At 38.8% G+C, this 72,089-nt stretch overlaps 1 protein-coding gene across 1 annotated transcript; it reads right to left on the reverse strand.

The window, feature by feature from the left end:
- Positions 1 to 26,257: 26,257 nt before the first annotated feature.
- Positions 26,258 to 56,783, reverse strand: galnt5 (polypeptide N-acetylgalactosaminyltransferase 5). Its single transcript, XM_081369215.1, has 10 exons — positions 54,883 to 56,783; positions 54,596 to 54,762; positions 53,916 to 54,035; positions 53,561 to 53,696; positions 52,859 to 52,978; positions 40,882 to 40,999; positions 40,223 to 40,552; positions 39,984 to 40,064; positions 39,730 to 39,873; positions 26,258 to 27,044 (listed from the first exon to the last, which is right to left on the reverse strand). The coding sequence occupies exons 1-10, from the start codon at positions 55,959 to 55,961 to the stop codon at positions 26,907 to 26,909; spliced, it is 2,433 nt and encodes an 810-aa protein (XP_081225341.1). The 5' UTR covers positions 55,962 to 56,783; the 3' UTR covers positions 26,258 to 26,906.
- Between the last annotated feature and the right edge of the window lie 15,306 nt (positions 56,784 to 72,089).

The following is a 72,089-nucleotide window of genomic DNA, read 5'->3' on the forward strand; positions in this document are numbered from 1 at the left end:
AGAATAGTTGTCCTAAACTAACACATACTGTACAAACATGAATTAACACTCACACTCATCCCTGACTATGAACTGCTCATATTTCTTATTCATATCTTTTCTCTAAAAAGATTTAAATTTTAAATGACATTTTAACCTTACATTTTCCTGTATCTTTTATCTAATGTTTTTATGGCCTCTTAACCAGTTTCAAAGCATGTCTGTTCATTATCCATCTGATTTTAGAAAAGTCAGCTGGATTGTTTTGGTGCATAATTATTACTTTGCTCCAGCTTTCTTTGGCTGACTGATAACAGAAAGACAGACAGAGTACCATCCTCTTCCTCCACTCAAGCAGTCTCTTTCTCTCTCATTATAAGCAAATAATCTTTTCAACAGCCTCCTAGGACTGTAACTAAAATAATCATAGTCATAGTCAATCCTTAATAGTTCACAAATGTCAAAATACAAATGTTTGACTCAAATTAGAACCGTTACAATAATCTAAAATACATTATGCTATGATCTTTTTTCTAAGGTTATTTTTAGTTTAAATACTCAATTCACCTAACCTTCGTTTTTCAGAAATTTCTCTTGACTCATCACAAGCTGTTCTCATCTTTAGCCACCACCATGTCTAATGACCTTCAGGAGTTAAAAACTAGTTCAATATCAAACATTTTTCTTTGCCCATAAGGCAACCAACATCATGTTCCTTATGTCACATCTTTGATCTTCTGTTAAAACAGAACGGTCAAATGTTTAAGGTGACAAGCTATTCGAAGTCCCCGTAATCAAGATGGTTGTTGGTTGTGCTCTGTGATTCTATTTACATATTACTGAGATTGGATGTAATTGTCTCTATATGATAATTAAGCTCTTTTAAGTGAAGGAACATTTTGATATATATTGGAGTGGAAGTTGTAGGGAACAGACCCCTCTTTGATGCTCTTGGCCCCAAGTAGCATCACAACCACTCCCTTCTTGTAGGTAACACCTCCCGAACCTGGTGGGCAGGTGCCCCAGTGGCGGCGATAATCCCTGCCTTAGGTTGTTCCCATCTATGGCCATCAGAGAATCTTACCCGTCTTTGGGATCTACGCCTCCTGCACACTGAGTTATGGCTCTACTTCACTTGAGCAAAATTATCATAGTTTGTGGTAATGAAATTTTTTTTTTTTTTTTTTTTTTTTTTTAATCGAGGTAATCAAGAACCATCATATCCACTTGGAACATTTAATATTGACATTCAGTGTACTGTTACTTCTGTAGCCGGAGCCATCGGCCCTGTTTTATGGTGGAGGCTAAAATCAGACAAAGAAGCGGTCAAAAATGTCACTTCTATCATTTAAGGTCTGCATTATTATTTTAAAGACTTCTTTAAAATCATTCAGTTTTACTTTTAAAACATTTACAAATTGTCCTCTAAATTTGTCAAATCTGATTTGTTTTAGCTTTTCCACATCTATGAATCTTTTCAACTGAAACACTGTGCTTTACACAGGCTCAGACAACAGCTTTCAGCTGATATTGAATGAGAGAGAGACTCTTGAGGCATTCAGGACTGGTACACTGCATTCTCATAAACTTTTAACTTCAGACTTTATCTACCGTCTTTTTCAACTGTAGCCCATCTTAAGGCATCTTTTCCATGAATTACATGTATTGCAATTTAGACATAATATCCACTCAGAATGAGTCTCTGTTGCACTGAAACTGTGGCAGTTTCAGTCACAGCACATGCCAGATTCAGATAAGCAAACCTGTTTTTTTGCCAAATCACAATCTTATCTTTTAAAATCAACATTAACAAGCCTTTGTTTAATCAAATGCCTTTTACACATTTTACATTTAGCAACTGTTAATCCTGTAACACTGCTTCTGTTTATTTTATCTTAAAGAAATAATACGAATTATTCTAGTTCTTAATAACAATTTCATTTCAATTTTACTTCAATGTTTTCTCTAGGAGTTTATCAATCTGCTTCTATGATTCACTTTTGAGGCTGCTCCCTGCTTGTGATACACTTTATGATTATCACTATAAATCATTCGTTAGATTTGTCTCTCTATATCATCTAAAACCTTATCAAAGCGTTTCATTCAAAACACAATCATCCTTTTAGTGATCGGTACTTTTAAAATATTTTGCAACTCATTTAGCTCATCTGTAATTTTACGTCCACCGGTACTTTTTATAGTTCTTTTCCTTTCAAAAGGAATTCCTCACACTTAAATCTTTCAATCTTCTTACAACTTTCAAAAGTTCCAACTATCAACTTTATTTCTCCCTCATTTACTTTTACAGTCATACAGTGCGCATACAGTCACTGAATGACCACGCTGACCGCAATAAAACACTCTCTGTTATTCTGCCTTTTATCTTTCTAACAGCTTCACCCTATTTTGCACTTCTGAAACATTGTGTTGTATTCAGGAAATGCAAACAGAGCCACTGATAAGTTCTCTGCATTTTCCCCCACTGTCCCAGCTGCAAATTCAATTACAACAGCCGAATCACAATCTTCATCATATTAACACTGATCTACTTTCTAACTCATATTAACACAGACTTTTCTTTAAATTTGTGTTATTTTGGCACTTTCTTTGTTTGGAGCCAATTAAGTTATTGTTTATCTTTCCAATCACAATCAAACTTTTACAAAACATCATCTGCAAATCTCTTCAGAGCATGAGCAGAACTGCTTACAGCATTTGCTCTCTTTTATCTCACTATTTATCAGGACTGTTCAGTTACTCTTCATACAGTATTAAAACATTAACGTGTAATTAATTTCATCAACACTGGTTTTAAAAGCTTATTCTTCTATCAAATGGTTAGTTTGCAGATTCAACATAAATCACAAGATTGTATTATAATTATTCAGTCCTACTTATCTCTACTGTTTCACAGAGACCACAAGATTCCCTAATTCTTCTCAGTCTCTAAATTACACAGACAGCTATCCTCAACTCAAAAATATGGCAATCTATTCTTCAATACTCTTGTTTTCATGTCATTAATACAATAAAGCATTCACATCGTAATTTCAATCATTATTTTATCTCCAAAATATAGAATTTTTCCCGTTTTGCTTACATTTGCGTACATGATTCCTAATCTTTATATCATGTTAATCCCTGTTAATCATACTCAATGCCTTATTTTATCTAACACTCTTTCCCTACATGCCACTTCCTTCTGTATCTGTTCAATCCAACAATTTCCATCAGGAAAAACATTCTATCTTTCCCTATCTTCTTTAGTTCAACAAACTACTGTCTGTTCACAGTTTTCTTCCATATCTCTTTCTCATAGCACAATACTTTCACGTTCCTATCGATTCTTTAACCACTTTTAATCTTGTTGTACTCAATGTTCCCTCTTCTGGAAAATCATGATATTTTATCAATTTCCCTATGTCAGTCATACATTTACCACCATAATTATTTCTCATCTGACAGAAAATTGGTGTATAAAAATTATCTGTTTTACTGTTTGATGATCCCATTTTGGCTGAACCTACTTTCTGGATTTCACAATTCGACACGTGCCTTACAGTATCTGTCAAACGTCTTCAACAGACCCGATCTTTCCCTTACCCCAAGATCGGTCGGGTGGTTTGTAATTACGTTTTACTCAAAAACTTCCTATAAGCACTTTCTAGCGCTCGATTAATTCTGATTTGACGTGACTCCTCCGTTCACTTAATTAAATTTGATGTGGCTCCTCTGTCCACTTAGGCCTAGTTAAATTTGATGTGGCTCCTCTGTCCACTTAATCAAATTAATATTGGGTTACTAGCGCCTTTGAGTAAAACTAATTAATCAATAACAGTTGTGATTATCTGAATCACGGTGGATCCCCGTCCACTAACGAGCTGAGTGGGGCCGAAACCGGTCCGAATCTGTCAGATCGATTTCTCCCTCAAAATTGTGATTATCTGAATCACCCTCACACTCGTACCAAAAGCAAACTCAGCCAACCTGGTTCATGTTCAGTTCACTCACAATTATCAATTCACACTTAAACTTCAATAAAACAATTTGCCGTGTCTTACCCAGATGCTTTTTTCTGTTTCTCCCGCAATCCGCGGATTTTTTAATCCTGGTGGGAGTTTTCTTTCACTGGCCCTGAGTGCGGGGTTTTGCCTCTCTCTCTCGTAATCTGTTGAGTTTCTATCTCAAACCGTCGAGGTATGAGACGGCCGCCTGTTGCTGCCGAGGTCGTGCACTTTCCCGTCAAATCCGTTCTCAGGACCAGGAGAAGAAGCGTCCGCACAGGATCCCTCTTCTGACACCAGCTGTAATAGCAATTTTTATCTCACTTGGAAAAACAGCATCACAGGTGTAAGACAACACTCAAAAAGGCAAAATTGTAATAAAGAAGAAAAAGGCTTTATTCTTTGAGGAATCTTTTCGCAACCGCAGCCACCCAGATGTGAAACAGAAAGCCTACTGACATAATAAAACTGAGACATTTTATACAGGTTTCTGACATTCTTGACTCCTCCTTTCCCAGTCTCTGTAAATTTCCTTAAAGACATCTAGTATGGACTGGTTCTACCCCCCCCCCCCCTGGGCAGGTCATGCTGTTCTTTGTCCCTGAGAAGCCAAAAGGCCTTCATTTACAATCTAAATGACCTCCTGCTTTCCTCAGGAGGGGGCCTGGGACCCTACTATATGACATCCTGTATTCTTCGACTAAGATTCTTTCTCGTGCCTAGGTGTTTGTTATCTCCCCGGGCTATCTGGTTTATTACATCTGCTCTTTCCTACCCCCAATTCAGCTGTTAGAAATGCTTTTACACACACTCAAATGAAATCAACAAGTTTTAAATGAATGGACACAAGAACAATGAATTTTTCATTAACACTGTTTATTAACCTGTTGTATGAAATCAATGTCACAGTTTCAATTGTGATTGTATTCAGGAAATAGTTGCCTACTCGTCAAATGAGGTTGCTTAACTCTATCATATGTTAGAAAATATATAAAAACTCCATATTTGTAATTTTTATAGTCAGTATGTTGTTAACTGCGTTGCGTTTTTGTTTTCTGCGCTCATTTGTTTACAATTCTCCTGGAGAAGCAGCATGAGCCTCAGCAGGGCAACATTGTTACCATTGATCAGTAATACATTTATTATTAACTGCTGATTGCAACTTAAAATGGATGTAATGAAATTAGAATAATCTCTCGTTTTAGTGATTCCCAAGTTATTTTTTTGTTATTGACGTTCTAATCAGGCTATACTCTGGTCTGGCAAGTAAAATTCTCTTTCAGGTAGGCCTATTGTATTTATATATAAATATATTAGGGATGTGACTGTGATAAAATTTTCCCACCAGTTAATCGATGTGTGACACCGCTGAGGGCTTTTAAATCCCTAACTTAAAAGCTAAAGTAAAATACAGACGTCCGCACAGACATTGAGTAGAGCGAGCATTTTCAATATATGCCTATGGAAGTAGGAATGAACTTAAACATTTTATTTGTTTTTATGTGTCCACTGTTCAACCGCAACCGCGTCACACACACACACACATTCCAGAATTGCAAGCCTATTCATTATAGCCCTAATACAATATAATAATAAATATAGTCAACCTAACATATACGAATTACACTGCTCTGTTTAAATAGTCAGTAGTACATATTGTACCATTCACAGTAAGCAGAGCTCCACTGTGATGTTTCCAAGCACATTTTTGAGCGTGTGAAGAGGATGATTTTTTCTATCGATATTGGAACACGAGTGAAGTACAAAGCCTATAATAAAGAACAGTTTAACATCCAAATACATCGCAAATATTGAAATTTTTTATTCTAATGAGAGGGTTACGTGAGACCAACACTGCTTACTTTCGTTTTTATTTTTACATTAAATTTAAATGATTTGTTGTGGAATATTTTGAGTGTATCATAAAATCAGAATAAGGTAAGACAAGTAATATTTTCTTTCTTATATATATGTGTGTGTGTGTGTAAATATATATATATATATATATATATATATATATATATATATATATATATATATATATATACATATATAGACATAGATAGATATATATATATATATATATATATATATATATATATATATATATATATATATATATATATATATATATATATATATATATATATATATTTATATATATATATATAAATATAGCTGCGAGCAGCGATGGAGGGCCAAAGCCGGCGGCACCGCCATCCCCGGTGCCTTTAGGTTACTAAAGGCACTGGGGTTGCGGTGCCACCGGCTTGGGCCCGTAATCGCTGCTCGCAGCTATATTTATATATATATATATTTATTATTATTTTGTCAACCTTTCGGGCACTTTTGGGGCCCTTAACGTGCTCGAAAACTCTTGAAACTTTGCACACGGGTCAGAACCCGCGGCAATCAGGGCCAGACTGAAGCTGGTACCCGGGCGTGGCAGGGGGGCTCGACAGCGCCCCCTGGAACGGGATCCGAACACGTGTCCATAAATCAAACACGCTTGCATGTAATAAAATGAAACTCGGTACACATATAGATCTCATCGGGCCGAACAACTTTCGTGCTCTAAGTTTTACGCCAGCCAAACAGGAAGTCGGCTATTTAGGGTTGTTTGGAAACGCATGCTGTGGAATTTAATGTACTCCTCCTAGAGAATTCATCCATTTGCCTCCAAACTCGGTCAGCGTGAAGTCAAGGCATTGAGGATGCTAAATTGCGGACGGATTTTTAATATCTCGAACGGTTTGGCCGTGGCGAGGAAACGAATTTATGGCGAATAATGGAAACAGGAAGTGTGTTATAACTTCTGCATACATTAACTGATCTTGATTCAACTTCAGCAGTGTGTTCGTTGTAAGAGGCCGATCACATGGATGTGACTATTGTGAGTCAAAGTTATAGCGCCATCAACTGGAAGCAGGAAGTGTGTCCCTTTCAAAATGCTTTAAAATCACCCTCTTATTTTTACCCAATTTGCTTCAAACTTTTTGTGTATAATGTAAACACATGGCAGATGTAGACCTGTGAAAGGATTTTTGATATCTTTAATAATGTTGCCATGGCAACGCTTCAAACTTTAATTTTTTTTTTATGCTTTTGAGACTCTTAACATACTTGAAATTGCACAAAACTCGACAGACACATCACATTTATAAGCCCGTAGACATGTGCAAAGTTTCAGAAACGGGCGTGGTGAGGGGCTCAGTAGCGCCACCTTTAGTCATAAGTGGGGGGGTTAGTTTTATCAACAGCAACAAAACTTGGTATGTGTATTGTTCTCATCAAGACGGACAACTTTATAATTTACATTAACCATCTCCGACCAACAGGAAGAGAGATATTTTGGTTTGAATGTGGATTTTCTGAAGAATTTTCTCTCCCTCTCTCTGTGTCTATGTGTGTGTGAGGGGAGGGGGGGGGGATTTGACTATTGCTTTTATATTGTTAATCAAGGTTTCAGGGGCTTTTGGGGTCCTTAACGTGCTCAAAAACTCTTGAAACTTTGCACACAGGTCAGAACCCACGGCCATCAGGGCCGGGCTGAAGCTGGTACCCGGGCGTGGCTGGGGGGCTCAACAGCGCCCCCTTGAACGGGGTTCTAAAACTTGGTCCATATATCAAACACGCTTGCATGAATCAATATGAAACTCGGTACACATATAGATCTCATCGTGCCGAACAACTTTCCCCTGGTCAAGTTTTACGCCAGCCCAACAGGAAGTCGGCTATTATGGGTTGTTTGGAAAACACTTGCTGTGGAATGTGAAATACTCCTCCTAGAAAATTCACCGTGTCCCCTCCAAACTCGGTGTGCATGTAGTCAAGACTTTGAGGATGCTAAATTGCGGACGGATTTTTGATATCTCGAACGATTTGGCCGTGGCGAGGAATCGAATTTATGGCGAGAAAAGAGAAACACGAAGTGGAATAACTTCTGCATACATTAACTGATCTTGATGAAACTTCAGCAGTGTGTTCGTGGTAAGAGGCCGATCAGATGTATGTAGCTATTGTGATTCAAAGTTATAGCGCCACTAACTTGTAGCAACTCGTCTAATATCAAAGACAAAAATGAAACACAAGAAAAAAATAAGGGGGAATCACATCCAAATATAATTGCCAACCACCAGCTCAAAATGAATATATATCAAAACAATATATCACAACACCATAAAGCAATAATAGCTTACAATCACCCAAAACCTGGTCCAATGAGACCTTCAACAGTAGTTCAGTCCATACAAGGTAAACACAAAACCATAAAAGGATAATATGGATGATATGTGTGTAATGGAAATAATGAACCTGCCATCCAGCGATGATCAGTCCAATTGTTAGTGCACAAAAGTTCAGTTCAAAATTAGACCAGTTGCGACCACAGTCCCATCACCGCAAAAAACTCACTCAGCCAAAACTTGTAGTCCTCTGGGCCAGGTTGGAACAAAAAAAATATATAATCCACCAAAGAAATCCGTTCGAAGAAGATTTGATGCTGGGGTTAAGTCCGTATTGAACACAAGGATTCCGGGTAACACCAAACAACACAATTGAGGAAATATGGCCTACATTGAGTATTGCAAACGCACTGTTCCTCAAATAGTAGCCAAAAGAGGCATAACCATTGAGCCTTAACTCAAAACCCCTCTTTAGTAGAAAGAGTGAGTCCTCTCCAAGAAAAGCCACCACATGGCCTCTCTAGCTAGATCACTCATTCTTCTTTATATGGGTATTCTAACCCCCTTACCTGAGGGCGTTGCCCCCTGGTGACCAGGAAGATAATTACAAAACAGCTATAAACAGCCAGTAATAGTGAACACACTCTGAAACTGTTACATACCCCTCCCTTCTGAAAAAGGCTAGACAGCCCCAAAAAAGGGTTTTAACTTCTCTACATGATAGATCTCGACATTATTTGGCTCCTGGACCATTTTTACTCGATAATTGACTTTATTAAGTTTTGACATAACTTTAGCAGGTCCTTGCCACTTGGGAGCCAGCTTTGCCATATAAGCATCACTTGCTCGAGACAGCGGGTGAGTTTGTACCCATACTAAGTCTCCTTCTTCATATTGGACTAATCTCCTTCTGAGATCATAATACTTGGCCTGTCTCATCTGGGCTCTACTCACATTGTCTTTGACACATTCCAATAAGGCCTTCTGTCTCTCAATGGTGTTATAAGCGGCTTGGTCAGGGTCTGGAGACTTGTGGACCAGACGCTCAAAGGGACCTTTCAGTTTTCTGCCAATTGCAATTTCAGCAGGTGTGTGGTCAGTGCTCTCCTGCCATGCCGAATTTAGTGCATACCGAAATTCAGGGATCCACCTATCCCATTGGCGATGGTTCTCTTGCACATAGGAGGCTAACATGGTCTTAAGGGTACGGTTAATTCGCTCCGTCAAATTAGTCTGAGGATGGTAAGCCGTTGTGAGTTTCTGGACCACACCCCACTGCTTGCAGGTGTCTTGAAGCAGTTGAGATGTAAATTGAGGTCCTCGATCTGAGACTAGATATGCTGGGGTACCCCACCTGGTAAAGATTTCCTTCGTCAGGACATTTGAAATCAAGGGTGTTTTTGCAGATCTTAAAGGAAATAATTCCACCCACTTGCTGCAATAATCCACAATCACCAGCAGGTATTCATTCAGGCGAGTACTTTTGGGAAAAGGCCCCATTAGGTCAATCCCTAACATAAAGCCTGGTTCAACAATGGGAGTTGATTGAAGTCGGCCTGCAAGTTTGGTGATCCGTGGCTTATACTGCTGGCACGTCTGACACTCTTTACAGGTCTTCCAGACATCCTTCCGAATCTCTGGCCAATAGGCCACCTCCAGCAATCTGCGCAAGGTTTTCATGCGTCCCAGATGTCCGGACAAGGGGTTTGCATGGACGAATTGAAGACACTGCTCTCTGTATTGTGTAGGAATGATCACTTGGAAAACTTGACCTCCATCTTTGTTGACGGTACACCTAAATAAGTAGTCATTTTGAATGACATAACGAATTCGATTTGGATTTGCAACATCAATTTTGGCTTCATCCCAGAGATGCTGAAGAGAAACATCCTCTTTCTGCCCACGCACGATGTCCTCCCAGTTCAAAGGTAAGTTACATGGGGCACTGACCGCCTGAGAGAGAGCAATTGTCCCAGGGATTTCTTCTTCCATTCCTCGTGACAGCGTGTCAGGGATAACATTGCACTGCCCTCTACGGTACTTTACCGTAAAATCGAAGCTTTGGAGCCGAATGGCCCATCTTGTTAACCGAGATGTGGGTCTTGGATGATTAAAAACCCATGTGAGTGCAGAATGGTCTGTAAGCACATCAAAGTGTCTTCCTTCGAGGTACTCTCGCCATTTCTCCACAGCCCATACTACAGCGAGACACTCTTTCTCAGCTGTGGAGTATGACTTCTCAGCACTCTGCAGCAGCTTGGAAGCATACGCTACTACATTTTCCCCTTGATCAGTTTCTTGTGTTAATACTGCCCCCAAACCAACGTTACTGGCATCTGTTTGCACTCTGAAGGGCCGACTGAAATCTGGAGGTCTAAGTATAGGAGCTTTCTGCAGAGCTTCCTTTAGCCACTCAAATGATTGTTGGCACTCCTGAGTCCATACCCACAAGACATCCTTCTTTTTCAGGGCATGAAGAGGTGCTGCACGCTCTGAAAAGTTAGGTATGAAGCGATGATACCAACCCGCCAAGCCAAGGAATCGCTGGACTTCCTTCACATTCTTGGGAATTGGGAAATTATGGACAGCTTCAACCTTAGAGGGTTCAGTCTTTACTCCTCCTTCTGAGATGACATGACCAAGGAACGAAAGGGACTTTCTTATTAGGTTGCATTTTTTCAAGTTCAAAGTCAAACCAGAAGCTTCCAGCTTTGTGAACAGCTGTCTTAAATGCCCAAAGTGCTCCTGAACATTAGCCGAGTACACAACAATATCGTCTATATAGACAAAACAACATCTACCGATGAGCTCTTGTAAGATGGTATTCATTAATCGCTGGAAAGTCGAAGCAGCATTTTTCAAACCAAAAGGAAGACGAATGAACTCATATTGTGCAGATTTGGTGACAAAAGCAGTTTTGGGAATGCTATCTTCCTCCATACAGACCTGCCAATAACCACTCTTCAGATCTAAAGTGCTGAAAACCGAGGCTCCATACAAAGAGACGAGAATGTCCTGCACCTGAGGCATAGGAAAACCATCTAGTGGAGTTTTTGCATTTAAGGACCTGTAGTCTACGCAAAAGCGCAAACTACCATCCTTTTTTGGCACCAATACAATAGGTGCAGCCCACGGGGAAGTGGATGGACGAATAATTCCCTTTTCCAGCATCTTCGACACCTCATCCTCAATCAATTTTTGCTTATGAATTGGGGTAGGGTATGCCCGTTTCCTCACTGGAATTTCATCCCTGGTGTTGATGCGATGCCTGATGGTGGAGGTTCTTCCCAGTGAATCAGTACACACTGTAGGCCAATCAAAGAGAAAGCTTTCTAATTGATGTCTCTGGGAAGGTAAGGCATCTGCTGAATTCACAAGATCTTTAATGAGAGTTCTGGTGGCCTCATTGATTTGAACAGCAGGTAGTGCTAAATGTAATCTAGTTGCCGTTGAAAAGAAGTCAGTATTATGTGAAGATGAAGAGATGGTAAACTGATGCACCTTATCTTCTTCGGGCAAAGAATATGTTGCGCCATGGAAGTCCAAGGCCATGCCAGAGACATTCAAGAAATCAAGGCCTACTATCAAGGGAAAAGTCAAATCACGATCTCTCATGATGTAAGCGTTAAAAGGATAAACATGGTCATGCAATGTGCATTCTAATGTTACCTTTCCCAAGGCATGCTGAAGGTGTCCATTGGCAAGGGAAAACGTCTGCCCTCTAGCAGACTGCCAAGCCTCCTCCCTTTCCTTGATACGATGCCAAAGGGATTCTTGTACCAACGAGTAAGTGCTGCCTGTATCTATTAAAGCTTCAAAGGGATAACCACGAATAACTAGAGGTAATGTCAGAGGAGTTACAGAACGCTCACAAGTTCCATCCAAGAGAGCAATAGGTTGACTATCATGCTGACCTCGACCAGCTCTTCCAACCACAGCAGGTTTTCGTGATTGCTCAGCCTGTCTCTGTCTCCAATATGCTCTCTCCTCATTGAGGTCTCTCTCCACCAATGTTCCCACTCTAACCATCTCGTCCACTGTAGATACGGTACCCCTTAGTACGCTAGCAATACGAGGATTGCAGTTTCGGAGAGTGGCTTGTAGAATTTCTCTTTCAGACATAGAAGGCTTCAGTCTTAAGCACAGCGCTCTGTACTGATAAACAAAAGTGCGTATACTTTCTCCTATTTCCTGTTTTCGCTCCCTGATTTTCCTTTCAGCTTCGACTTCGTGGTCATCAGGTAAGAACGATCGCAAGAAGAGGGTCTTAAATTGAGCCCAAGTTTTTACCCGGGTTCTCTCAGCAATCCACCAGTCTTTTGCTGTGTGGATAAGTACTGACGGAAGCATGGATAATATCTCTGTACTACTTAGAGGGTGAATAGCCAGATATTCATCACACTTCTCTAGGTAGGCTATCGGATCTTCTCCTTCCTGACTGCTGAACTTTGGAAATTCAATTTTGATGGGAGCACTAAAGTGAATTGATCGCTGCCCAGTGTCAAAAGGTGAGGCTGAAGTTACAGTGGGAGTGGACATGGCATATGGAATGGGGAGTACCTTAGCCTTTAACTGTTCATCTCTTCGTCTAAGGCAGTCCATGACAGCATTTCCCAGCGATTGCATATTCTGCTCAAGGAGCAGTTTCACTCTCTGACATTCTTGTTTAGTTCCATCAAGTATGGTTTCGGCCAACTTCTTGTGCGACCTTTCTAGGGCACTGACTTGAGATTCCAAATGGTACACCTGGTCATGCTGGGTTTTAAATCCATCAAGTACCTGTGTTTCAAAGTCCTTAATGCGACACTTGATATCATTCTCCAACCCCATCACTTTTTGTTCAACTTGGCTTACCCTTGAGGCAATCACCATAGATATCAGACTCTCATCCTCCTCTATTGGTGGTGGCGGCGGCAGCACAGTTAGCTCTTCTCCCTCTTCACCCTCCAACACAGGATCCAAATAGAGACTACTGAGCGACTGTATGATATCTTGCAGGGGTTCACGACGCAAAGTGAAAGCATCTGAACCATAATCTGGCTCTAATGGGCCCTCACCCACTGTCTCGGCAGGATCAGCATCCATTTTGGGAGGTTATGAGTAAACTACTATATATAAAAAAAATACACATTGGTATTAAAGCAACATGAATGACTGAAAAATACAAGATATTACTGCTCAACTATAAACGGTTAAGTATATAAAAAAATACAATTGTTCGTACAACACCCAGTACACACAAACAAATAAATCAAGATTATTTCAAATGAACTGGTTGCCTTTGGAAGGTCCCTGTTCGGGCGCCATTTTGTGTAGCAACTCGTCTAATATCAAAGACAAAAATGAAACACAAGAAAAAAATAAGGGGGAATCACATCCAAATATAATTGCCAACCACCAGCTCAAAATGAATATATATCAAAACAATATATCACAACACCATAAAGCAATAATAGCTTACAATCACCCAAAACCTGGTCCAATGAGACCTTCAACAGTAGTTCAGTCCATACAAGGTAAACACAAAACCATAAAAGGATAATATGGATGATATGTGTGTAATGGAAATAATGAACCTGCCATCCAGCGATGATCAGTCCAATTGTTAGTGCACAAAAGTTCAGTTCAAAATTAGACCAGTTGCGACCACAGTCCCATCACCGCAAAAAACTCACTCAGCCAAAACTTGTAGTCCTCTGGGCCAGGTTGGAACAAAAAAAATATATAATCCACCAAAGAAATCCGTTCGAAGAAGATTTGATGCTGGGGTTAAGTCCGTATTGAACACAAGGATTCCGGGTAAAACCAAACAACACAATTGAGGAAATATGGCCTACATTGAGTATTGCAAACGCACTGTTCCTCAAATAGTAGCCAAAAGAGGCATAACCATTGAGCCTTAACTCAAAACCCCTCTTTAGTAGAAAGAGTGAGTCCTCTCCAAGAAAAGCCACCACATGGCCTCTCTAGCTAGATCACTCATTCTTCTTTATATGGGTATTCTAACCCCCTTACCTGAGGGCGTTGCCCCCTGGTGACCAGGAAGATAATTACAAAACAGCTATAAACAGCCAGTAATAGTGAACACACTCTGAAACTGTTACAAACTGGCAGCAGGAAGTGTGTCACTTTCAACATGCTTTTGACAAAAGTGGGGGGGTTAGTTTTAACTACAGTAAAAAAAACTCAGTTCATAGATTGATCTCATCGACCGGGACAACTTTCTAATTTAAAGTCATTAGCTCTGACCATCAGGAAGTCAGATATTTTGGTCTGAATGTGGATTTTTTTGCAAAATCAGCCTCTGAATTTTTAGCCACCTTTATCTAAGTGGCTTATTTTATTCCCACCAAACTTTTTCAACATGATAAAAATATATTAATGATGCTAAATAATAAATATCTCAAACGGTTTTGCTATGGCGAGGGATTAAAGTATAGTCTAAAAAGGAAACACTAAAAGGTTCATATATTCTAAAAATTTAATTATACACCATTTTATTACTATATAAAAGTATACAAATATCAGAACTTAACTCATTTTATTCGTTTTTTTCAATTTAAGAATGAAGTTTAAGTTTAAAAACTGCCAGAATGGTTGTTTAGTCTAAACAATAAATAAATAAAGTCAAACATAGTGCTATACTGCCCTCTTGTGTTCAAAATCAGGTAGGCCTATTATATCTATATAAAAATATACTAGGTATGTGACGGTAAGAATATTTTACCACCGGTTAACTGACGTGTGACACCGAAACTTAAACTTAAAAACGAAAGTAAAATATGTTCGTCCGCACGGACATTGATAATGGTGCGGAGCAGAGCGAGCGTTTTCAATAAATTCCTATGGAAGGAGGAATGACCTAAAAAACGTTGACTCTGTTCTGCTCGTTCCTCGCTGAGGACGCGCACCATTATGAATGCCTGTGCAGCCATGAGCATTTTAGTTTCATTTTCGGGGAGGATTGCTTGAATGTATTTAAAAAAAGCACAATGTTGTGTTTTATTGCTACTGTACAAAAATATAAGTTAACACTTTGCAGTTTGAATGATGTTCTGAACAAAATGACAGAGTATGTTTTTATGTGTCCACTGTTTAATCGCGCCCTCGTTTTAGAGATTCCCAAGTTATTTTTTCATTTAAGTTTTTTCATTGTTCTAATCAGGTCAGGCAAGTAAAACTATCTGTGTCTTATCCATTACATTTTTATATAATATATATACACTACTGTTCAAAAATTTGGGGTCAGTAAGATTTTTAAGCGAAGTTTCTTCTGCTCACCAAGGCTGCATTTATTTGATTAAAAATACAAACAAAAACAGTAATATTGTAAAATAGTATTCCAATTTAAAACAGCTGCTTTCTATTTTAATATATTTTAAACTGTTATTTATTCCTGTGATCAAAGCTGAGTTTTCAGCATCATTACTCCAGTCGTCACTGTCACATGATCCTTCAGAAATTATTCTAATATGATGATTGATGCTCAAGAAACATTCATTATTATTTTAAATGTCGAAAACAGTTGTGTACAGTCTTTGATGAATAGAAAGTTCAAAAGAACAGCATTTATCTGAAATCTAAAGCTTTTGTAACATTAAACACTACCGTTCAGAAGTTTGGGGGCAGTAATAATTTTTATTTTATTTTTGGGGGAAAGAAATAAAATAAATCAATACTTTTATTAATCGAGAATGAGTTAAACTGATCAAAAGTTACAGTACAGACATTTAAAATGTTAAAAAATATATATATTTGAAATAAATGCTGTTCTTTTGAACTTTACATTCATCAACCCATTTTGAAAAAAAATCTGTACACAACTGTTTTCAACATTGAAAATAATAATTAATATTTATTGACCATCAATCATCATATTAGAATGATTTCTGAAGGATCATGTGACACTGAAGATTGATGCTGAAAACTCAGCTTTGATCACATAAATTAATTACAGTGTAAAATATTTTAAAATAGAAAACAGCTGTTTTAAATTGGAATAATATTTCACAATATTACTGTTATTGTTTGTATTTTTAATCAAATAAATGCAGCCTTGGTGAGCAGAAGAGACTTCTCCTAAAAACATTAAAAATCTTCCTGACCCCAAACTTTTGAATGGTATATATATATATATATATATATACACACACATATATAAATACATATATATATTTTTGTATAATATATATATATATATATATATATATATATATATATATATATATAAATATAGCTGCGAGCAGCGATGGAGGGCCAAAGCCGGCGGTACTGCCACTCCGGTGCCTTTAGGTAACTAAAGGCACCGGGGTTGCGGTGCCACCGGCTTGGGCCCGTAATCGCTGCTCGCAGCTATATTTATTATTATTTTTTTGTCAACCTTTCGGGCACTTTTGGGACCCTTAACATGCTCAAAAACTCTTGAAACTTTGCACACAGGTCAGAACCCACGGCCATCAGGGCCGGGCTGAAGCTGGTACCCGGGCGTGGCAGGGGGGCTCAACAGCGCCCCTTGAATAGGGTCCGAAAACTTGGTCCATATTTCAAACACGCTTGCATGTAACAATATGAAACTCGGTACACATATAGATCTCATCGGGCTGAACAACTTTCGTGCTCTAAGTTTTACGCCAGCCCAACAGGAAGTCGGCTATTATGGGTTGTTTGGAAACGCATGCTGTGGAATTTGATGTACTACTCCTAGGAAATTCATCCATTCGCCTCCAAACTCGGTCAGCATGAAGTCAATACATTGAGGATGCTAAATTGCAGACGGATTTTTGATATCTCGAACGGTTTGGCCATGGCGAGGAAACAAATTTATGGCGAGAAAATAGAAACAGGAAGTGTGTTATAACTTCTGCATACATTAACTGATCTTGATGAAACTTCAGCAGTGTGTTCATGGTAAGAGGCCGGTCAGATGGATGTAACTATTGTGAGTCAAAGTTATAGCGCCACCAACTGGTAGCAGGAAGTGTGCCACTTTCAAAATGCTTTTGACAAAAGTGGGGGGGTTACTTTTACCCACAGTTACAAAAATCACTACACATATTGGTCTCATCGAGCCAGACAACTTTCTAATTTACAGTCATTAGCTCCGAGCAACAGGAAGTAAGATATTTTGGTTTGAATGTGGATTTTTTGTATATGTCAGACTCTGAGTTTTTAGCTACTCCTCCTAAGTGGTTTATTTTATTCACACCAATTGTGTCATATTTCCACCTGATTTCATGTAGCCTGTGAGTTAATAAAACAAAAAAATAAATATAGCTGCGAGCAGCGATGAAGGGCCAAAGCCGGCGGCACCGCCACCCCAGTGCCTTTAGGTAACTAAAGGCACCGGGGTTGCGGTGCCACCGGTTTGGGCCCGTAATCGCTGCTCGCAGCTATATTTATTTTTTTGTTTTATTAACTCACAGGCTACATGAAATCAGGTGGAAATATGACACAATCACAGTATAATGACATTATCTCTTGGGCCACATTAAATGAGGTGGTGTGCCAGTTCTGGCCCGCGGGCCTTGTGTTTGACAGAGGATCCAGTTTAAAGGAGTAGTTCACTTTAAAATGTAAACTACCTGATGATTTACTCGCCCCCAAGACATCCTAGGTGTCAAGTCAAGTCATCTTCATTTATATAGCGCTTTTAACAATTTTTCCAAAGCGGCATTACAGTGATAATAGGAAATTAAGGTAACAGAGATTGTTTTGGCTTTATAGCAGCTCTAGGATAAAGTTATTGTCCAGGTAAAGTTAGTTTTGATTGATTCACTTCCGTCGCAACGATCATTAGTTATTAACTTAGGGGTCGCTAACACGACACCGTTTTAATAGAAAACTCTTCAGTTCTCTCTGCTCAAACGTGAACCTGTGAGAATGCTGATGGCGTGCACATGCGTATTACGAGTTCAGTCTATAGGTATGCGCGTTTGAATATATGTGCGCAGACATGTAGTCCTTCCCTACAAACCAACCCTCAACAAACTATAATTTTTATGGCTTCCGCGTAGCAACGGGAACCTGAATTATCCCGACAACGCTTTATCTGTAGAGAGTTAAAGGGAGGGGAGGTAGGCATTTATGGGAAGTGTTCCCGATTCCGGCTGACCTAATCTATGCAGCCAAACATTGAATTATAGAAGTCTATAATGCGTTATGTGTATGCTAGGTCAAAGAGATGTGTTATTAGTCTAGCTTTGAACTGACAGAGTGTGTCTGCTTCCCGGACAATGTTAGGAAAACTGTTCCTAAGTTTTGGTGCTCAATAGGAAAAGGATCAACCGCCAGCAGTCGATTTCGATATTCTAGGTATCATCAACTGGCCGGAATTTTGAGATCGCAATAGACGTGAAGGACTATAATGCATTAAGAGTTCGCTCAAGGGAGCTAAACCATTTAGTGCTTTGTAAGTAATTAGCAATATTTTAAAATGTATATGATGTTTAATAGGGAGCCAATGCAGTGTTTAAAGAATGGGGCTAATATGGTCATACTTCCTGGTTCTGGTAAGATGGAAAAATGCGGTTTTACAGATACTAGACACGTGACTTTCAAATGAAAGATTAGTATTAAAGAGCACACCCAGGTTCCTAACCGACAACGAAGACTTAACAGAGCAGTCATCAAGTGTTAGACAGCATTGTAGGTTATTACGTGAGGATGTTTTTTGTCCAATAATTAGAATCTCTGTTTTTTTTTTCAGAATTAAGTAGTAGGAAATTACTAGTCATCCAATATTTTATATAAGCTATGCATTCCGTTAATTTTGTGAATTGGTAAGTTTTGTCAGGGCGTGAAGAAATATAGAGCTGAGTATCATCAGCATAACAGTGAAAACTAATTCCATGCTTCCTAATGATATCTCCCAAGGGTAGTGTTGTGTTACAAATTTATTAAATGTTTTAATTTAGGTTTCCACTGCAATTGCATATAAACTGATAAAGTTTAGTAGACTGATTTCAGATGATTATTGAGTCTCCAGCAAGAGTCTCTTTTCATGCCAGTCCTGTTTTCTCTATTGTGTTTTAAATGAGTCTTTAATGGCTCGAGCCAGTAGCCCCAAGATGCACCTTTTGTCTTTAATGGCTCTGGGATGGCCCTAGGAACCAGAGTTCCTGGCCAGTATCAGCATTTGAATAGGTATGCTGATTAGATTGATACTGGTAACACGCTGGGGTCTGGGGCTGGTTCCTTAACCTGTATACTCATTTACATGCTTTGTTTGAATTTGTCTCCACCTTCAAAAGTCCCTCCTCCTAAAATGCCTATAAGATACGATGTAAAGTTCCCTTAGTTAGATTAGGTTGGATTCCTGCAGCCACGTACAGCGGAGTTCTCAATAAAGAATAACTTCTGTTGAACGTGATCCCAACTGTCTCCTGGTCTTGCGTCGATGAAAGAAAACTTTCCAACAGTAGCATGTACAGAGTGAACAGCAACGGTCCTAGTACTGAGCCTTGTGGTACGCCATACTGAACCTGTGATCGATGAGACATCTTTTCATTTACTGCTACAAGCTGATAATGGCCAGATAAGTATGATTTAAACCATGCATGCCAACATAATTTTCAAGTCTATTTAAAAGAATGCTGTGGTCAATAGTATCAAATGCAGCACTAAGATCGAGTAACACTAATAGCGAGATACAACCACGATTGGATGATAAGAGCAAATCATTTGTAAGTTGCGTTTTTTTAACAAGCGGTTTAATCATAGTCAGCTTAAAAGTTTTTGGTACGTATCCTAATGACAAAGATGAATTAATGATGTTAAGAAGAGGATCTATGACCTCTGGAAGCATCTCTTTCAGTAGCTTAGCTGGTATAGGGTCTAACATACATGTTGTCGATTTAGATGATTTAACGAGTTTCGAAAATTCTTCCACTCCTATAGCAATGAATGAATCAAATTTTTTCTTAGGGAGACTACAGTGCACTCCCTGATGTGATACTGTAGTAGACGGTTGCATAGTTATAATTTTCTCCCTGATATTATCAATCTTGAAAACTTCTGGGCTTGAAGCTTTATTTTTCGTTAGTTTAGCCACTGTTTCAAATAAATACCTAGGGTTTTGTTTATTTTCTTCTAATAGGGATAGTTTTGTTTTCTTCCAGTTGCGCTCCATTTTTCTGGCTGCTCTCTTAAGGGCCTGAGTGTGCTCGTTGTACCACGGCATTGGACTATTTTCTTTAATCTTCTTTAAGCACAAAGGAGCAACTGTGTCTAAAGTGCTGGAAAAGAGAGAATTAAAAGTTTCTGTCGCAATATGGATGCTGAGATGATGAAACTGATCAGGAAGATTATTAATAAAGCAGTCTTTAGTGGGAGAAGTGATAGGTCTAACATATTTGTAACACGGAGTCGGCTTTGCAGCCTTGGCTAAATGAAGTTTACATGAGACTAGATAATGATCTGAGATGTCATCGCTCTGCTGCAGAATTTCAACAGCATCAACATTGATTCCGTGAAATAATATTAGATCTAGAGTATGATTACAACAATGAGTAGTTCCTGACACATGTTGTCTAAGTCCAATAGAGTTAAGAATGTCTTTAAATGCCAATCCCAACGCATCTTTTTCGTTCTCTACATGTATATTAAAATCACCAACAATTAAGACTTTATCTGCAGCCAGTACTAACTCTGATAGAAAGCCAGCAAATTCTTTGATAAAGTTTGTATGGTGTCCTGGTGGCCAGTATACAGTAGCCAGCACAAATCTCAAACGTGATTTATCATTTACACTATATATTGTTACATTAACCTCCTGAGGTCGACGGTATCGCCGGCGATACCAGCTCGCTTTTTTTTATCAGTGTAAAAGAAACTCATAAATACTCTATTGACTTTGATTTTCCATAGGAGTTTCATACATCAATTGATTCTGTTAAATGTGTATTATTTTTGTGTATACTCACAATAAAAACAAAGTGTTGTGCTTTTCGCCAAATAAAGAAAAATAAACACGAAGCGAGTTCTGCCTTCTCTCTGTCCGTGTAGTCCATTCTGAAACGCGTCCGAAAATGAATCATAACTCTGCGAATACTTCTCACACAGACACGTGATATATGTTTTTATGAAGCTTGAAATCTCTTCTTTTAAATGAAGTAATTTATATAAAAAACAAATGTTTTCAACTCATGTAATCCGTTTGAAAGCAAGGAGAGGTACCGTTTTTCCTTCTCCCTTCATTATCTCTAAATGAGCTGCGGCCGCCCCGCCCCCGGCACAATTCACATGTAAATAGTTAGGTGATCTAGTATGCATCGCATACGCCCCCCGATCAATGCCATAAAAACAGTTTCTTCATCAGACTTACTGATAGTTCATCGCGTTTTGAGTATGGCACGCTTCTCCGGCTTCTCCGCCCTTCAGATGATTCTGGACAGCGAGGAAGAATGCACCTTTTCCTCAGAGGAAGATGAAGACTCGGACGACGAACGGCAGCATTTTGAAGAGCGAATTGATCCCGCCGGGGACACAATTTCGGAGTAAGTTTTACTGTTATATAATTATTTTTCTGATAATTCAGAAAAATACTATATCTGCTTAGTGTTGGCTAGCTTTTGGCATCTTACATGAAAGATTCCATAACAATATCCCTTAACATTCGTGTATGTGCTCAAGTGTAAACTTTTTCAATGTGATAAGCTATTACTCTCTAAACATATTTGTATATTAAATATATTTCACTCAGTTTTGATTAGCTTATAACACTGATTATCATGCTAAAATACTGCCGTATGTCTTATGTACCTTATTTGTGAATATCTGCTTAAGTGTAATGTGATTTAGTCTAAATATATTTCAGCCTCCAGTAAAATATGTGATAGCATAGGCCTACTGTCTAAATACTAGACATTATATATATATATATATATATATGGTTTATGGTTTTGGTTAAACTATCACACTGCTTATCATGCTTCAATACTGCCTTATGCACAGATGTTTGTGAATACAGGTGTAAATGTTTGAAATGTAGTGATGCGTCGTTCGCGAACGATCCGTTCATTGCGTGCGTCACTAAATGCGTGCGGTCTTTATGGCTCATCAACAGATACTCGCGGCGACGCTGTGATATTTCTCTGTCCTATGGACCATCAACAGATATATACATAGATTGTGCGTCCATAACAATTAATTGCCCATCAGTTTACTTTGGATAATGTATGCTAAATAATTTTTTTGTTGTTGTTTTTTAGGGATTATGGCTGCAGCTAGCTCTCCTTCTCCAGCACACTCACAAAGGGGCACGCAGTTCAGTTCTCCGTATGATGGAGAATCTTCCCGAGTAAGTCCACAGACATAATATTTACAGATGAAATATAATTTTTTACATCATCATAATATAAAAGTACATATTCTTGTGTGATATTACAAAAACTGTTGTCTTTTTTTATCCATGGCCATTAGTGATCGATAATGATAATAATACAGTGATTGTGTTATCAGTATGCTCACAGTGTGTTTTGTTTTGTTTTTTACAGATGTGACAATGAACTTGTCCAAGCACCTGTCCCGAAGAGAGCCAAGGCTAACCAGCAGGCAAGCAACAGGCAGTCCACTCTGGCATGGAAAACAGAGACTGATGTTGACATGGTTCCACAGACTGTGTGATTCCGTCCTGCACGAGAAACTGGACCGCAACTGAGCCCTGTAGACTCACATTCGCCCATGAGTGTATATAAACAATTTTTTTCAGAAAGTGCTGTCTCAACTCTGTGCCACAACACAGGAATTTACTGTGAGATACCTGCCTTTACTTTTGTTTATCGCTCACAATTGCTTTGTTTATAGCAGACTGATTAATTTATTTTGCTCACATTTGATTTGCTTAGAGCAAATTTAGAACATTTAGTTCCTCCACATAGAGGAATTACAATAAAACAGATTGAAAAACAAAACCTTTAAATCTCCTCTTCTTTGTTCAGGCACTTGATGGCCCATAAGCTACTGGAAGAGTGTATGTCACACCCCTGGTCTGAATCTCATTAATATTGATGGGCCATTGGGCCATTAATATTGATGGGCCACCCCTCCCATGCATAAACCTCTTCTGACAAAAAAACTGTTTTAGAAAGTTCAAATCAATGTACTGTTTTATGAGAACGATAAGGCAGGATGATTTTCACATCATTTTGAAGCCAGAACTCGAAGTTATTAGTCAAAAGTCTTATTTACACATATTTAGTATGTGTTTTGTGGTCTTATTTCTGCAACTTTCATTTTTATTTTTTCCAATAACCATGCATAAACATTATTCTCTTAAAAATTCAAACATACATGCATGTTGATCAGATATTTTGGTAGCCCTGTTTGTGCTATATAGAGTGAATTTACACCTTTGCCATTAACATGTTTATAAATAACTGAAAAAAGCACAAATGTCAGAGCATGTCAGAACACCTCCAGGGCCCAGAAAACAGCTCAGACTCCAGAGTGTTAAGCACCAACACTTCAAAAGAATTATATTTGAAACTAGACTTCTTATTACAGCAACACCTCCCCCCTTTGCCTTTCAGATGAGGTTCATGTTTATAACCGTAATCTTGCGGGGTGGACTTATTTAAAGTACTGTAATCGTTTGGTTTTAGCCAGGTTTCTGTCAAACACAGCACATCTAGGTTATAGTCTATAATCATATCAATAACAATAAGTGCTTTTGGAGTAAGGGATCGAATATTCAGCAACCCAGGTTTTATCATTTGCTCATTTGTATTATATCTGTTTTTTATTTGTTGAAAATCAATTAAATTTTTACCCTGTGATGGGTTTGGAAGTTTTTTGTATTTCCTAATTTGGGAACAGACACAGTCTCTATATGATGATATCTAGGTGAAAGAGGCTCTATGTGATGGGATTTATCTGACCTTGCTGGCAGATGACGTGCCAGAGTGGCAGATGACGTGAGACAGCTGGCAGATGGTCGGTTTAGCCAGTCTGTCTGCTTCCTGACCTGAGCCCCAATTTATGTTTGAGCTCTAAGTCTATGTGCCATATTACTAGAGAGAAAAGCAGCACCATCACAGGAGGGATGAATACCATCTCTTTTCAACAGGTCAGGTCTGCCTTATAATAATTCTATATTATTTTGCGGACACCACTTAGACAGCCAGCCATTGAGTGAGGACAATCTACTAAATATCTCATCACTCCTGCGAACAGGAAGGGGGCCAGAACAAATTACAGTGCCTGACATCGTACTTGCGAGTTCACACACCTCTTTAACGTTAATTTTGGTGATCTCCGACTGGCGGAGTCGAACATCATTAGTGTCAACGTGAATAATAATCTTAGAGAATTTACAATTAGCATTATGCCAGCACTTTTAAATTTGCTTTGATGTCAGGCACTCAGGCTCCCGGCAAACATGTGACTATGGTGGCTGGTGTCTCTATTTTGTAATAGAATCGCCAATAACTAGGGCACATTCAACAGGATTCACCATGGGTGTTTCACTGAGTGGGGAGAATCTATTTGTTATGGTAATCGGAATGGAAGAGCGGTGTTTTGTCCCGTGACTACAGCGCCTCACCGTCACCCAATTGCCCTGCTGCACTGGCTCTACATCAGCCGGAACCAAACCATGTACAGAGTTCACTAAGCTAGTTGCATCCAAAGCAGTATCTAAAGCCCTTGTACTCTTACAATTAACCTCGATTAAAGTTTGGATGCGTGTCTCTAGTTCTGAAATCTTCTCCGCCAGCCATACTATCTCCCTGTATTTATCACTTGTAAATCCTGTGCTGACAGAGAAGGCTATGCTATACATGTTACATGAAGTGCAAGTGACAATAAGAGAAGACATGACTCACCGTGTTTGTTGACTGATCCTACTCACCTACGTTTTTTATGAACTCGTAAAAGGCGCGAGCGCGCAAGAGAAAAATAAATAAAGAGCAAAGCTCTTACAAAGCTTACAGACGCAAGCCAACTCAGCAGCAGCGAGGTGTATATGACTTTCTTTTTTCAGACGATTTCTTTTTTCAGACGAGTTATATTATTTAACACCCTGACGCTTCCAGGCTTTATAATGGCAGTGGATTGCAACCATCAGTTTGAAACTCAAAAAAGTGCATCCATCCATTATATAAGAAATCCACACGGCTCCGAGGGGTTAATGAAGGCCTTCTGAAGCTAAGTGATTTGTGTGTGTGTAAGAAAAATATTCATATTTAAAACTTAAAGTAAAATAACTAGCTTCCGGCCAAACGAACATACAGATTTGACCTAAGTCTAAAGCGCAACTTATGCGAGTTCCGCTACTTCCTACGTTAAAAGTTGCGTTTTAGGCGTAAGTAGACTGCGTATGGCCGTTTGGATGAAATATGAATATTTTTCTTACACAAACTCATCGCTTTGCTTCAGAAGGCCTTTATTAACCCCCCAGAGCCGTGTGGAGTTTGTTTATGATGGATGGATGCACTTTTTTGAGCTTCAAACTGATGGTTGCAATCCACTGCCATTATAAAGCCTGGAAGCTTCAGGGTGTATATTAATATAACTCCGATTGTATTTGTCTGAAAGAAGAAAGTCATATACACCTAGGATGGGATTTAAAGTGAACTACTCATTTAATGCAAAAATTGTTGGTTCATGTCTCCATTTGTAGAATGTTTTGTGTTGGTCTGGGCACTTAAGTAAAAGGTTGCAAAAGAGTGCATTCCATACAGTCAGTAATATGTAGCTTTCTGATGTCAGGTATCTTCTACTCTTAACTTTAGGTTTGAGCATTTAATGTTTTGTATCGAGTAGCTTTGAATCAGTTATGCAACTGGCATGATACACGTTTACCTGACTAATAATAAAGTGTTACATTTTATTCTTATCTACTCTGAAATAATTAGACTAATTAACATTGGTCTATCTTTGCAAATTGCTAAAGGGACTAAAAAGTACTTTTAGCCAAAAAACAAACATGGATGGCCATCTAAATAATATTGTCAGTAATATTGTACTTCTAACTAATGACCAAGACCGGCAAGTTATCTACGATTGGATACTCAAAAATGTCAAGATAAATTATTATATAAATGACCAATTATCAATTGGCATTCCAACCTAAATTCAAGGTCATGATAAAATGGAGTCAAACAGTGATTTAATTAGAACTAAATAACTTTAACTGCAATAACTTATGCACAGTAGTGCAAGGAAAATACAGAATGCACAGAAAACCTTCAGCCACACCATTGGATTAAGTCGTTGGGCCAGTGGCCCTTAGAGGTATGCAACACTCACTTTTCACAATCCAATCTACATTTTTGTTCTTGTTCAGAAAGCAGTTTCACTTGGAAATACACAATACGATAATAAAGTCAGTCATTTCATACCCACTTCAACAAGATGTGAAAAATGAAATTCTTGATAGTGTTCAGAGACAATTTGAACTTTATTGTAAAAAATCCTCACAGGGGTTTTTAAAAATGTTTTTTGTTGTACAAAACCCCTGTGTGTAATTTGCTATTAATATCCAAAATTATTTCTTACAAAAACCCTAAAATATGAATAATCTGAATTGGCAAAAAGAGACACCTGGATCAATCCCCAAACAATTATGAGTAATTACTGTATCTGCATTACACATATGGACCTTACACAAAACCTTTTCCTCAAACCACACATATTTAAAGACAAAAAATAAAATAAGATAATAATAAAAAAAATAAAGAAATATCAATAGACAGAGGAGAAAGTTGTGATGGAGAATATGTGAGTGATATTCTGGAGCATCTCACTGAGCGTAGTAGTGTGTGAACTGCCATTTTTGAAAAGTATTGATGGGATCACAGTTCTTAAGGTAGATGCCAGCTTTAACTCCAGCTTCCAGACAGATGGGTTGGGAATGACTCTCTATCATCACATGCTCCGTCTAAACATAGAAGGTAGACTTTGGTCAAAACATTATTACACACTTGAACTAATCACACTTAAAGGGACACTCCACCCATTTGCACTAAGCTTTGCATTGTTAGAAACCCAGTCATACTATTGAATGGTCGTGCAACACTCTCTCATTTTCCCCTGAGACGGGAGAAATCCGTTATTTACCTCTTACACTTCCTCCCACAATGACGCAAAAATCGTCATTTTGCGTCATTGTCGAGGAAGTGTAAGAGGGGGGGATTTCTGTTGAGACTACAAGCACTAGTTCCTCATCTTTCCCAGGGGGTGAGACCCGCTCACGCTACAGACCTATTACAGATCAGTGGGTGGGACTTTACTCTCTGAAACTGAAAGCAATATCCTCCATCTTGTTTGAAGCTAAGCTAACAGGCGCTGTGGAGACAGATGTACAGTTATGACAATAGCGGAGGAGAGTACTCAATATGATATAGAAGAAGATGATTTCGGAAGTCTGATGCTTGAATCAGGTGTTTGTGGCTACCTTTACAAGCCGCATTATAGCGAAGAGCAGCCGAGGCAGAAGACCTGCCTGCCGCGGACGAGGAGCCCGGACTGGCTCGAGTTAGGGCGGACTGGTGGCGCCGGTGATCTCACAATGCAACTCATAGACTGTAAGATGCAACTACGAACACAGAGATAGAGTACGTCTGCGGCAAAGAATTTCAACGATGACAATTTCTCCTGGACGAAATCTCTGAATCAGACGAGGACACGGACGTTTGTGTTGTGAACTATCCTAGTTTCGCACCGCATATGTTCTGACTGAACATCCCGGTACCATGCAATAATTCACCTTTTCGAAAGAAATACAAACAAGGAGTAATGCACTAATGAGTTCGCCAACTAACTAGACATTTTGTGTGAAATGAATTTCAAGCTCTGGTGGTAGCTAGCCTTGTAGACGGAAGAGTGATTTCTCTTATAGGCAGATACACGCTGTTCTGGATTAGTGGGAGTGGCTTGCGGAGCTGTGCAATGTGGTGCATTGTGGGAGTTGTTGTCTTTCATACAAATGCGTCCTGAAGTTATTTTTTGTCTTTCCTCGGTCACGAAGGCACCAAATTCAAAATTTATTTTTTACATTTCGACTACATATATGACCCACTTTCAATAAAAAACAATGTTCCTATGGGTGCAATGCCCCTTTAAATCTTGAGCTAGGTACCCAAGAGTACAAACAACTAGGGATGCACCGATCTGATACTCAGTATCTGTATCGGTCCGATACAGACCTTTTTTGCCAGATCGGGAAACAGTCAGACAAGACTGATCCAGTCAAGCTCAAACAAAAGGACAAAAAAGCACCACAAAAGGTTTAGTGAATTATATTCCAGGTTAGTGCTGGGCGGTTTACCGGTTCATACCGAATACCGGTGTTTATTTTTGTTACGATATGAATTTTTAATATACCGCAAAACCGGTGTATGTCGCTTTAATCGGAACGCGGCGCTGCGCGACACAGTCTCACTCCTCATTTACAACACACGTCTGCGGCGCATTACAGCTGCGACAAGGTTTTATTCCGTCCTCCACGTGGTGCGTCAAAATAGACCAGGCGCCTATATTTAGCGAAGCGGCGCGGAGAGCCGCTTCTGGGAAGCTTCGATCTGAAACACAAGCATTGACTAGAGTGGGCACGAGACGTGTGGGGGTGAGAGTCTTTTTTCTTGCGGCGCGCGTGTTTTTATACTGTATTAACGTATCTGAAGTGAACTGACGGTCTTTAGAAAAGTTTCTTTGTTATTACGATTGAATCTTTCTTTATCTTTCCTGATAAAGCAGTGTTTATGAGCGTTGCTGCTTTGTGTACAGCCGTTACCGGGGAAACCACTGTTTCTGCCGCTCCTAAAGCGCGTCCTGCTGGCACCTCTTTGTAAACAGCCTTGCAAACCTGTATTATTAATATTAGTGTGGATTTTTTCTATAATATTCACTCATGACAATAAAATAGGGCATTATAAGTAAATCTACTGCACTATTTCCTCTCTCACTCAGTAGAAAATGTGGTAAACACCCATCATGCTTGAGAAAAAAAAAAACACAAAAAAAAAAACCGGTAAAAACCGTGAAACCGGTATAATTTAGAAAAAAAACGTGATGTTGATTTTTGGTCAAACCGCCCAGCACTATTCCAGGTGTTCTGAAGCCATTAAATTGCTTTATTTGAGGAACAGATAAATTGAAGTTCACAGAAACGGTTTCATTCGTAGCAGCTGTCAAATGTCATTCTCCATTCAGCATCTTCAAACAGTGTCACATACATTTACTACAGTCAGCACAGTAAATCTCTCTCCAAGATGTTCCAATGTTTCCATTATTATGCATAATCTGAACATAAAGGTCATGGTTTAAAAATGTTTAAAATGAGTTTATTGTTGATTCTGAATGGTGTGGTGCTCACTATTATGGAGAGAGAATTGTGTCTTTATTACATGCAAGAAAATAAATGATCTGAGAGAGAAAAAAAAGTATGAGAGAAAAAGTTATCACACTGATATCAAAAAAGCATTTTATGAGAGAAAAAACAAGTAATAAAAACTCAGTGAGTGTTTTAGCGCAATTTTCTCACATCATGGGATCACAACACTAAGAGATAGTAAATCTTTTCCTGGATTTTTTTTGTGCGTTCCCGAGATTAGACCTTCCTTAACATAATGCTGAAAACCCGAAGTCTCTAGGTAGTCTGGTTGAGGAGTAGATAGAAGTGCAAGATTGGTGCGCACAGACAGAACAGAAATCATGAGTTAAAGCTCCAATATGTAGGAATTTTGTAATAAAATTTCCAAAAATAACTTGCACAGGGTGATATATTTCCTCCAGTTGTGTACTTACAATATCTCAAAAGTCTCCAAAGATTTTTTATTTCAGAGAAATTCCGATTTTAAATAACTGGCCGTCCCGGAAAAGAAATGTCGCGCCTCAGTGACGCAATCCTTTTTCCGGTGTGGACCATGTGATAGGATATTCCACCACACCAGATTTTTTTTTTTTTTTTTTTACAACAACTTTATTGAGGTTTTTTTCTTATCACAATAAACAATAAAGACGTCTGACAAAGAATAAAAAAAAGAATAAAATAAAAAATATGACCCACCACACCGGAATATCGCATGGTCAAATGCGGAAGTGGTGGTTAAAGCGTTATAGCCATAGACTGTATGGTTATAGCTGTTATGGATCACGATTACTCTTTGGCGAGTATTGAAGTGCCAACAAAACGAAAGCGTCCATATTCTGATACACGCAGACTGTGTGACAAACGAAGGAATAAAACCTGGATAAATATCGGCAGCCGTTTTCGAGATGGAGAGAGCTGCGCGACTATCTTGGACTTGACAGAGACTCTCTCGCGAGTGTATTGAGACAGGTAAGACATGCAACTGTCAATAATAGCACTTATAAACAAAGTTATATTGCTCTTTGTACTTTGGTAAGGCTTTTTATCACGTGTGGTGACCAAGATTATGGCAGTACAATTAAATACAATCGGATATGATGTTAAAAAAATATATTTAGTCATTACTTGCAAATGTTCGTTCAAATTTACTTTTAGATATTGGTTTGAACACGTAAAACTGCACAACATTAACCAAACAAATCATTTGACAAATAGCTGTATGTTGTAACGGGATAATATAGCATAACATTTCACGTTCCTTGCAGTTCATTAATTATGATGACATAAAATAATACGATCAGACATACAGGTAATACAAAAACGAATAAATTACCTCATCCGTGATCATGATTCATTAATTCCATGTAGATATATCGCTAGATGGTGAAAACGCATTAAAAACGACATCTCCCATCGTCACCTCCTTCATAGCGTCATCAAGCTTCGCCTTTGTTATTGTTGGAAACTGCGCCCTCTTGTGGTCAAATACCAAAGTCACATACTGGAGCTTTAACAATCGCAATTTTGTCCGGTGGAAAATTGCGTTAAAAAATATTTGAGAGAAAAAGTTTTTATACCAATAGCAAAAAATAATAATATTTGAGACTAGAAAAAGTTGAGAGAAAGTATTTTCTCAGAACAAAAAAAAATATAAATTTGATTTTTTTTTTATTATTTCTGAGAAAAAAAATCTCTCTCAAAATACTTTGAAAAAAAACTCTCATATATATATTTTTTGCTATCAGTGTGAAAACATTTTCTTTTGTCGTTAATGCCGCTTCATCTGAAAGCAGGAGATGGCGATTTACTACTAATCAAGGAACCGGCTTTACTGACGAGATGCGCATAACAATGTCATCCGATATATCGCCCAGGCCCAGCCCTAGTTCATCATATACAACCTCCTGTACAGTTTTACTCGGACTCAGAATAAACAATTTTGTTTTAAGGTCAATATGATACATTTCCTGTTTGAACCTATAACTTAACTATAACCTAAAATGATTTTTATTCATGTGTTTAGCATCTGTATCTCAGATGCTATTGAGCACTATTGTTGTGCCTGAACGGTTCATTGAATGATAGTTCATGAACTCGTTCATATTTTGGGTGAACGTGAACTGAAAGTAGCATACTGTATTACTGCCTGATGAACGTTATTGTAAGCTCGTTCATTCTGGTGTCTGTGAACGTCACGCTCTCTCAGTTTAACTTCGTTCAACAGAGTGCCAGATTTCTATAGAGCTTTCCAGGCGAAACCCCGGCATAACGGTCCTTGCTCGGTTCCGGGCGACGGGTTCCGCCAAGAGTGACTATGTGAGTCAGAGTGAGTGCAACAGCGAGTGTGTGTGTGTGTGTGTGTGCGCGAGTGAGCGACAGTGAGTGAGTGTGTGTTTGTGCGTGCGTGCGAGAGCAATTGTGTGTGTGCGAGTGAGCGATTGTGTGTGCGCGAGTGAGTGAGCGAGCTACAGTGTGTGTGAGTGTGTGTGCGCGAGTGAGTGAGCGAGCTACAGTGTGTGTGTGTGTGCGCGCGCGCAGTGAGTGTATTTGAGTGAGTGCGTGTGTGTGCGTGAGACGGCTCGCGGTGACTGGTCAGAAAGCAACGTGTAGTCTGACATATTTCTTGTCCATCCATGACATGACAAGATTTTTAGGAGTCAAAATCGTGTAATCTGACACCGTGACTATCGTAACAGACCCAAAATTCTTGTAATCTGAACCAGGCGTATGATCACCGTGAATCATCTTACCCAAACATCGGAGTGTCCTTGCTCAACTAGCAGAGGCGGCATCTATGCTGGTGAACCGAACATATAATGATTCAGTTCGACTCCCAAGACAAGACGATGCTCACCCGACTGGCCAATAGGAACGTGGCCCCGCCCATGACACAATTCTCACAGTCAAAGCAGAATCCTGACACGAGAGCAAGAAATTGCATCGAGAGCAAAGAAAAGCGTTTTGAGAGAAACAATTTTTTTTAAGAGAAAATGTTTTCACACTGATAGCAAAAAATATATATATATATGAGAGTTTTTTTCAAAGTATTTTGAGAGAGATTTTTTTTCTCAGAAATAATAATAAAAAAAAATTTTGTTCTGAGAAAATACTTTCTCTCAAAACTTTTTTTAGTCTCAAATATTATTATTTTTTGCTATTGGTATGAACACTTTTTCTCTCAAATATTTTTTTTTCTCCCATAAAATGCTTTTTTGCTATCAGTGTGATAACTTTTTCTCTCAAACTTTTTTTTCTCTCTCAGATCATTTATTTTCTTGCATGTAATAAAGACACAATTCTCTCTCCATAACTATCAGATGAAAGGACTGAATAAAACTCGTCATTCACACAGTAATTGGAATATAAAACTCAATGAAAAAGTTTCAGTAAACAGTTGGACAGATACTCTCAGTGTTGTACACACACAATATTACATATACCTGGGACTCCATGTGCTTTAAGCATATCATTATTCATAAGTGTTTTAGTGCCAACCTGTATTGGAGCCTTTCATAATATGATAGTTTTGCTCAATAAAAGATAATTAATATATATATATATATATATATATATATATATATATATATATATATATATATATATATATATATATTAATTATCTTTTATTGAGCAAAACTATCATATTATGAAAGCACTTATGAATAATGTATATATAATATGCTATTTATTTGTTCTATCATTTAAAAAAAAATCTGTTTTTAATTTTTATTTTACAAAATGATTGTTGAATTTAAGAATTTATTAATGCTGCGTCTCAATTTGACTTCTTATATTACACCCTAAAATTCTGTACTGATTTTGTGAAGAAAAAGTACATACTTTTGAGTTTGTAGCAGATTAGTAGGCAGGCTTTGGGACATACTAATTCATCATAATTGCATCTTTAGCGGACCACTCTGTCGCTCAGTTACATAGATCCCCCCACCGTTTAAACTACCGTCAATCATCGTGTCACAGTTAAAATCCTTCACATTCAATTTGCACTGCACTGCTTTTGTACTTTTGGCTGAACTGTTTACTTTGTTTATTTCCTATTGTAAAAACTTCCTATACTTTTATAATGGCTATTGTTCATTTAAATATTATTTGTTCAACAAATAATATTTTATTTTATATAAATTATATGCTGTATTTGATATTGAGAAATGGTCCGTTAGTGATAGTGATTTCGACTTCAGTGAAAGTTACATTATTATGCCATTAGATGGCGGCAAAGACAGTCTTAATTACTGAGTCCATACAGTTTGAAAGAGTTTGAGCACTACTGGGGCACAGGCCCCCCAACAATTCTCCAAAAGTACTAAATTTACTTCAGGGGTCTGAGGTCATGTTTTTAACAAACATTAATGTAAGTATGTGCTGCAGATAATTTAGTTTGATTTTACAGTTTAGGGCTTTGCTTAAATCGCCTGTAAACATTATTTATTTTAGGCATCAGAAGTGGATACGGTTTGGTTGATGACAGTTAAAATTACCTTTGGAACTCTGTTTTACCATGGTAATTTTAAACCCCTTAACTGTAACCCCCTTTTTGAGAATAGACGTGAAAATGCAAACTTTCCAAACTTAAATGGTTGTTATTCAACAATGCTTTGGAATATAGACCTAAGTTTGGTCTTGTAAGTTAGTTATCTAAGTTAGAAGACACTCAGCAGACTATTGAGCACTTAAAAAAAATGAAAGAATGAAAATGTTTTGGAAGTTTAAATTTACTGTAAATCAAATGTACTGTACAAAATATTTTTTATTTTATATAAAATATATATTTTACAAAATATGTTTAACTCTAAAATCAAAGCCATATGTCTATATCATCAAATTTGAAGTTGATTTCACAAAAATTTAAGTTCCTTTTGTTTAGGCGCTGTACCAAAATTATCCACCGGGTGTCACCCACATTCCATTAACATTTTTTTGATAGGTTCTTCTGTAACAAATTGATCAATTTCTATCCAAATTTCACTTCTATCACAAAACAGACACCAAACATGGAAACTTGAGATTCAGACCTTTCCAGCAATATGTTTTGTAAAGATTAGAAAAGGTTTTGATAATAAAGTAGCTAAAATACATTTTGTAATAGTGGGTATGCATCAGCTGGACTGAGTGGCAGAAGAGCTGCTGCATGACTGGATTTAACTGGGGAAACTGCGAAAACGCCAGTAAAACAAACAATTATCAGTTTAAACTAAAGGTTGGACTCGATACAGTGTTCCTTAACAACTTAAAGATCCAGTGACCCATGGATATTGACATGCAACCAAGAATCATGTTTCCTGACATTTATATGTGCCTGATTTTGACGTCGGGGAAATACATAAAGCAAATCTGCCTGTGAACGCTTTATATAAATAAAATATAGGTAGGTCTAAATCCCGGTGATCACTTATATCAGCCCTAAAACTTGTATAGTTTTTGTCAGTGTTTATTTAAAAACATCCAATTATGCAGAATATACGATGGTAAATATTTAATTGAGGAACTGTCAATACAATATATAACAATACAATATAGAGTATGATTTTACCCCAAAATTCAACATATTGACACAATATGATAACTGCAAAACCACGTTTCACTGCCTGGAGTCCAGTTATTTCTATGAATTGCAACGATCTATTTGCTTCTCTGTTCTGTAGCTTTCAGGAAGTCTGTAAAAATATACCTCAGATTTCTTGTCAAGTCTATTTGTACAGTCAATCTCAAAGCTCTTTCCCGTTTTAGATGTGTTTTGTGTGTTTTTCGCGGCATTCACACTGAAAACAAATGCTCAGTCTTTTTTGCCACTCAGTGTGATTAGGTGACGTCACGCTCATACCCACTATATGAAACCTGACAATGCCTGATATGTATGAGAAGGTTAAAGTAAAGAGAAAAAAAAATAAAAAATAAACTGGAAAAAAAAAGGATCCTTTCCATCGATATAACTCAATTTCTTATCATATCTTGCCTTGCAAACATCGTCTAATGTGTCCCTGTAAATAACCTTCACCTTGTCGCCAGGTTTGGAGGAATTTGTCATCGTTATCTCAACACAAAAGAGTCAAAAATACTTTATATTAACTGGCTTTCTATTAATGTAGCACAGTGAATTAGCCGTGTCTCCCAGTGGCTTACTGACAGCTTTGAAACACAACATGGCGGCGCGCCGCAGAGGATAATGGGTAATTCGAGAAACGGAAACCCATCTATTGATGATACTTGCTCAGGTGGTTGCTGGGTTCCCATCTCTATCAGCTTGCATCGTTATATCTATTGTTCACGAGAACACATAGCTTGCATTTCTAGTAGGGTTGTCAAAAGTACCGGTACTTCGGTACCAAGTTGGTACTGACATTTTAAATGTGGCGATACCACGTACCGCATACCGGGTATATGTACCCACTAATAGGCAGCTGCTTTCAGTAGCTTCCGTGTTTATCTAAGGAAGACTAACTTTTTTACTAGGAGCACTGTAGCCGATGTATACCACGAAATATACTAGTTTCTGTGAATATAAAACCGCAAAATTACTATTTAAAGGTCCCATATTGTCAAAAATTAAATTAGCTCTGTAGTGAGCTTTCACACTTATGCCCACTCACAGACATAATTTCCCTTGATTCGAGATGTAAAATGACGTCCTTGTTTATACCCTTTTTCAGTTCCTTTCAATATAAAAGTCTTTGTATGGAAGTAAAATAATGACAAATGTAAAAAAAAAAAAGAAAAGCTTGTTGAATTGCACTACTTGAAAATATATGCATTGCATTAACCCTGCTTGCATTTTAATACATTGTATTTTTAGGGCTTGCATTTTTATGGGCTGAAATTCAACATGGTTGTATATTTAAGCTGTGAATATTTCAATTCAAAACATTTCACACACGTTTTCATTATTAAAAATTCAATAATCCATATTCACCTTTCAGATTTCACTTCCAAAATGTTCATTCTGTTTAAAAAAATACAACCTATAATATTCAACAGGCAATTTTCGGTCCATTTTATTTTGCTTTACAAATTCAGTGGTTCAAATTAAACAGAAAATGCAACATTTGACATCCGAAAACCGCAGGAATATCAGGAATATCTACTGAGATTGCGATTGATAATCTCCATAGCTGTTAGTCGACATCACCAGCAGGAGTTGCAAGCGGCTGTTGACGAAGACTAGAGCAATGGGTGAGAGAGTCATTCATTCATGAAAACGGATTTACAGATATGGAGCAAGTGGTAATTATCAGGACCAGTTTATATCTGGAAAAGCTGATAAAAACACAAAAGCTGTGTTTACATTTAAGCGTTCACAGTTAGTTTTGCACATGTAAGCAGCTTTCTCTACCGTGAACGAGGTTATAATGTCTTGATGCTGATGTACAGATAAAACGTTAAATCTGAGGTAGTAGATATATATTCCTCTCGGTTGTTTAGTTTTCTTAACTTTATATTGCGGCACTATGCTGCAAAACTGGGGATACCTTCAATACCTCATTCTCCAGGATTCCCTTGCGGTCAGGACTCTTAACGCTAAATGGACTAATACAGTGATGTAAAAGAACAAACTCGCACCTTATTGGGGATGTAGGCTATATTAGATATAGGAACAGGCTAGCGGATTCAGAATGAACGTAACGCGCAAAGTTTCACGCTAATCGATTCCCAGTGAAATATTGGCATGAAGTTGGCATGACGCTGCATATTCGATATTCGCACATTTAGGAACCGTCTCTAAACATACAACATTGGTACACAGTTTCTAACTACAATAGCATTTGAAGAGAATGACTTGGTCATAAAACCAACTGTAAAGTGTTCATGTAGGTGCATGCACACCTTTTAGATTTTTGATATTTAAATAAACTGTCAAATCATGTGTATTGCTATTTTTTCAGTAGGCCTACCGCATCTCATATTTATTTTAATATCAATTATCCAAAAAGTGTATTATCTCAAGCATCATGCTGACACATACATGAACAATTTACAGTTGGTTTTATGACTGCAAGTCATTCTCTTCAAATGCTATTGAAGTTAGAAACGTGTGTATTAATGTTGTATGTAATTTTAGAGACGGTCCCTAAATGTGCGAATATCGAATATGCTATTTCAAGCCAACTTTAGCCAGTATTTCACAATCGCTTAGCGTGAAACTTTGTGCATTACGTTCATATTCTGAGTCAATTTGCCTGTTCCTATATCTAATATAGCCTACATTCCCAATAAGGTGCGAGTTTGGTCTTTTACATCATTGTATTAGTCCATTAAGCGTTAAGAGTCCTGACCGCAGGGGAATCCTGGAGAATGACTTATTGAGGGAATCCCCAGTTTTGCAGCACAGTGCCGCAATATAAAGTTGAGAAAACTAAACAACCGAGAGGAATATATGTCTACTACCTCAGATTTAACGTTTTATCTGTACATCAGCATCGGGGAATAACAGTATAATCTCGTTCAACGGTAGAGAAAGCTGCTTACATGTGTAAAACTAACTGTGAAGACTTAAATGTAAACACAGCTTTTGTGTCTTTATCAGCTTTTCCATATATAAACTGGTCCTGATAATCATCACAAATACTTACCACTTGCTCCATTTCTGTAAATCCGTTTTCCATGAATGAATGACTCTCTCACCCATTGCTCTACTACCAGCAGGAGTTGCAAGCGGCTGTTGATGACTAATGTCGACTAACAGCTATGGAGATTATCAACCGGCAATCTACTGATATTCCCGTTCCCAGACTATGTTAAATGTTGAATTTTGTGTTGAATTTGAACCACTGAATTTGTGGAAGCAAATTTGTAAAGCGAAATAAAATGGACCATAAATTGCCTGTCAAATATTACAGTAGGGCTGCACACTATATCGAAATTATCGAAATATCACAAATGTATATATCGCGATATGCATATCGCAACGGCTTGCAATAACTGGGGTCATGAACTAAAGACAAAGAAAAAAATCACTCACTGCTCTTGGCTGAATAACTTTTGTAGCTTTAATAAGAATCAGTAGCCCATATATGTAATTCATACAGTGAAATCTAAGCAATGTTTATTTTTACATTTGATTATTCAGTTTCTGTTGTTAAATAAACCTAATGTAGGATAACCTGAAATCCTAAACCCTGTGGTTTACACTGATTTTTAAAATAACACTTCTTATGCTACAGTAAAACAATGCTGTTCACATTCAGAAGTTGTAGGGATGTTTTCTTGTCATAAAAAGAATGTGAAACACATATATTTAAGGTTATATAATTTTAAATATATTTTAAAGATAATTTAAGTTTATTTTACACACTTTAAGCATTATCGTATTGCATATCGCATTATTTAATGAGTTATCGCATATCACATTTTTCATCAGTATCGTGCTGCCCTATATTATAGGTTGCATTTTTAAACAGAATGTAAATTTTGTAAGTTAAATCTGAAAGGTGAATATGGATTATTGAATTTTTAATAATGAAACGTGTGTGAAATATTTTGAATTGAAATATTCACATCTTAAATATACAACCATGTTGAATTTCAGCCCATAAAAATGCAAGCCCTAAAAATGCAATGCATTAAAATGCAAGCAGGGTTAATGCAATGCATATTTTTTTCAATGCAATGCAAGCTTTTTTGTTTCAAAAACATTTGTCGTTATTTTACTTCCATACAAAGACTTTTATATTGAAAGGAACTGAAACAAGGGTGTAAATAAGGACGTTATTTTACATCTCGAATCGATGGAAATTATGTCTGTGAGTGGACATAAGTGTGAAAGCTCACTACAGAGCTACTAGAGGTCAAACTTAAATCAAAGAAAGTGCTGGAGCGACGTTCTCACTGCTGAGCCTCAACTTAAGAGAACCATGTCTATATCACCACAGTGATATTTCTCATGCTGAGAGATAAGCAGCTGTATTTTTATGAGGAAATATCACATAAAAAAAAAGACACAGAATGAGAACATTTCCTAATCTATTTAATTTGAGCTCCATGAGATGATGCATATTACACATAGGATTAGAAATATTTTGTTGCTGTTCATGGTCAGTGACAATTTTTTCCAGCGGAAGGAAAGCATTTAGTGATTTTACTTCATGAAAGTAGCATTAATACATATTTTTGGCTTTAATATTTGTATTGTGTGGTTTTATAAAAGCAGTAAGGTACTCAAAGCTAGTGTTGTATGGTGAATGAGTCACGGCTGAAGGGTATCGATGCTATACCTAGAGATTACATTTTGCCCAGGACTTACCAAAACTTTACCAGACTTGTGCATCCAGCGGAGATGTGGCTTAGTGTTGTCACATGGTTCCATGATAATCTGCGTTTCCTGAGGAGCCAAGCAGGAAGTGTTCTGTCGAAGCATCCTTAACCAGGTGTAGCTAAATTGTTGACTCTGAGGTATGAGAAAGCAGAACAGTGAAAGATTGTGAAACAGTGAACAGATGAAAGATTATACAGCAGAATAGAATACCCATGTGAATAATACATCTGAATTGGATTTACCTTATTTGTGAGCTCACATTTATCAAATGAAAATATGCCATTTTGAAATACCAAACATTTTCTGGCTCCAACATTAAAAATCTGAAAAAAACAGACGTAAATTTCTAAACAGAAAACAATAGAACTAAAAAACAATGCAAGAAGAATGTCTCTAAGAGTAGTTACAGAAGAATTAGGCAAATCAAATAATATATCTTCTACAATAAATGTCCTCTAAAGTTTATATATTTTTTACCTACCACTCCTTCAGCTTTGACTAGAGGGGCGTCCAGGTCTGGGTACACATTCTCCAAGTACCATTTAAAGCTTTTACACTTGAGTTTTTCTCTCAGTTGAATCTGTTCTGTCAGATTTCCTATATCAGTCACACTTTTGTCCAGTAGGTGGTGGTAGCCATGACCATAAAAGAGCTCTTTATATTCATCCAGCCACACCTCTACAACCCTGGCCAAGTTTCTCTCGACTGTCTTCACACGGTCTTTAGGGAACTTGTAAGGATTATCGCCACGGAAGATGTGTCCGACACGTGAGCAGGGGATGATTTCAATCTCGCCACCACACATCCAGATCTACAGCACAAGTAACACATTACCTGCTACCACTGAACAATCTATACAATTATTTAAGTAAGCTCAGTAAAAGTTTAAAAGGACTTAAAATCCCCAAGTTTTAGACCAAACATAGTCATATTTCTGTTTTTCATTAAAAGTCCATGCTGATATGTCTACAAGACTGTGCTCAATAATTTAACTCAATAATTAAAAAAAATGAGGGAGAGAGACAGGAAGAGGCCAAAAATGCAATACAATGAACTATATTATCAAAAAAGAAAAAGAAAAAAGAGATCACTTTAAATCTTTGGTCTCTGGTCTCAGCTAATACACCTTTGCTAATTTACCTTGAAAGAGATTTCCATGTTTTCACCACCCCAGACATCCAGGCCTGGGTCGTATGCCCCCAGCTCATAGAAATAGCTCTTATCTATAGAGAAAAGACCCCCTGCCATAACAGGACACCTGTGCAAGAATAAAAACACAATTAGAACCCCAATTAGAACTGAAAGTACACACACATAAACGTCTAGGTTACTATTGTAAACCCCGTTCCCTGAAGGAAGGAACAGAGACATTATGTCAGAACTGAACTGACGAACTGGGAACTCGCCTTAGAGCCCAACAACCTTCGAGTGTAAACTAAACGAGCCAGTGCACATTGGCGTGCAAGATTTGCATCGTGAACTCTGCCCCGCAGTGCGGGTATATAAGAAAGTGCATGTCAAGTCAAGTCAAGTCAAGTCATGTTCATTTATATAGCGCTTTTAACAATGTAGATTGTTTCAAAGCAGCTTTACAGAGATAAACGCATGTGCAATGCACATTCAGGTTTGCGCTGAGGAGCAGAGCCGGTGACCCGGTCGCTCAGCGGTGGTGCAGCAATTGTGGCGACAGGACGTAACGTATATAGTAACCATAGTAGCCTAGACGTTCCCTATAAGTCAGTCACGTTTGACATTAGGGGTTGCACGACTACTGATTTCTACTAGTCGATTTCTTATCAAAACAATACTCGAGTTACTCGACTACTCGTCGTTTATGCTACTGTATATGAAAAGACATGAAATAGCTAGATCTTATCAATAAACATTTATTAATTCATAGCCTAATGCAACAATTACATAAGTAAATTCTCAAAACATTATAATTATGACATTTCATTTTTAAATTTTCATGTAACAGTCTAAAGCCAAATAAATAGCCGTTCTTGCCTTTCATTTCAGACGTCTGCTTCTAGGGGCCGTTCACATATCGCGTCTTTTCCGCGCTCAAGGTCGTTATTTCAAATGTAGGCGCGCGGCGAGCGCGCTCATAATGAAAGCAACGGACCTGGTGCGCTAGTTTGTCCAGGCGGGTTTTTCCTTCTCATCTCCAGAAATATGTCTAGTAGTAAAGCTAATGCAAGGGCTAGAAATAAATGAATCATTTGCTGAATGATACTTCTTCGTCGTCATCATGTAGAGCGCAGTTTGGTTGCATAGCAACGACAGACGCCACGGGAGCGCAAGCGCTTGTAGGAGACAGCGGCACGGCCGCGCGCGCTTTCCACACGTTTTTAGAAGCAATATGTGAACGGCCTCTTGCAGAGTTGGCCAAATTACAATATTTTTGTCATCCTTGATGAAATTCTTCCACACATCTGACGCGTGGTGTCTGTTGGTGACGTTCGCCATTTTTAATTCATTTATGTTTAATGGACGCTCGAGTAATCGATTGTTTCCGACAGCGTCGACTAGTGGTTGAAGTAGTCGATCTATCGACTACTCGACTAGTCTATGCAAGCCCTATTTGACATCGACTTCCTATGTCGACTGAACTTCCAGCGTTCCACGTGAGCCACCTTATCCCCCGCACCTACTGGGACGGAAGATGGGACAGGGCTTTACGCAGAGAGGGTCAATCACTGCTGTTCCTTCTAACCCATTCATTGAGATTATTGGATAACACGGGGAAAGCATGTCTTTTCCAAGCAGAAAGAAGACCACATACGGAGACCACATCCACAGTCATGTGGGAATTACACATATGAAATTGACCATTAGGGCAGTGCTACATATGGACAATATCTGTGGTATATTCAGCTTAGTTAGAGAGAAGTCAACACCGAACAGAGAGGGTAAAGTGGACTCTGCTCTGCGTCTGATTGCTGCAGGGTGCTGGATGAACTCCAACAATACTCCGGCAATAGCAGCAACATACACTTTCAGGATGGAGGGACACAGCCTTCGCTCCAACCCCCTCCAACCCCAACGCTCCAAAGGTTCCAGAGGTCTGGACGCGGGTGCCAGGGTGCCCCGGTCTCTGAGGTATTACCTCAGAGGAATGCGGCAGGGAGGGGCTGTTGCAAGGAGCATTAGTTCTGGGAACCAGGTCCAGTTGGGCTAGTAGGGTGCAACTAGCAAGACCTGTTCCTCATTCTCCCTGACTTTGCACAATGTCTGTGCAAGTAGGCTCACTGGGGGAGGGAGTAAAACAACCGGCAATGGGACGTGTCGGAGAGGCAAACAGGTGTACCTGTGCAGCTCCGAAGCATCTCAAGATCAGCTGGAACACCTGGGGATGGAGTCTCTCAACTCTCTCGGAAGCGTAGGCTGTCGTGAGAGCTCATCAGTTGCACGATTGAGCATGCCCGGAATATGAGTGGCACGAAGCGACCTCTGATGCTTCTGACTCCAGAGGAGGAGATGGTGGGTGAGTTGCAACATGCAGCGGGAGGGTAGACCAGTGGCTTTCAAACTTTTTTCTTTTTAAATTGATGCGACCTACATAGGCTATAGGCTACAACCATTTACATGGAATCAAGCCAAGCATAAAACCAGGAACACCCCAAGCCTAAGGAGTAAAATACAACAAGTATAACTGTTTTGGGCTTTGACTAAACATGTTTTTGTATGTGAAGCCCTGCAAGACCCATTTGTAAATAATATATGGATACGACATTTATGTCACATTCTCACTCGTAACTTCATGACACATGCTCCAATAGTCAATGGTGATTGTAAACCATTATTTACAGCAGATTCCCACGATAAAAATGTGTCCAAAATCAACATAATCCATTGCGTCGATCACAAGATATTTCTCACAGAGTTACGACACAAAACACAGGCGCACATGTAGCTAAGTAAAATCAAATGTAGCTTTCACGTGGCGTTTCCACTTATAACTTCATTATAAGCGGAAACGCCATAATGGTGGTGGTTTGATCACCACATTTGAGTGATCATTGAAAAAAAAGTATTTATGTAAATATATTCTGTTTATGTTCAATATATTCAAAGTATGACCTCAAGGCTAGATTATTGTAATTATCTTATGGGTGGTTGTCCTGAACGCATAATAAACTAGCTGGTGCTTTTTGTACCCGCTGTAGTTTGAGTTCTTACCAGAACCAAGAAGTATGACCATATTAGCCTGGTTCTGTCAACACTGCATTGGCTCCCTATTAAACATCATATACATTTTTAAATATTGCTGATTACTTACAAAGTACTAAATGGTTTAGCTCCCCAGTACTTGAGCGAGCTCTTAATGCATTATAGTCCTTCACGATTATTGCGATCTCAAAACTCTGGCCAGTTGATAATACCTAGAATATCAAAATCGACTGCTGGCGGTAGATCCTTTTATACATTCCTATTATTCAAATCAGTTAAATGATTATTAGGCTGCATAAATTAGGTCAGCCGGAACAGGGAACACTTCCAACAGTGCGAGCGGGAAGTGGCGCACCTCACGCGGGCATGGTTTATATGCTCCGAGAACGGACACTGCACTAGTGATATAAAACGCACACACACAGGTCTGTTAAATTAAGCAATAGTTTTAAGGTAGTCTAATATTTTTCTGACTAACAAATTACTGACACAGTAAAGGGTAGATTTAAATAAAGAAAAACGAAATTTAAATAAAGAAAAACGAAATTTAAATAAAGAAAAACGAAATTAAGTTAAATTAAAAACGAGATTAATTTAGATTGATAATAATGGGTAAAAAGGCTAATACGTTTTGTTTCTATTATTCGATTTTTCACAATGCCAAAGCAACACAGCTTAACCCAAAACACAAGCTCAGGCATGCACTTCGGTCCATACAAACTCCGCTGTTCTGCGCTCTAGCCAGAGAACACTCCCAGGAATTGGACAGGAACTCATTTAGTCATGTCTGGCAACATTTGATTTTTCATAATATTGTGAAATATTGTTTCAATTTAAAACAGCTGTTTTCTATGTGAATATATAGTAAAGTGTAATTTATTCCTGTGATCAAAGCCGAATTATCAGCATAATTTCTCCAGTCTTCAGTGTCACATGATCCTTCAGAAATCATTATAATGTGATGATTTGATGCTCAAGAAACATTTCTCATTATTATCAGTGTTGAAAACAGTTATTTAAATTTTTGTTTCAGGATTCTCTGATGAATAGAAAGTTCAAAAGAACAGCATTTATCTGAAATAGAGAGCTTTTGTAACATTAAACACTACCGTTCAAAAGTTTGGGGTCAGTAAGAATTTTTATTAATTAAATTGATCAAAAGTTACAGAAAAGACATTTATAATGTTACAAAAGATTATATTCCAAATAAATGCTGTTCTTTTGAACTTTCTATTCATCAAAGAATCCTGAAAAAAAAAAAGTACCCAACTGTTTTCAACATTGATACAGGGGTTAAAGTGAAAAAAAATCCTGAGCCTGAAAATTTTTTGGGAGGCGCGGGTGGGGGTGGGGGGGGGGGGGGTGCGGTGCGGTGCCTTGGGCTTCATTGGCACCATTTATTTTCAAGCATGTTAATGGCATATTTTTATGAATAAAGACCAGTATCACTGATATAGCTACTTATGTCTCTTTGTCCAAAATTTGAAACATTTATTAGGCTTAAAAAAATATAACAACTTTTAATTTAAGTAAACTTAAAACAATCATCACTTAAACCCATAATAAATGTAATATTTACCTGTACCTTACCTGTCTAACCAATGTGAATATAGAAATTGAATACGTTTATAAAACAGTCCGCACTGCATAAATTATAAATGAAAAATAGATTAATCCTTAAGCATTTGGCAGTTAGTAATTTTCTCTGTCCCCATTGTTCTTTGGTTAACTTTACTAACAGAGAGAATTGCTGTCACTTACCAGTCAGCCGCTGCTGACAGGATCTCACGCATCTCATTCTCTACTCTTTACGAACTATTTAAGATTGTATTTAACTCATTTTACTGTTCTTGTGAAGATACTCGACAAAACTGACATTTTGACATAGCCTAAATGTGTGTGTTATGGTTCGTACAAGCGCGAAAGGGAACTCGATGGCGCGCTGTCGACTGCGAATGCGATACTGGCGCGCGTCTTTCTGTGTGTGTGTGTGTGTGTGTGTGTGTGTGTGTGTGTCAGGAGGACATTCATTCACTGACAGCGCGTCACTGACAGCGCTCTTTTGTCTTCTCGCGCATTGATAGTTTAAAACATTTGCGTGAAGGAGAGCATGATCATATAACCCAAAGGATGACAGAAAGAACAGACGCTGCGATAAATATTTTAATACGTTAAAGCTGGACAAATTAATCGCATGCGTTTACGTTGACAGCACTAACGTTAGGCTACTTGTTGTACATTGCTGACAGAAAATGCTGCGGTTTAAAGTGGACTCGTTTTCATGGTAGGCCTACACAGAATGTGTTTTTTTTTGTAAGCTGCACAGAATATTTAATTAAATATTCAAATGAAATATTTAGCCAAGTCCAGGGGCGGCTGGCCAATAGAGGGCGCTAGGGCGCCGCCCCCCCATGAGGAAATACCATAGACTGTAGGCAAATACATGTAAATACATAATTAAATCATATATAAAATTATCAATATTTGTGTGTTTGAGATAGTAAATGCACCTAGTATATGTGAAAAATATTATAGAAATTCAAAATGTCTGTTTTTTCTGCACGTCCCGTCTAGATCTGTACACGTGATCAGCTCTGGGGCGCTGGAGAAAGCGCCCCAGAAAGGCGGGTCTTTGGAGCAGTTTAGCCAATTGCTGATTTTAGATATAAATGTTTGACATAAACTGTAGCCAATCAGCGAGCTAAAATCTAGTCAGCTATGGGCGCTTCGCCTAGCGCCCCAAACTGCGCGCGGCCGCGAGGCGCGAGCAATGGGCGCGAACCACTACTAAAGTATCGAGTTTCATTCTATAGGGCGCCATTTTTACTGTATGATAAATTACAACGGCGAACAAAATGACTCCAGACGACTCTAACTCGATTCAATCTCTTGTCCAATATCCGTTTGAAAGACGAAGCTTAGTAAATAAACTCCGTGTGAAAGAGCTGGGCCCAGATCAACCAGATATTTCGATCAGACAACAGGCAAGTGATAAAGGAAAGCAGTACGTGCGAGGCTTCTCACGCAGCTGGTATACCAGAAAGGCTTGGTTGGCTGGATGTTCTCATGCTAATGCCTTATTTTGCTTTCCGTGCATACTTTTCAAAAATACGGGGACAGATCCAGCATGGACAGTTACCGGAGTGAGGGATATGAAGCACTTGTCAGAGAAAGTAACGAAACACGAGAACACCAAGGTACACATGGATAATTCCGTCAAGCTAGCTGTACTGGGAAGGGTTAACATCGCGACGCAGCTCGATGAAGGCCACAGGGTTGCGGTGAGGAAACACAACGAGGAGGTGGATAAAAACCGGCACATCTTATCCAAAATAATCGACTGTGTGAAGTTTTGTGGGGCTTTTGAGCTGGCCTTGCGTGGGCATGACGAGACTGACACCTCGAACAATCCCGGCATTTTCAGGGGACTGGTGGACTTCGTTGCTTCACTCGACAGCGTGCTGGAGGAGCACCTCAAGACAGCCACCGTTTTTAAAGGTACGTCAAAGACCATACAAAATGAGTTATTAGACTGCATGCTGTCAGTGCTGAAGGATTACATTCTGGAGGAAGTCAAGAGCGCAGATTTCATCTCCATACAAGCTGATGAGACAACTGACATTTCCACCCACTGTCAGCTGGTGCTTGTGCTACGTTATTTAGACGGCAAAAACAACATACAAGAGCGGTTTTATGAGTTTATTTCGATCCAGAGTGCCACGGCAGACACCATCGCTACAGCGCTTCTGGAGAGGCTAAGCGTCATACTCCCAGATGGACAAAAAGTCAAACTTATCGGCCAAGCTTATGACGGAGCTAATGTAATGAGGGGAGCCACCGGCGGAGTGCAGCGCAAGGTGATGGATGTCCATGTAAACGCTCATTACGTCCACTGTTACGCGCATCAGTTAAATCTAATCATGCAGCAGGCAACGTCACACATTCCCAAAATCGGCACTTTTTTTTCCGATCTTGCAGGATTTTCTGCTTTCTTCTCCAGGTCACCCAAGCGAACCAGCGTACTTGACCAAGTGGTTGCCCATAGACTTCCCAGAGCCTCTACAACACGTTGGAACTTCCACAGTCGCGCTGTAAACACCGTGTACGAACAAAGAGATGACCTCTTAAAGTGTTTTCAGACCATCAGAGATAATGGAAACTTTGATCCCCTAACTGTCAGAGAGGCTGGGGGCTTTGTGAGGATGCTTGAAGACGAGTCTTTCTGTTTTTTTCTGGCACTGTTCCACAAAATCATGCCACATGTGGACATGCTGTTCAACCAGCTGCAGAAAAGGAACATCGACGCAGTTTTCATCAAATCACTTGTCCAGAAGTTTACAGACAGCATGCAAACGATCAGGTAAATAACTTTATTTACGATTGGCTGATAAAACTTTTGTTAGAAATGTGATTTGCTTATTTCCAGATTTGTGTCTAAATGTGCCTAGTCATCCAACTGGATGATTATCATAAGCCCATTACAATTATATCCGTTTCAGTATTTTAAAAGCAAAGAAACTATTAGATTTGGATAATAATGACGGTAAAGTAGTTATCAAAAACAGTTTCTAACAACAGGCTTATTCAGGTGTCCACCAGGTCAATTTCTAGAAGGTTGTTATTAAATATTGAACTTCTTGTCATTTAGAGACTATAATTTACACAGGACACATCAGAATGCATCCAGCTTAGAAATATAATAGAACAATGATAACAATGTAATATTATGTACATCACAGATGACTAGCTGATAGGCATAGTCCTTGTGTGTGTATACGAGTCAGTGGATGTGCACTTGTGGGAGTTAAGAAGTCTGATGACAGGTTAACAACTTTTAACTATATTTTTGGACCAGGGCCTCTATTCCCTCTTTGTGTGGTGATGGTGCATCGGACCAGCAGCAGCCTATAAAGCGACGAAGGATACTGGGAACAGGAGAACAACAGAGGCTGGCTACAGAGGTAAGTTGAGATGTAACAATCAGTGTTTCCTCTACAAAGATTTTTATTTCTGTGGTGGTATGTAGCTATGTAATAATAAAATTAAAAAAAAACTTAGGATGGCATATTCCCACATCTGACTGATCGATTGATGGACCAGGTGGTCTAGAATTTATATTCTTGTTAGTTCAGTAGATTCAGGTTTATGACAAAGCAGTCACAAGCAGCAAAATAATAGCAGTTTTCATTGAAAAGAAATTCAGTGTGTAAAGAATTGTCACATGTGACAGAAAAAAAAGTGGTTAATATATTTAAATTAAACCTTGTTTTGTAATGGAAACCAATAGGGAACTAGTGAGGAGAAGTAAACGTAGTGTAAAGTGCAATTAGAAATAATGGTGTTAAAACCTTTTAAAGGGATAGTTCACCCAAAAATGAAAATTGTGTCATCATTTACTCACCCTCAAGTTGTTTCAATCCTGTATGAATTTCTTTCTTCTGCTGAACACAAAGATATTTTGAAGAATGTCAGTAATCAGACTGTTGATGGGCCCCATTGACTTCCATAGTTGGAAAAATAAATACTATGGAAGTCAGTGAGGTTCATCAACTGTCTGGTTGACGACATTCTTCAAAATATCTTTCTTTGTGTTCAGCAGAAAAAAGAAATTCATACAGGTTTGAAACAACTTGAGGGTGAGTAAATGATGACACAATTTTCATTTTTGGGTGAACTATATCCCTTTAATAATCATACTTGACTCGTTCAGTCAGAATCACTTTCATTAAAATGGCTTTATTGGAAATTTATGCTGATGAATCTTTTACAGGTATGTGATACCATCCTGACCCATGCCAAGGAGCGGTTCTCCTTCACCCAGCACCTCATCAGCGCAACACTCCTGCATGGAGAGCTCTTCCCACAACACTGTGTGAAGTTCCCTGACACAGCGCTTGATACAACAGTGGAGGCATACCCCATGCTGAACAAGGCCAAGCTCAAAACAGAACTGTCCCTTATCTATGAGAACGACGAGTTCAATGCTTGCAGTGGTGCAGTACCTCTGTACCAGTTTTTCATGGAGAACAACCTTCAGAGCACTTTCACAGAGACTGTCAGTCTTCTCAAGATCCTCATCACCACACCCATGACTACAGCTGAGTCTGAGAGGTGCTTCTCTACTTTAAAGAGGATCAAGACTTTCCTGAGAAACACCATGACGCAGGATCGCCTGAATGCTCTGGCGATGCTCTCCATGGAGAAGAAACTTATCAGGGACATTCCTGACTTCAACAAAAGGGTCATTGAGAGGTTTGCCACTCAGAAGGAGAGAAGAGCAAAATTCCTGTACAAATGAGATCACACACACACACTCACACTGTTTCTTTGTACATAGTAATTTTATAAATATAAATTGTCTTAAAGGGATACTCCACTGAAAAATTAAAATTCTGTCATCATATACTCACCCTCATGTTGTTTCAAACCTTTATGAATTTCTTTCTTCTGCTGAACAGAAAGTAAGATATTTAGAATAATGTCAGTAACCAGACAGTTTTAGATACCATTGACTTCCATAGTATAATTTTTCTTTCTATGGAAGTCAATGGTATCTAAAACTGTCTGGTTACTGACATTCTTCTAAATATCTTACTTTCTGTTCAGCAGAAGAAAGAAATTCATAAAGGTTTGAAACAACATGAGGGTGAGTATCCCTTTAAAGGGATAGTTCACCCAAAAATGGTTCGGTACGTTTTTGATACAGCAAAAAGAAAGAAATGCTAGAGAAATTTCCTTTTTTATTACCGGTATTCTTTTTTCAAAAAGAAAAATGGTTTTACCATTTGTGGGTGAACTATCCCTTTAATATTATGTTTGTTATTTACTGTACATTTTGTGGAACATTTGTTTAAAATCACTCAAAATTGTTGCAGGTAATAGTTGTATTTAATCAGCTAATTAATCACTAAGTATTTTGTTGAGTTAAATTTAAAAATGAAAATAGAAAGTTTGTGCAATATGTTTGTTTTTGTGCAAAAATGCCTCAACCTTTTAATATTGGCATTAAATAATTACTTTTCACAGAGCACTAGTATCCTGGGTGGTTATTAATTATAATAGGATTTTTTTTATTTATATAGCCTTTCCAACAAGGTCGCTTTACAATATAGGCCTAGGTTAAGGAATTGAACTAAATAAACCTCAACATCAAAGATAGACATACCAAGGGCAGATATAAATATACAGAGGTCAGTTACAAAGTTAGGTTAAAGATTCAAGCAAGTAACATAAACATTCATAATAAGGTAAAATTTAAAGATTCTGAGCTAAAGAGTAATATTCAGACAAAAAAAAGGTTTTTGAAGGAGAGAAGGGTGAATGCTCTGACAGACGTCTAGAGCAAAAGCATTCCACAACCTGGAAGCCACAACGCTATAAGACCTGGTGTCCCATGGTTACCAAGGCCAAGCTATTTAAAATAACCGAATATGACACAGCCCCACCTAACATATTTTTCACCAGCCGCCACTGGCCAAGTCTGAAGTTACCAAGGAGCAGCATGTTAACGTTAGCTCAGTTATCAACAGGTGTAGACAGAAAAGATGATTATCCTGACCTGAGCTAATTTACTGAACCAACTCACACCTCTCCTTTCTTTCTTTTCATCCATGATGACATTAAAGTCACGTACCGTTACCTGTTGTTTCTGGCGTTTCATCGCTGTCTGTGCTGCAACCGCTAAGTTACTCGCTCATTAGAACATTCAGTGAGCTATTTTACACAGGCTCGGTCCTGCTCCGAGTCCTCCGTGTCAATGACGGCGTGCGGTTAAACATCATAACAAACGAATTTGAGTGGGGGTGGGGAGGACAACGGGATTTTGGAAAGTGTCCCCATAGGAAATTACGCCCGTGCAGGAGGACATCATCTAAAGCTTCATGAACTAGCGCTCCTTTCCCCCACAACGTTAACGTGACGTATAAACCTCAAACACACTGTGTTGCCAGGCCCCGCCCTGCTCTGCTTCTGATAGGCTTGTAACGTTAGTAGAGCTGCGTTTCTTTCATATGATTGGTAGGTGAAATCAATTGACTCGAAAATATTAAACCGCATGCAAGATTCAAATTTATTTATTTTTCTTCCTCACGGCCGCACGCCGGAGATCCGGCACGGTGCCGGAATACTTTAAGCCCTGTTGATAACAATAATGAATGCTTTTTGAGCATCAGATCCGCATATTAGAATGATTTCTGAAAGATCATATGAAGACTGGAGTAATGATGCTAAAAATTCAGCTTTGATCACAGGAATTAATTACATTTTAAAATATTTTAAAATAGAAACAGATATTTTAAATTGTCATAATATTTAACAGTTTTACATTTTTTTTGTTGTTGTATTTAAATAAATGCAGCCTTGGTGAGCAGAAGATACTTCTTTTAAAAGCATTAAAGTCTGCGTGAACCGGAAGTTGAAAACAACTTTTCTCCAGTGTTGTGACGTATTTCCCAGTGAAAAGGAATATTGAACAGAGGGCAGGGTTTTACTCTAGCGCTCCTCCTCTCCAGCTCTCACTCATAGCAGACAGGTTTGAGGGGAGTGGTTAAGCTTTTCCCAACCCAAGCCGTCAAACCTACATCATCAGAGAAGGAATGCCATTCCAGACCGAAAGTAACTTTTCAGACTTTGATTAAAGATTACGACGGCAAACAATTTTTTTCTGTGTATTAACTTGCACGGATTAATTTTTCACCACAAGACTAGTAATATGCGCTAACAAAGTAAATAGGGTCAATTTTGATTTCAGTTGGACTTTAAAAAACTTTTGACTGGTAGTGTATGACTGATAGATTAGAAACTGCTGTTAGCCCCATCGTGCATTGTAAATTCATCAAAAATTTGTTGTTTACTCAGAATGTCCTGTTGTCCATGTATCCCAAGATTTGTGAAGTTTAGATTTGTCGTAGTTCAGATTTGACCAATGCCATTACACTGACGTTACCTGATGGGGTCTGAATCCTTGACCTGGTTCTTTCTAATATATTCTTCAGGTAGAGCACTCCAGCCAAACACCAGTGGCCATCTGAAAATGCCTCTTTGGAAGTTATCAACAAGCATGTAACTGAAACAAAACAAACAAACAAAAAAAGAAATTTTAGTGCATGAATTTTAACTGCTCTGCTTTCAGAAGTCAGTCAGAAGCAAAGCATGCGAAATCTGTTGTAACTCATCCCGTGAATGTGTGTGTGTGTGTGTGTGTGTGTGTGTGTGTGTGTGTGTGTGTGTGTGTGTGTGTGTGTGTGTGTGTATATATGTATGTGTGTGTGTGTGTGTGTGTGTGTGTGTGTGTGTATATGTATGTGTGTGTGTGTGTGTGTGTGTGTGTGTGTGTGTGAGAACATGCATTCACATTTATATGGGAACATGTATGTATATGTACACAATAAAGGATACATCTTTGTGAATATTACATGTAATGCTATTTTTGTCTTAATTTATAAATATGTATATTCATTAATATATAGCCATACATGGTCAATGCATATATTGCAGTGTATTGAAAAATAAAAGCACTAGTTTCCCATATATGGAAATGTATTATGTAATATATTGCATTATATTTTGCAGTATATTCCCATACATTTTTATTCCATAAGGGAAGCTCAACAGTTATTTAATTGCACAACTGAATATACTTCATTACCTCATGTCCTTATCGCTGATGACCTCAATAACAGGACAGACCACTTTTTTGCGGTCCAGGTAAACTCTTTCTAACAGTGGCTCCAGCCACCCCACGTTACACTCAATATGAGAGTCCAAGAATGTCAACACTTCACCTGCAGATGAAACAACATCTGTTGAAACAATCATTACAGCCAAACACTAAAACAACATTTATTGTTTATAGCAGAGATACCAGCTCTCTATGCTGTATCCCAATTTCCAAACCAATTAAATTAAGCACAAATCCAAGGACAGTCCCTATGCATATTGCTATTGTATGTATTGAAGCTTTCTCAGTAAAATGAATTAAACTGAGTGCGAGTGTACAGTACCTGTTGCAGCATTGGCCCCTGCAATCCTGGCTCTGATGAGGCCTTGTCTCTCTTTCAGACGGATGATTTGTACTTTAGGGAACTGAGACATATAAACATCCAGCTGCTCCTTCAGGTAGTCTAGAACACAAACAAAATCCCTCATAGAGAAACAAAACCACAGAATGGTGAAGACTAACATACTGTACCTTCAATTGCTTCTTTAATTAGAGGTATACTTTCTGACTTCTATGACAATTTGAAAGCAAAAATGCTTAATTTTAAAGAACAGATTATAACATATATAAGTCAATAAGTCAGAGGCTTTTACTAACTTTTTCTTCAATAATTAAATCCATGCTTGTATTTTTATTCCTGAACTTTTGATGTTTTGTCATAGATTAAGCATTGTTAAGTTAAACTTTTCAAGATTTCAAGTAGTCAAAAGAGTTCCTTTTTGAAGAAGTAAACAGTTACTGTATAGATGACTGTGAAACATAAGCCTGTTTTGTATCATGTTTACCCTCGTATTTAGTGCTGATGACTTGTGAGCTTGAATCACCCAAAATGGACTTTAATACTATGTGTGAGGTCTAAAGCTTTGAACTATTAGACATAAACCCTGTCATTGACCTCACCTCACATGATTCAAATAATTTCTTTAAAATGCAAGTAAATCACCACAGAATTGTCCCTCAGACCTTTGGTGCTGCAGTCGTCCACCAGAATGATCTCCTTCAGCAGGTGTGGAGGAGACCTGTTGAGCACACTGTGCACTGAGCGTAGCAGAGTTGACCACACCTCATCCACAAAGCAGAAGATCACGCTGGTGTTGGGCAAGTCATCATGAACAAGATTTTCTGAACAGCTAAACAAAACAGGATATGGAGGTGTTACACATTTATCAGTGCTACATCTGCTTGTCATGATATAAAATTTGCCATGACCTCCCCAAATACAACAAAATTATTATATGGTTCAAACTCACGTTTGGGGTCTGGTGTCGGGAATGGCTCTATCTATTGGTATCTGTTCACTCAGGAATACATTAAAATATCCTTCACTCCAGCGTCTTCGACTCTCCAGTTCTTTATCTCTGGGAACACTTGCAGGCTGTCCAAACTGTCCCACGGCCTGCGGATCTCTGGGTAAGTCTGTCACATCTAGGGCCATAACCTTATGAAGCTCTCCTGACCTCCTCACTCGCACACTAGGAGAGTGTGCTATTTCTACAGTTTTTTTAGTAATGTCTGGTTTAGTTTTGTTGAAAATATTGGCATGTTTCTCTCTATTGTCAATAATATTTTTCGGTTTATCAGTCTTTGTTGGTTTGAGAAAATCATTACTCAAGTTATTTTGTAAACCTGAATCTACATGTACTTTCTTATGTGACATCACTAGTGTGTCATTCGTATGATTTACTTTCCCCAAAGTGTTTTCTTTGAGCGCAGGAGAATACATTTTCTCCTGGACAGCAGGCAGTACTTTAGTAAGTAAATGTGCTTTAACATCTAGATTTGCTTCGGTCTGTCCAACAGCAGCATTTATTTTGTTCATCTTTGCAGATATACTGTTCACTTTGCCGTTAATTTCAGTTTTTGTCTCATTTGTTTTTGGAGGGATGCTAATAATTGTTTCTTCCACAGGTGATTTCACAGTTAGATCCACTTTGCTTTGATTAATTACCTCCTTTTGTTCCACAAAAGATTTGTCAGCCATTAACATTGAATTCAAATGTTTGTCGTTGTTTAGCAGAGCTTGGGGTTCTGTCCTAAACTTTGGCCACTTTCTGTAAACCTCATCAACTTTCTTTTCAAACCTTTTTTTGTTTTTAAAAAACTCCCTCTTTGCTACGTTTACTTTTTGCAGAGGATGTTTAAAGATATCCTCGACATTGCCTTTACTCCTTCCCTGTTTTAGTACAATCTCTCTCTCTTTGAGATCCCGATTCACATCACTGAAGGATATCCTCAGTGCTGCGATATCAAAGAGGAGCCAGATTACAGATGCGATAAACACAAACGCTAGGACCCTCCCACTGCCTCTGAAATACTTCCTAAACCGCATTTTTCTTTTTTAATGTTCACACTCCGTGCAGTACTGACTGACTCCACATTCTTAAACTGATGTGCCTAACTAAACTATTAACAAGTCGCAACTGAATTAGAAACAGAGAGATTATTTATGTTCTTTGTGGGCCAAAATGGAACAAAAGGAATGAGTTCAATTGGAACCAACGTTTTAACAACATAGCAGAGAAGCCGCAAAAGTTAGCAGAATTCAAATGAAACAACTTAGTCACTATACAGTAGGCTAGTTATTCAAATTATCGCGATAATAGAGACGGGATTTGATTGTGGTTTACCTGGGCATACAGACGATGTTTATTCCACTTGTGACTGGTGGTGTAAATAGACAATTTAAGAGTACCAAAACATGATGTTGTAAATGGTGTTATTGCCAAACACCAAGTGTGAGAACGTAGCCATAGAGGGGTAGCCTACTACTTCACTAAACATCCCGAACTCAAAAACGACTGCGTGGCAACATTTCTGCAGTATGACCTAAAACTCTGTTGTTCTGGCAAACTTCCGCAGTTTTGCATTCAAAGACATATTAGATCCACAATAAATCCATTTTAGATATTTCGTTTCAAAGAACGCTGAAATAGTCGCGTGAAACTTCCAATTGAGATCGTCGTCGCAAAGTTTGTCATCACACACACGTGCTGCTCCGGTCTTCTCAAATTAATATTTTCTGACTTGTTTCGATATTCTAAAGGTTCGTTTCTACAATTATCTGGTGCCACTTCTAAGCGCGCACACACGTTCTACTGGGTTAAGGACATCCTCCTTTAAGCCCGTAGTTCCTGCACATCAGACCTGCCCTGTTTTACACGTAGGCTAAACACACTTTATGTGACGACGTGTCAATATACAGCGATATTTTGGACGACTGACAGATTTAATCCTGTTCAGGGTGTGGTTCGAGTTAGACATATATTTGTAACTGTATGTTAGTCAATATACTCGTTTAAAACATACAAAAATTATATCACTACAATTGGTATTTGGATTACCATGGCAATATGATTGATGTAACTTACTTGGTAATAGTTCGTGCACACCTGCTTGTTCCATATAATAACTATTTTACACATATTAGAATAATAATACGGGAATGTAAAATGACCAACAATGTTATAGCCAATCTTATAAGCCTATTTGATTTGATTTGACTAGATTTGTGTCTGGATATTTTCTCAATATTTACCTTAATGAGGTAGTCTACATAAGAATGCTTTTTATTAAAGCTCCAATATGTAGGAATTTTGTAATAAAATTTCCAAAAATAACTTGCACAGGGTGATATATTTCCTCCAGTTGTGTACTTACAATATCTCAAAAGTCTCCAAAGATTTTTTATTTCAGAGAAATTCCGATTTTAAATAACTGGCCGTCCCGGAAAAGAAATGTCGCGCCTCAGTGACGCAATCCTTTTTCCGGTGTGGACCATGTGATAGGATATTCCACCACACCAGATTTTTTTTTTACAACAACTTTATTGAGGTTTTTTTCTTATCACAATAAACAATAAAGACGTCTGACAAAGAATAAAAAAAAGAATAAAATAAAAAATATGACCCACCACACCGGAATATCGCATGGTCAAATGCGGAAGTGGTGGTTAAAGCGTTATAGCCATAGACTGTATGGTTATAGCTGTTATGGATCACGATTACTCTTTGGCGAGTATTGAAGTGCCAACAAAACGAAAGCGTCCATATTCTGATACACGCAGACTGTGTGACAAACGAAGGAATAAAACCTGGATAAATATCGGCAGGCGTTTTCGAGATGGAGAGAGCTGCGCGACTATCTTGGACTTGACAGAGACTCTCTCGCGAGTGTATTGAGACAGGTAAGACATGCAACTGTCAATAATAGCACTTATAAACAAAGTTATATTGCTCTTTGTACTTTGGTAAGGCTTTTTATCACGTGTGGTGACCAAGATTATGGCAGTACAATTAAATACAATCGGATATGATGTTAAAAAAATATATTTAGTCATTACTTGCAAATGTTCGTTCAAATTTACTTTTAGATATTGGTTTGAACACGTTAAACAACACGGCATTAACCATAAAAACGTAAAACTGCACAACATTAACCAAACAAATCATTTGACAAATAGCTGTATGTTGTAACGGGATAATATAGCATAACATTTCACGTTCCTTGCAGTTCATTAATTATGATGACATAAAATAATACGATCAGACATACAGGTTATACAAAAACGAATAAATTACCTCATCCGTGATCATGATTCATTAATTCCATGTAGATATATCGCTAGATGGTGAAAACGCATTAAAAACGACATCTCCCATCGTCACCTCCTTCATAGCGTCATCAAGCTTCACCTTTGTTATTGTTGGAAACTGCGCCCTCTTGTGGTCAAATACCAAAGTCACATACTGGAGCTTTAAGTAGGCTATCTGCTGCAACTCATCCATTTAGTAAAATGAATAAATAAAAAAATAGTTTTCAAAAGAAATTTATCCATGATTCATTCACTGTTGCCTGTTTATATTTGTGTACAAAACTAATTTCAAGCATTAGTAAAAAAAAAAAAAAAAAGTTTTTTAAGACCAAGAGAAATATAAATTCAGTCAAGTGTGTCACAAACATTTGACTCAGTGTAAATACCATATAACTTGCCCAGTCACATATTTTTTTGAAGAGTAGGTGGTGGATTAACATTAACATGGTTATAACTTATATCTGTTTATGCTCATAGTCTGAAAGATTGTGAAAGATTTAAAAGCTGCTATTTAGATCAAGTCTGGTCTCACCTGATTGTTGCAAGAGAAAACCTGAAAGTCTAGTCTATGTTTGTTTCTCTAGAATAAACTAATGGTTTTGAAATAAACTGCACAGTATTATTACACTCACAACACACCTGTAAGGAGAAACATAAAATGCTTAAGTGTGGGTGAACTGCTGAAGAAATGTTTTTTTGGTAACACTTTACAATAAGGTTAATTAGTTAACATTAGTTAATGTATCAACTAACATGAACTAACAATTAGCAATACATTTATTACTATACTATATTAGTTAATCTTTGTTAATGTTAGTTAATAAAAATACAGCTGTTCATTGTTTGTTCATATTAGTTCACAGTACATAAACAATGTTAACAAATGCAACCTTTGAGTTTAATAATATATTAGTAAATGTTGAATTTAATATTAACTAAGATGTTAACTAATGAACTAATGTTAACTAATGAACCTTATTGTAAAGTGTTACCATTTTTTACGTGAGACTAGATAATGCATAAATAAAAAGTAGATAATATTAAATTACAAAGTCAAGCTGCCAATAAAGGAAAACAGGAACATATAGCAAACGGTCTAAAAACTAATAAATTATATGGAAGTAAAACAATGGCAAATGTTTTTGAAACAAAAAAGCCTTTTTTTTTTGCAAAGGTCCCCTCAGGGGCTCCGTAATACGCACTACTTAAAAAAAAAAAAAAAAAAAAAAAGGCATTGCATTAACCATGCTTGCATTTTAATGCATTGTACTTTTAGGGCTTGCATTTTTATGGGCTGAAATCCATCATGGTTGAATATTTAAGCTGTGAATATTTCAATTCAAAACATTTCAAACACATTTTCATTATTAAAAATTCAATAATCCATATTCACTTTTCATATTTCACTTCCAAAATAGTAAAACTGTTTAAAAATACAACCTATAATATTCAACAGGCAATTTTTGGTCCATTTTATTTCGCTTTGCAAATTCGCTTCCAAAATCAGTGGTTCAAAAATTGGCATCCAGGAACTGCAGGAAAAGCAGTAGATTACCGAGCATACTCTCCATCTGCTGTTAGTCGACCTCACCAGCAGGGGGTGTAAGCGCGTGTTGTTGACGAAGACCAGAGCAACAAATAGAGCAAGCCATTCATTCATAAAATGAAAATGATTATCTGGGTCAGTATATATGCGGAAAAGATGATAAAGACACAACAGCTTTGTTTATGTTTCATTCAATAACTTCATTGTTACTTTCACTGTGTAGCCTACATGTTATCAGCTTTCTCTACCATGAACGGGATTAAATCGGTTTCCCCTTAATACCTCATCATACTCAAGGATTCCCCTTCTGTCGGGACAAAACGCTATATATAAGTATGCCTACGTGTACTGCATTAGATTAAACTGGGAAGAGTCATAGCACTTGTATATTGTTGTCCTCCGTTAGTTTAACTGTAAGTCGTTTTGGATAAAAGCGTCTGCTAAATGACTAAATGTAACCTAAATGTAAAATGTAAATTGGCTTGACATTGGACATTCGCACATTTAGGGACCGTCTCTAAAGTTGCATACAACATTGGCATACACGTTTCTAATCTAACTTCAATAGCAAACTTAATTTTTTTTGAATAAATATAAAAAATCGAAAGGGTGCGCATTATGCCTGACACCTACATGAACACTTTTCAGTTGGTTTTGTGACTGTAAGTCATTCTATTCAGATGCTATTGAAGTTAGAAACGTGTATACCAATGTCGTATGCAACTTTAGAGGCGGTCCTTAAATGTGCGACTGTCCAACGTCAAGGGGAAACGCTCAGCATTAAACTTTGCGCGTTCAGTTTTTTGTGAAAGCTTAAAAGTCCAGCCTCCCATCTACCATGACTCAGGGGTTAATTACCCTTATTCCTAAGCCTAAAAAAGATTTGACTATAATTGATAATTGGCGGCCAATTAGTCTTTTGAATAATGATTATAAATTAATTGCCTCTATATTTGCTAAAAGAATCATGTATTAGAATATATTGTAAATGAAACTCAGTCAGGTTTTATGAAAAACAGGCACATTTTGAATAATGTAAGGTTGGTTTTAGATACATTAGATTATTCATATTGGATTGATGAAAAAAGTTCTCTTACGAGAGGTTCTCTCGTATTGCGTAAGTTGCTTACGCATCGGGAAAGTTCTCTTTCTTCGAGTTCTGAAGCCAAAAAATTATCCTTAATTTTGTATTTATTGTCAACGCAGTGCGGCAGCCGGCAGACCATGGCAAGCTGTATAAGCGTGCTCATTGGCTGCCCGGCGGCAACTGCTTAAGCCTACCAGTGAGCCCTGCGTGACGTCCCACCCAATGAGGGCGCTTCGCGCCCTCCACACCCTTCTAACCGTCACGATGGGTGTGGCCAGTGTGTATATAAGGAGGGCTCACAGGCTGAAAAATCTGATTTTCTTGTCTTCAGCAAGCTCTTCGCATCGCTGGATCTTGAGAGCCGCCGCCGTTGAAACCAGCGACCAGCAAGCCTAGGACAGCGCCTGAGGAAGCCGGCCGCCTTCGCCGCCTTCAGCCATTCGTGCCTGCTACGCTATCCGGCGACATATCCTTTTATTACTGCTGTTCGCCCTGCGACACATACTTTCTCTCACTGTTCTAAAAGAGCACGAGGCGTTTTTGTCAAAATGCCTCGTTTTTCCTGCGGCTCGTGCCGCGCCCCGCTCAGCAACGGAGACCGCCACCTCATCTGCGCTCTCTGCCTGGGCCACGAGCACGCCGCCACCGCTCTCTCTACGCGCGGCTGCCCCGAGTGCGAAGAACTTTCAATGTCGACCCTCCGGGCTCGACTTGAAGTTTTCAACCAAGCTGTCGCTCCGCCTGTCCCTGCCGGGCCGCGCAAGAAGAAGCGCCGCTCGCAGAGACCACCAGAGACTGTTGTGACTGAGGAGCTCGCCGGAACCTCTCCCTCGAGCTTCTCTCTCGCCCTCTCCGCCCCCCCCGGCCGCTCAACCGCCGGCTCTCGCCTGCGCCGCCGCCGCATCAGGGGATGAGGCGAATGAGATAGACACCCTCCCTCTGTTCGAGCCGCGCTACTGCGCCGCTCACAAGGGATGGCAGAAGCGGACGGTCTCAGAGCAAGCTTCCTCTTCCTCTTTTCAAGCCGCGCAAACTGCGCCGCTCACAAGGGATGGCAGAAGCGGACAGTCTTGGAGCTCTCTTTACGTTACAAGAAAGCTACTCCGTCCTCGCGCGTCACTCACCGGCGAAAGGAGAACAGAGTGTTTTCGTCCCGCAGTGGCCAGACCTACCTCCATTTCTCAAACATTTCTCAGTCCCCTCTTAAGTTCAGGCGACTGGAATTGTTCATATCGCAGTATACGAGCCTGTTATAAATACACGCACGCCTGCAAGCAAACGCCGTCACAAGATTCTCCCCTGTTCTATTCTCCCCTGTGGCTCAGTGACGGAATCTTAGGCTTTCGCGCCAGAGACCCGTGTTCGATCCCGGCTCTCGCGGCAGATAAAATTTATGCTGTTCGCTTCTCCAAGCTCGCGGCCAGCTTTTCTTACATACAGAAAGCGAACCCGCTCTCCCCCTTGTTGGGCCGCGCAGATTGCGCCGTTCACAAGGGATGACAGAGCGAACGGTCACGAGCAATGTTCAGCGCGCATGCCTCACTCACCGGCGAAAAGAGAGGGAAGAAAAGACGGTTAAGTCCCGCTGCGGCTGGACCACCGTCAAAGCTTCCCGTTGCCACAGCTACTGCAGATGTTTACCTCGCAGCCAACGAGCCGGTATATCTACCCGCTCGCCTGCGCGCAACCACCGTTCTCACGGCGACCCAGATAAATCTCAAATGAGCATAATGTCTGGTTGCACGGCTCACGCCGTATGTGTTTCAAATGCAGTGAATGTGCCCACGTTTCCGTGTTCACCCCTGCACACAAGCACTATAAATCCCGTGTCTCTCACAGAGCCCACTCTCATAAAGCAGGCAGAAGCCGCTCGAGTGTTAAAAGTAGGTCACGTGTCCACCTCACCGTGCCCACACCTACTCACTGCCCACTCTGTCTCACGGCCTCTCACGACCGGTCATGTTTTTAATGTAAGTCCTGTGCCCACCCTCGAGCGCTCACACATACTAACGAACATTTCGCCCCCGACGCCGCCCAAAATTCAAAATGCACACAACCAGGCAGATCCTCGCGCAGATTCGCCCGAGGGACTGGTTTATCTCTCTCGATCTAAAAGACACGTACTTTCAGATCCAGATAATACCCCGTCACAGGCCATTCTTGAGATTCGCCTTTGACGGTCAGGTATATCAATACACTGTCCTGCCGTTCGGCCTATCTTTAGCACCCCGTACATTCACGAAGTGCATGGACACGGCTCTCGCTCCTCTGAGAGGTCGGGGAATGCGAATTTTGAACTATTTGGACGATTGGCTGATTCTAGCACAGTCAGAGGCCGAGCTCATCGCCCACAGAACAGTGCTTCTGTCAACTGGACCAAGAGCTCATTAGTGCCCAGTCAATCAACCTCTTTTCTGGGTTTGGATCTGGACACCGTGGCAATGACGGCCCGCCTGTCGACACGGCGCACGCGTTGTATTCGACGCCTGGCCGCGTCCTTCCAGCCGGGCAGCACCGCACCTCTCAAGACATTTCAGAGGATGCTGGGTTGTATGGCTTCAGCTGCAGCACTGCTTCAGCTGGGTCTATTGCGTATGCGCCCGCTACAACGCTGGTTGAACGCCTGAGTGCCTCACAGAGCCTGGGCTTCCGGCGGCATTCGAATCAGAGTGACTCAGAGCTGCGTTTCAGCACTGAAGCCCTGGTTAGCGGCCGACTGGTACCAGCGGGGAGTGACAATGGGAGCCGTCTCACACCGCAAAGTTATCTCGATGGACGCTTCCACCTCAGGTTGGGGCGCTCTTTTCGAGGGCAAACCGGTCTTTGGCCTGTGGTCAGACCAGGAGAAATGCCGCCACATAAACTGTTTGGAGATGATAGCGGTCGAGAACGTGCTCAAGCGCTTCCTCCCATTCATACGGGATCACCATGTGCTAGTCCACTCGGACAACATGTCCGTGGTGTCCTATGTGAACCGACAGGGCGGTGTCAGGTCCAGGAACCTGTGCAAACTGACAGAACGCCTTCTCGTGTGGGCTCACCGCTCATTGCACTCGCTGAGAGCCGCGCATGTGCCGGGCCACCTGAATGTCAGCCCAGACAGACTGTCCAGAGACATCATTCCCCTGGGAGAATGGTCCCTGCACCCCCAGACAGTCCAGTTCCTGTGGCGCCTATTCGGCAGAGCGGAGGTCGACCTCTTTGCGTCGAAAGACAACGCTCACTGCCCAATATTTCTCTCGAAAAGCGAGGACGCGCTGTCCCAAACCTGGCCCAGCCTCCCGCTGTACGCTTTCTCTCCGATCTCCCTGTTACCACAGGTCATCACGAGGATCAGGGAAACGCACCACCCAGTGCTTCTTATAGCCCCGCGTTGGGAGAACCAAATCTGGTACCCAGAGCTAGTGAGGCTGTCGCACTCATCCCCATGGCCGATCCCGGTGAGAAAGGATCCCCTCTCTCAAGCCGGTGGATCGATCTGGCATCCCCATCCGGAGCGCTGGTCTCTGCATGCATGGGTAATCAACGGATACCCGTTGACCTGCACCCCACTTCTGTCTGGAATTTTATCCCTCACTATGCTTTTTCAAATATTGGTGGTCTTAGTTTTGTTTTGTTGTGTAATTATAATATAGATAAAATTCCAGCTAAGTTATCTGCTTTCCACAAACAAGTGCTCCTATCTTGGTCATTAATATATAAGCACAATTTTTCTCCGCATCGCTGTTTCATCTGGAATGACAGAAACATTCTTTATAAACACAAATCTCTTTTTTTAAAGAACTGGTTTGACAACAATATTAAATTGGTTAGTCAGTTATATAATAAAGAAGGAACATTCTTTTCTTATGATGATTTCCTTTCTTATTATAAAATACCAGTCACTCAAAAAGAATTTGCAATGGTTTTTGGTTCAGTCCCTTCTGGTACACAAATGCTATTTAGAGGTATTGATAAAGACCATTATCCCGGTTCAGTGTCTTTTGATGTTACTAAATCCTATGTTGGTAAAATTTGTTTTTCATCATACCTCAAGAGTAATAATAGAGCTATTCATACTATTTTCCAAAGAAAAATTGTTACTGTGCCTTATATTTTGTCTCACTGGGCCTCCTTATTAAATGGAAAATTGATTTGCTGGAGGGAAGTGTGGTTGTTACCACAAAAATATCATCTTAGAAATAAGGTTAAAGAAGTTTCTTATAAACCTATTAACAGATTTTATCCAGCAAGTTATTACCTACAAAAGTTTAAAAAGGAATACATTTAAATTGTACTTTTTGTAATGAATATGAGGAAACTGCCTTGCACTTATTTTGACAATGTGCATACTCAGTTACACTATGGGGTAAGAAAAAGTTAGTTCAACTCAAATTTTCAAGGCAACCGACTGCACAGAATTTTTGAGTTGAAGATATCAACTTAATTTTTTACGTTTTGAAGAACTACAATTATTAAGTTGCGTCAGCTAAGTTTTTCAAGTTCTGACAACTAAGTTTTTTTAATTCAAGTTACTGGAACTTTCAAGTCTGTAAAAGCTTACTATTTTGAGTTCAGATTACCATCCCCTGTAATAACTTACTATTTTGAGTTTAAATTACCCCCCCCCCCCCTCCCTCCCTCCCTCCCTCCCTCCCTCCCTTTAAATCATCCACTGACAGTAAACCAGTTCATTTATGCATGTTTATTTGAACGACTTTGGCACAAACAGCTTTACAATTCCACAATGTAAACAAGTAATCTTATGCACAAAGCAAATACATCAGGTTTCGGTACCATAATATGGGCAATGTAAACAAGTAATCTTATACCCAAAGCAAATACATCAGGTTTCAGAACCGTAATATGGGCAGTTTTTTTTTTTTTACTTTCCGACTCTTGTTGAGACCTTACAAATAATGCAATATTGCCAAAGATGACCGATAAACAGTTGTATAGTGCCTGCCTAAGTATTAATTCAGAAATGTGTAAATCCCCACCTGAAAAAGCCAAATTATCTGAACTTTGAAATTAGCCAAAAATGCAAACATGCAGGCTATAACAGTAATGGTGAAACACAGCTTGCTTCTACTGAACAATCAATACCGTAGTCTGTTGACAGTAATATGATAGCTACACATACAGTGCTATGCATAAGTTTAGACACCCATGCTAAAGTTGACTAAAAAGAGGAATAAAAAATCATCTTTTGGAAATTGAACTTAATGCCTTAAAGGAGAACTCCGGTCAATTTTAACATTGAGCTCATTTTTTTGTACATTTGGAGTGCTGTCAATACAGAGAACAACGACAAAAATCGGTGTTGCCTACACCGAGTTATTCTATTTTTAAAAATTGCACCCTGTTGACTTCAATGGGGCAAGTTTTAAACCTGCTTTTAGCCTCTTAACATCCTTGATGTGTCATTACAAGTGCACAGAAAGTGAGTGAGTGATTCCTTCAGAGTGAACACGAGTGAATCTGACTACAGTAGATGTGAAAGATATGTATAAAAATGATGTTATTTAAGCCAGCGCAAATACCTGTGTTTACATCCTGTTTTCGGGTTAAGTCCAAAGTAGTCGATTGCCGAGTAGTTTAGTTTTAACTTAAGTAGTTTAGTTACCTATGATCACGCGCGTGAACTCGGCAATCGATTACTTTGGACTTCACCCGAAAACAGGATGTAAACAGGTATTTGCGCTGGCTTAAATAACATCATTTTTATACATATCTTTCACATCTACTGCAGTCAGATTCACTCGTGTTCACTCTGAAGGAATCACTCACTCATTTTCTGTGCACTTGTAATGACACATCAAGGATGTTAAGAGGCTAAAAGCAGGTTTAGTACTTGCCCCATTGAAGTCAACAGGGTGCAAATTTTAAAAATAGAATAACTCGGGGTAGGCAACACCGATTTTTGTCGTTGTTCTCTGTATTGACAGCACTCCAAATGTACAAAAAATGAGCTCAATGTTAAAATTGACCGGAGTCCTCCTTTAATTAAAATTTTTTGGAAAAATCCAACCTTTAAGGACACCAATTTTCTTTGTGAATGAATAATGTATCGTAAATAAATAAATGTTCTTCCTTAAAATACAGGGTGCATAAGTCTGGACACCCCTATGTTAAATTCCCATAGAGGCAGGCAGATTTTTATTTTTAAAGGCCAGTTACTTCATGGATCCAGGATACTATGCATCCTGATAAAGTTCCCTTGGCCTTTGGAAGTAAAATAGCCCCACATCATCACATAGCCTTCACCATACCTAGAGATTGGCATGGTTTTATTTCAGTTAGCCTAATAGCTAGTTTGATTTGCATTGAGAGATGATCTTATGGAAAGTACTCCATGCCAATCTCTAGGTATGGTGAAGGCTATGTGATGATGTGGGGATTTTTAATTCCAGAGGCCAAGGGAACTTTATCAGGATGCATAGTATCCTGGATCCATGAAGTAACTGGCCTTTAAAAATAAAAATCTGCCTGCCTCTATGGGAATTTAACATAGGGGTGTCCAGACTTATGCACCCTGTATTTTAAGGAAGAACATTTATTTATTTACGATACATTATTCATTCACAAAGAAAATTGGTGTCCTTAAAGGTTGGATTTTCCTAATTTTTTTAATTAAGGCATTAAGTTCAATTTCCGAAAAATGATTTTTTTTTTATTCCTCTTTTTAGTCAACTTTAGTATGGGTGTCTAAACTTAAGCATAGCACTGTAAAAGATTCGTTTTTAGTTTAAAGGGTTAGTTCACCCAAAAATGAAAGTTCTGTCAGTAATTACTCACCCTCACGTTGTTCCAACCCCGTAAGACCTTCGTTCATCTTCGGAACACAAATTAAGATAATTAAATCTGAGAGCTGGATCACTCCTCCATAGTCTTCTATAGACGTTATAACTTGCTGGCCCAGAAAATGTATTAAAGACATCGTTAATATAGTCCAAGTGACTAAAGTGGCTCAATCTTAAGTATATAAAGCGACGAGAATACTTTTTGTGCGAAAACGACTTTATTCCACTATTAATTTCCTTCTCTCTGGGCCTCGAGTCTTTTCACGTAGTGTGATAGCACAGCACGTCTGTGTTGTACATCACACGCATCTCACACATGACCAGCGTCGGCCAATAGTGAGCATACGTGTGACGTACAACACAGACACGCTGCGCTATCACACTACGTGAAAAGACTCGAGGCCCAGAGAGAAGGAAATTAATAGTGGAATAAAGTCGTTATTTTTGTTGTTGTTTTTTGCGCACAAAAAGTATTCTCGTCGCTTTATATTATAAACTTAAGATTGAGCCACTGTAGTCACTTGGACTATATTAACGAAGTCTTTAATACATTTTCTGGGCCAGCAAGTTATAACGTCTATAGAAGTTTATGGTGGAGTGATCAGCTCTCAGATTTAATCAAAAATATCTTAAATTGTGTTCCGAAGATGAACGAAGGTCTTACGGGGTTGGAACAACATGAGGGTGAGTAAAAGCTCCGGACACGTTGTGAATTTATCTTGTATTTTGGCTGTCCTACAGTGCGATTGGTCAAATGTGACTTTAAAGCGCCAGGTGTTTTAAAAGAACATACACAGTCACTGTAAACACACGGCCAGTAAGCTCCTCTTCCGTGCCTGAGCCGATGGTGCCTAAGCAGACGCTCTTGACTGGCGCTGGCAAAGCTGCAGAAGCGACACTTCATAGAAAACCTAGCACAAAAATAAGAGGAGAAAATTAACACAGTGACATACTTCGCAACCATTCACGTTAATGCTGTTGAGCTTCAGGGCTAAAACACACAAAGGTAGGGCTGGGTATTGTTCAAAATCTTTCGATCTGGTGCCAATTTCGATACCTCAGTTTCGATACCGGTTCCTAACGATACTTTTTTCGATACCAATTTTATGAAATCCATTTTAACAAGATTACATAACACATTACCTCAGAAAAACTTTGGTTTTATTTTTTCAGTTTGACTCATGCTCCTTAGCCAGTGCACAAAGGAACAAAAAAGCACAAAGGAATAAATAATGTTTTATAAAGAGCTCATGTTCACCAAAGCTGAATTTTTTTTTTATAAAAAATACAGTAAAACTTGTAATATTGTGAAATAGTATTAAAATCTTATTTGAATATATTTCAAAATGTAATTTATTCTTGTGATGTCAAAGCTGAATTTTCAAAATCATTAGCCTACTTCAGTGTCACATGACCCTTCAGAAATATGAAAACAGTTTGCTGCTTAATATTTATGAAACTATTATACATTTTTTAATGATTCTTTGATGAATAAAAAAATCAAAAGAATAGCATTTATTTAAAAACGAAATATTTTGTAACATTACACATGTTTTAATGCCACCTTTGATAACTTTAATGCATCCTTACTGAAAAAAAAAAATCTGACCAACCAACACATTTTTGAAAGGCAGTGTACATTCAGTAGGTTATTATTTATTGCGATATAAACACTGTCAGAGTGATCAACAAGGTATCTCTTCATTTACCAGTCGAAGACGGAGCAACTTTCTGCTCTTATGTTTACTCTGTGCACTGTCAAGGTCTTCATCATATTTGTGCGTGCGCGCGCGCCTCTCCTATGAGTATGTGCGCGGACAGTTCCAAGTACACCTGGCTGCAGCCTGCAGATCGGGGCGGGGCTGCACCTGGGGCGGGGCTGCACGTGCAGCCCCGCCCATAACGCTACTCATTGGATAGGGGCAAAGTGATGACGTCGATCGAGGCGGGGCCGCACCTGGTTCTCATTGGTTAGTGGCACCATAGACATCATATATAGCTAGACGCCCTATTGGCCGCTGGGCGCAAGAAATGCGGCCGCCATCTTAAACCGGTCATACTCCTATTTGCGTTGCATAGCAGCAGTAGACGCCAGAGCACTGTGCAGCATATTCCTGCTCAAATCGGCGGACCATCGCTCGGGGATTACTTTTCACAAGTTAGATTCAACATTTAACATTACCGTACTATTGGTTGTATTTTGTGAATAAAATATGCAATGTATCCTGTATCATAGCTACATGTATGACCTTTGCAGCAAAAAAACCCGCGTGAAAATCGGTTCGGTATTCAGTGAGATATGATTAATTAAATGTGCTGACACCTGCCAAACAGATTACACTGAGCGGAGCGGTTGACCGGTTTAAGATGGCGGCCCCACGGCTCGTCCGTGCCAATAGGCAGTAGCGGTCGATAGGGCGTCTACCTATATGATGTCTATGAGTGGCACCATAGACATCATATATAGCTAGACGCCCTATTGGCCGCTGGGCGCAAAAAATGCGGCCGCCATCTTAAACCGGTCATACTCCTATTTGCGTTGCATAGCAGCAGTAGACGCCAGAGCACTGTGCAGCATATTCCTGCTCAAATCGGCGGACCATCGCTCTGGGATTACTTTTCACAAGTTAGATTTAACATTTAACATTACCGTACTATTGATTGTATTTTGTGAATAAAATATTCAATGTGTCCTGTATCATAGCTACATGTATGACGTTTGCAGCAAAAAAACCCACGTGAAAATCGGTTCGGTATTCAGTGAGATATGATTAATTAAATGTGCTGACACCTGGCAAACAGATTACACTGAGCGGAGCGGTTGACCGGTTTAAGATGGCGGCCCCACGGCTCGTCCGTGCCAATAGGCAGTAGCGGTCGATAGGGCGTCTACCTATATGATGTCTATGAGTGGCACAGTAATGACGTCGACGCCACGGTAAACAGGAAATGTTGTTGAAAACTCATGCGCCATATCGCGCTGATGATTTTATCCAGTTAAATACTTTTTAAAGAAATTTAGAAGTGATATTGATACGTCCTGCTCTTTTTGTGAAGCCTCTTCTGAAACTGTTGATCATTTGTTTTGGGAATGTCCTTTTGCTCGGTCTTTCTGGAATAATATTGATGCTCTGATTGTCCAAAAGGTTTTTTGTAATTTTTCTTTATCATATAGACACATTCTTTTTGGGTTTTATGTCAAAGACAATAATCTAATTAATGCAAGTTTTTGTATAAACCTTTTATATATTGGAACGTTTTATATCCATAAATGTAAATATGTGAAAAGTAAACCCCATTTTAGCTTTTTCAAAGAAGAATTGAAGATGTATTTAAAATACAATTTCAACTTCTGTTAACAAGAAAGCAATGAAAACATCTAGAATGTGTGCCATGTTTAATATTCTCCCTTAATGTTTGTTCTTTTTTGTGCCCTCTCCTTTTATTTTATTTTTTTATTTTTCTTTAAAGACTATTGTTGAATAGATTTAAATGTATTTTATATTGCCTCTTTTAATGTATAGGCTACTGAACCATAATTTCTCTTTTGTCTTGAAAGATTGTTTATATTTCTTGTTTGTATCGACTTGTTTTGTTTGTTGATATTGCAATAAAAAAATATATATATATCACGCTGACAGCACAGGTGTCATATTTGCGTTAAGTGGTGACTTCACGCGTCTTAAAAACGCTTGCGCAAATTTGAAATAATACTTTAATAAAATGATAAAGTGTTAAAACAATTCTAAAGTAATAATGAAAGCAGCAAAAAGTAGTTGAGTATCCATAGTTTTAACTATGTCTGATCTAAGGTAAACTTATAAGGAATTACAGAGTATAGGCTATATATTGTGCAATATCTGTGTAGTATTTTACAAGTTTTTTACATTCTGTTGCACTTCACTGTGTAAATTACAAAATTACTGTAAACATTAATGACACCTTATATATTTCTTATTTTAATCATTCCTCTGTAATAGTTCTTGTTTATTTTTGTGAATTAGGTTATCATAAAACATTTATGCCAATAAAGTTTTAAGTTAAACTAACTACATACAGTACATTGTCAATCTCTGTCTGTATCCCATATTATGCATGCCAACTCAAAAAAACAAACTCAAACCAGTGATAACTTTTATTTCAAAACAAAAATAATTGTGTAAAAGAGATATGCACACATACAGATAATCACGTACATCAACCGTACACACACATACACGTACGTACACACAGACGCGTATGCACACACACACGTGCGCGTACACTCACACACGTACACTCACTCACACACACACACACACACACACACACACACACACACGTACGTACGTACGTAAACTCACACACATACATACACTCACTCACACACACACACACACACACACGTACACTCACACACACACTCACACACACGTACGTTCACTCACACGTATGCACACTCACACACACGT

This window comes from Scardinius erythrophthalmus (assembly GCF_964197995.2).
Source record: "Scardinius erythrophthalmus genome assembly, chromosome: 6".
Lineage (NCBI taxonomy): Eukaryota > Metazoa > Chordata > Actinopteri > Cypriniformes > Leuciscidae > Scardinius > Scardinius erythrophthalmus.

Bases quoted from the DNA above. Each gene is read 5' to 3' on its own strand.
- galnt5 (XM_081369215.1), bottom strand. From the start codon at position 55,961: ATGCGGTTTAGGAAGTATTTCAGAGGCAGTGGGAGGGTCCTAGCGTTT. The intron at 54,763-54,882 runs GTGAGTTTGAAC...TGTTTTGTTTAG, and splicing joins CCCGACACCAGACCCCAAAC to CTGTTCAGAAAATCTTGTTC. The intron at 40,553-40,881 runs GTAAATTAGCAA...CTTGTGCTGTAG, and splicing joins ACATGGAAATCTCTTTCAAG to ATCTGGATGTGTGGTGGCGA.